General features: G+C 43.0%; 1 protein-coding gene across 1 annotated transcript; it reads right to left on the bottom strand.

Annotated features, from left to right (window-relative positions):
- Positions 1-17,834: 17,834 nt before the first annotated feature.
- LOC124789350 lies at positions 17,835-65,553 on the bottom strand. The gene is made up of 3 exons (XM_047256676.1): positions 65,065-65,553; positions 19,809-19,883; positions 17,835-19,617 (listed from the first exon to the last, which is right to left on the bottom strand). The coding sequence occupies exons 1-3, from the start codon at positions 65,096-65,098 to the stop codon at positions 19,412-19,414; spliced, it is 315 nt and encodes a 104-aa protein (XP_047112632.1). The 5' UTR covers positions 65,099-65,553; the 3' UTR covers positions 17,835-19,411.
- Between the last annotated feature and the right edge of the window lie 6,536 nt (positions 65,554-72,089).

Raw genomic sequence — 72,089 nt, 5'->3', positions numbered from 1 at the left:
CACATGCAGCATTTCACACATCAGAGTAACATCATGAACATAGTTTAAATGAGAAAATTAGCTTACTCTAGTGACAATATGAATAAAGACTAGTGACTAAGACCTAATAAAGTAAATGCGGAAGTATTTTTACAACAGTTGCTATACATACATATTATGATAAAAGCAATAATAATAACAGTAAAACAAAAAATCTAATAATGATAAACATGACGAAGACCTAATAAAGTAAATGCTGGCAGTATTTTACATCAGGTGCTATACATACAGATTATGGTGAAAGCAATAATAATAACAGTAAAAAAAATCAAATAATAATGACAAACATGAGAAAGATTGGCAATAGTAATGAAGGTTTGTGCAGATGTACATTAATATTTTGGTGTGTAAAGTAGATGTTTACTAGTATAGCGAGTTTTGGGTAAGGGAGGTTTAAGGAGGGGGAGAGAGGGAAGTATTGAGGTGAAGTGCACTCATGTACAGAGGAAGGCATTACTGTTGCTTAAGTAGATACGTCATTAACTGTTTTTTGAAGCCGGTCATGTTTTTAAGTTCTCTAACATAACGAGGGAGGTTATTCCAGAGTCGGGTTCCCGCTACTGTAAAGGACTTGGAGAAGGTGACTGAGCGATGTAGTGGAACGGAGAGGATTTTATTATGATGGGAACGTGTGTTTCTGTCATGTTGTTCAGACATGAGTGTTAGGGACGAGGAGAGATATGAGGGACAGTGTACATTTATAAGGCAGTAGATGAGACAAAGTGTATGGAAATCTCTGCGTTTGTCTGCACGCAGCCAGGACAATTTTGCATATGCTGGTGAAATGTGATCAAAAAGTCGAACGTCACAGATATATCGGACGCAGGCATTCGTGACCAGTTCTAGACGTCGGGAATTTTCCTGAGAGAGGCCTTGTAGGATAATATCGCTGTAGTCAATGATTGGGAGTATAAGCGTTTGTGCTAATTTCTTTTTCAGATCGAAAGGGAAGAGTTTTTTATATTTTTGTAGGACATGAAGGGATGCTGATGCTTTTTTGCATACTGCAGTTACGTGCTCTGTCCAATTTAGATTTTCATCTATTATTACTCCCAAACTCTTTGCTGAGGGCGAGAAGTTAATAATTTTTCCATTTAGGATAAGAGGTGGTGCGGATTCCCGATGTTTTGGGCTAATGAGCTTAGAGTGACCAACAAGTACCGCTTGGGTTTTAGATGGGTTTAGTTTTAGACCTATGTCCTGTGCCCATTTTGACAGTGCGTCGAGGTCAGTATTGAAATTTTCAATAGCTTTCTTGAGATTGCTTGGTTTCGCACTAAGATACAACTGAAGGTCATCAGCATACATATGGTATTTGCAATAGGTCAGGACCGATGACACATCATTGACGTAAAGAGAGAAGAGTATAGGACCTAATACTGAGCCTTGGGGAACGCCTGGCACTACCTGCCGCCATTGTGATTTTATATCCCCAGACAGGACGCGTTGCTGACGAGACGTCATGTATGAGCGAAACCATTGCACTGCGCTTGGTGAGAAATTTAGACCGCTAAGTTTGGCTAGTAAGATGTCGAAGTCGACAGTATCAAATGCTTTGCTGAAATCTAAGAAGCAAATGATAGTCGCTTCTTGTCTGTCCATGGCAAGTTTCAGGTTATCTGTCACCTTTATCAGAGCGGATGTTGTGCTTCGATGTTTACGGAAACCTGATTGGTATTCGTCTAATAGGTTGTTAGTAGTTAGGTAGTTGGTGAGCTGGTCATGAACTATATATTCTAAGGCCTTTGATAGTGCAGGAAGAAGGCAGATGGGGCGGTAGTCAGAGGCTGCTGTGGCGATGTCCTTTTTAGGCAGTGGCTTAATTTGTCCCAGTTTCCAGGCCTCAGGGAAAACACTTGTGATTAATGAATCGTTGAAAATGTCTGTTATAGAGGGCAGTAGTTGGTCGATAATAAGTTTTACCATCTGGATAGTGATACCATCATGTCCAGTAGATGCTGATCTAATCCGCATTATGGCTTTCTTGACAGTACTGCAAGTGACGTGCTGTAGATAGAATTTTTCTTTGCTACAGTCGTTCATCCCAATGAAGTAATCAATGATTCTCTGCTTTTTTTGCGGATCAATTTCGGTTGCAGGTAATGTGAAGAATCGGTTTAGTTCTTCAGCTGGGACCATGGGATTTTCTGCAACGTTTATTTTGCCTAAACCGAGACTACGGAGATTTTTCCACAGGATAGCTGGTCTACATCTATTGTCAACTAATGTACGGGCATGTCTGAGCTTAGCGTTTCTCACCGCTTGACTGACTTTGTTTCGTTTCTGCTTGTATACAGCGTGATTTTCAGGTGTAGGGTGTATCTTGTATGCTCGATGTGCCGCATCTCTGAGATTCATGAGCTGTTTTAGTTCATCAGTCAGCCAAGGTGCAGGTTGCCTTTTTACTTTTCTGGTCTTTATTGGAGCATATTTGTCATATAGTTGAGTAATTTTGTTAGTGAAATCGTGGAGTTTATCGTTTATGTCCATGAGGGGAGTAGAGGTCATCCCCCAAACTATTTCTTGTGCCTCAGTTTCAAGTTCACCGACACCGACACCGTTCCTCACAAGCGTCTTCTAACCAAACTGCGTGCCTACGGAGTATCGCCTCAGTTGTGCGACTGGATTCGTGATTTCCTGTCAGAAAGGTCACAGTTCGTAGTAATAGACGGAAAGTCATCGAGTAAAACAGAAGTAATATCCGGCGTTCCCCAAGGACGTGTTATAGACCCTCTATTGTTCCTGACCTATATTAACGACATAGGAGACAATCTGAGTAGGCGTCTTAGATTGTTTGCAGATGATGCTGTCATTTATCTTCTTGGAAAGTCATCATATGATCAAAACGACTTGCAAAATTATTTAGATGAGTTGTCTGTATGGTGCTAAAAGTGGCAATTGACCCTGAATAAAGAAAAGTGCGAAGTTATTCACATGAGTACTAAAAGAAATCGGGGAGGTAGTGTCACAGACATGATATGTGAATTGGAGTGGCAATCATTAAAACAAAGGCGTTTTTCGTTGCGACGGGATCTTCTCCTCCGATTGCGAAAACATTGTGTTGGCATCCATCTACATAGGGAGAAATGATCATCACGATAAAATAAGAGAAATCAGGGCTCGCACAAAAAAATTTAAGTGCTTGTTTTCTTGCGCGCCGTTCGATAGTGGAACGGTAGAGAGACAGCTTGATGGTGGTTCATTGAACCCTCTGCCAGGCACTTAATTGTGAATAGCAGAGTAATCACGTAGATGTAGACGTAGGAAGAGCAGAGGTCCTATAACACTACCTTGGGGAACGCCAGAAATCACTTCTGTTTTACTTGATCACTTTCCGTCAATTACTACGAACTGTGACCTACCTGACAGGAAATCAAAAATCCAGGCTCACATCTGAGGCGATGTCCATAAACAACCAATTTCCCTACAAGTCGCATGTGTGGAACACTGTCAAAAGCCTTCTGGAAATCTAGAAATACGGAATCAATTTGAAACTCCTTGTCAATAGCACTTAACATTTCGTGCGTGTGAAGAGCTAGTTGCGTTTTACAAGAACGACGTTTTCTAAATCCGTGTTGACTGTGAGTCAATAGATCGTTCTCTTCGAGGTAATTCATTATGTTCGAACACAGTATATGATACAAAGTCCTGCTGCGTATCGACCTTAATGGTATGGTCCTGTAATTTATTGGATTACTCCTACTACCTTTGCCGGCCGCGGTGGTCTAGCGGTTCTGGCGCTGCAGTCCGGAACCGTGGGACTGCTACGGTCGCAGGTTCGAATCCTGCCTCGGGCATGGGTGTGTGTGATGTCCTTAGGTTAGTTAGGTTTAAGTAGTTCTAAGTTCTAGGGGACTTATGACCCAAGATGTTGAGCCCCATAGTGCTCAGAGCCATTTGAACCTACTACCTTTCTTGAATATTGGTGTGACCTGTGCAACTTTCCAGTCTTTACCTACGGATCTTTCGTAGAGCGAGCGGTCGTATATGATTGTTAAGTATACAGCTATTGCATTATCGTACTCCGAAAGGAACCTAATTGGTATATAGTGTGGACCAGAAGACTTGCTTTTAATAAGTGATTTGCGTTGCTTCACTATTCCGAGGATATCTACTTCTAAATTACTCATGTTTACAGCTGTTCCTGATTTGAATTCTGGAATATTAACTCGTTTTCTTTGGTTAAAGAATTTCGAAAGGCTGTGTTTCGGAGGACTGTCGTCGATAGTATTTCCAATGATGTCGCGCAGAGAAGGCATTGACTGTGTCTTGCCGCTAGCATACTTCACCTACCATCAGAATTCCTTTGGATTTTCTGCCAGGTTTCGAGATAAAGTTTCGTTGAGGAAACTGTTGTATGCATGTCGCATTGATGTCCACGATAAATTTCGAGCTTCTGTAAAAGATCGCCAATCTTGGAGATTTTGCGATCGTTTAAATTTAGCATGCATTTTTCGTTGTTTCTGCAACAGTGCTGCGCCCCGTTTTGTGTACCAAGGGGGATCAGCTCCGTCGCTTGTTAATTTACTTGGTATAAATCTGTCAATTGCCGTCGATACTATTTCTCTGAATTCAAGTCACATCTGGTCTGCACTTACATCGTTCATTTGGAAGCAGCTGGTATTGTCTCTCAGAAAGGCGTCAAGTGAATTTTTATCTGGATTTTTGAATAAGTATATTTTTCGTATATTTTTGGAGGACTTGGAGGTTACAGTATTCAATCTCGCTACAACAGTCGTGTTCACTAATCCCTGTATTAGTTTTGATGCTCGTTCCAATGTAGCATAATTCCTTCACTTGGTCAACTTCGTGTTTCCCAATTATGATATTAAGTTTATCGGTGCTCCTCATTACTTTCGCATTTCTTTGGTTTACTCTCCACATTCTGTGCTCATTATACTATTCATTCCAGTAGTAGCTCCTGTAGTTCTTCCACGTCCACTGAGTATGGCAGTGTAATCAGCTAATTTTGTCACTGATATCCTTACACCCTGAATTTTAATGCCAGTGCACAAGGTTTTTTTTTTTACTTTTTAATCTGAACATTTCTTTTTTGTTCTTCCAGTCTTATTGATCCTTTGGATTCTTGAACTTATTGTATGTTCCCTTTATGTTACACTTATTTTTCTGAGAATTTCAAACCATTTTGCTGAAGCCAGCGATTTTTCAAGGTCGGCAGATCTAGTATAGACGTCTTGATTTTTCGGAAGTCTCGCTTTCATTTCATTATCAAGTGATGCCCTCTATTACCTCTATCTTTCCTAAATCCAAACTGATCCTCAGCTTTCTTTTACATCTTACTGTACATAACTCTTATCATTAACTTTGGTGTATGAGCTGTTAAGTCGGCCGGTGTGACCGAGCGGTTCTAGGCGCTACAATCCGGAACCGCGCTACCTCTACGGTCGCAGGTTCGAATCCTGCGTCACGCATGGATGTGTGTGATGGCTTTAAGTTAGTTAGGTTTAAGTAGTTCTAAGTTCTAGGGGACTGATGACCACAGATGCTAAGTCCCATTGTGCTCAGAGCCATTTGAACCTTTTTTTTTTTTTTTTTTTGAGCTGTTAAGTTGATAGCACGGTGGTTCTCGCCTTTGTCTGGCCTTACTATCTACGAAAGCGTGTGGTTGATTATTGTCCGGACGTTATGGCGGTGTCTCTAGTCTCTCAGATTCTGCTTACCAACTTTAATAGTCGTTTGTCAGCCACTTCCGCCACTGATTTTAGAAATTCCGAGGGAATGTTATTTATTCCATCTGCCTTCTTTGTTCACATGTCTTCCAATGCTCTCTCACACGCTGACTATAATACTAGATCTCCTATATCTTCATTTCAAGTGAAATGACCAAGCACAGCTTAATAATTCTCTTTTCAGCTTCCATTAAGTCTCGCATTTCTGTATTCGTTTCCGCTCTGTCTGTTTCATGCTGTTTCTTCCATTTGCTATATTTATTTTCTTGTGATTTTAAGTAAATAACAGACTGTTACACCTTCTGTTGCTTTCCTGCATTAAGTGTAATTCTCGATATTTACTGATAAACAGTTCATCTTATGTACTTTCTGTTACCATTTACAGTGATATCTTTTACTTTGCTTCTATATTACCTTTTATATTTAACACAGCTTCGAGCTATTGTTTTGTATTTATTTTATTTATTTAGATTAGTGATTCAGTTTAAACTGTTACATAGGCCATTATGTTGCATTATCACATGTACATCTTACGTTCATCTTCTCTTCAGTTGAATGTAATTCTTTGCTCATGGTGTTGTCCTCCTCTTCCGACACGTACACACACACATACACACACACACACACGCACGCACATTAAAACTGCACCAGTAACATAACTGAAATTTTCGCGCTATAAATAAAATGTATAGGGAACTAACTAGAAAATATTTAGGTTAAACTCTTCGAAAATCTGGGTGGCATTTGCTCTGTTTGAAAAAAATATTGATTAGCGTTTAACCTCCCGTTGTCGTCGAGGCCATTAGAGACGGTACTCTGCTCGCATGTTTGCTTCTCGCTCGCCGTCTATAGTGTGTTTTTAAATGTAGTGCACCAGTACTGTGTTCTCTTTGATGACGGCGGTCAGTTATAGCCCGGTGGCGGCCTCGTAAGCCGCTTAACTAAAAACAATAAATATTGTAAAATAAGCAAGCAGTGACGGTGGAATCATTATCATAGACTGAATAACATGAGGTATAGGATACAATGATCAGCCCCTTCTAAATTGTTGTCTCCATTTCATATCCTTCGACTCGCAGTGGTGCTCTGTACAAGTTGTTGATAACTTTCCGCTCGGTATTTTGTCCGTGATAACTTCCGAGGCGGTTGCAGTGGCCTAGTGGTTCTAGGCGCTTCAGTCTGGAACCGCGCTACCGCTACGGTCGCAGGTTCGAATCCTGCCTCGGGCATGGATGTGTGTGTGATGTCCTTAGGTTAGTTAGGTTTAAGTAGTTATAAGTTCTAGGGGACTGATGACCTCAGATGTTAAGTCCCATAGTGCTCAGAACCATTTGAACCTTTTTTTTTTATAATTTCCGAATATCAAAGGCGATACTATACGAAATATCGAATTGTCGTGAGCTGCGGCCTTGGCTATATAAAGTGAAAAACATATTTTATCAATTTTCTCCTTATTTGTGAATCGTAACTTGCACACACGCCAACTTGCAAGTCTCTAGCGCAACTGGAGGCGCAGTAACTTCCTCCTTATCTGCATATGAAAGCGCTCCGAAAATATCGGTATAAGCGTTTCTATCTTCTTTTTTAAAAAAAAAAAAAACAGGAAGAGCCGTACAAAAAAGGGATTAGGGCTGGGTTAATCGTAGGACTGTGGCGACTCGCAGGCGAAGTAACGAAGCGAGCAGGCCGCCCACCTGATACACCAGCTCCGAGGGCCGCTGTCAGCCGACCTGGTAAATCGCAGCAGACGGTCCTTTCAATCCGCTGTTCGGCTTATTAGAGGAACTTCCTGGGGCCGCACTGACAGCGTAAATGAAGAGTAAACTCGCCAAGAAAAGTTGGAGGCGTAAAAGTTGTGCGGCCCAGGCCGGGCCGGTCTAGCTTTATTTGCGAGAATGCGCTCCTCGGGGGGTTTTAATAAGCTCCGCAAAAATGAGAGGAACACGCTACTGCTGTGTGTCCGCATGGTTTGCATATTTTGTCTCGGTGCTTCGGTTACGCTGCACGGGGGAAAATATTTGACAGGAATGCTGGTATTTAAAGCTGTGAAGCGCCTGATGGCACGCCACTGCAGCGAGACGTGCATATCAAGTCAGCTATCACTCTCATACATTACTCATCGTCCTATAAAAACGCAAATTACTTGTCTCATTCTACGGGACGATTGTAGTCGAGGACACATGACTACAATGAATAATAATCACACTTTAATAATAATAATTACGATAATAATAAAATCTGCTGTAACTAATTCATGAACGCTTGCTTCATTATTTTTAACGGTATTGTTTTATTTTTTGTGCCTCTAATTCTGTTTGGGTATAAGACGAACGTAAACAAAAACAAAACAAGTACAGTATAGTGTAGTCGCGATAAGTAAGGGAATTTAGACTGGGAAACGGGACGCTTTAAGTAGTATTGCTATTTGGGCTGCAAAATAACTGATGATGACAAAAGTAAGGAGCATATAAAATGGTGGCTGGAAACAGTGGGAAAGAGATGTGTGTTAACAACGAACATAAATTAAAGTGTTACAAAGTCTTTTACGAATATATTTGTCTAGAGTGCAGCGCCATACGGAAGCGAAACGTGGACAACATGAAGAAAATAAAATATGTTTCTATATGGTGCTACTAAATAATAGTGCAGAGTAGTTGCGTAGATCGCATAATTAATGGGAATGTGCTGTATCAAGTGGGCGATAAAAGAAATTTACGGCACAGCTTGAACAGGAGAAGGTATAGGTCGATAGTACACGCCCTGTTGAATCAAAGAAGAGTCAGTCTGATGACGGATGGAAGGTTGAGGGTTGAAAATTCTAGAGAGAGAATGAAGCCTGACTTCGATCAGTAGTTTCAGATCTGTTTCGTTTGCAGCAGTCCCTCCCAAGGGACACTGCCTTATCGAGGGTACCTCCAGTAGCTGGCGGGAGGGTTTGCGTGCTCCAGCGAAGTTGAGGGCTATGTCGGCGGTAGCGTAGCTGCTGGCAGGGTCAACCAAGCTGGACAGGACTCAACGGAGGAGCCAGACGAAATATGTGCCACCTAGGGAAGGGGGGTGAAGCCAACCCTCCTGGGGGAGTAAAACCCTGATATCAAATCCTGGTCCTCCAAGTTAGGGTTGGGTCAATGGGCCAGCACCCTATTATCCACAAAAAACTTCTACAAGCTCCAGACTCTAAAGCGGAGCCTCGGAAATCGGGTAGAAACTCTTAACGACTATTATTGACAAGGAAAGGGACATTGAGAGTTGGTACATGGAACATTCAAAGCCGGAGAAATAAACACACCGAAATAGAGAATGAAATTAGTCGACTGAAGGTGGACATGATTATTCTGTCAGAAACTAAAAAGAAGGGACAAGGGAATGAGAAATTTGAAAATTTCATCCATTTTTGGTCTGGAGTTGTTAAACATAAACGAGCAAAAGCGGGCGTTTCCATTCTAATTAACAAAGCTCTGCGCGCTTACATCAAGGACTATGCATTTATATGCGAAAGAATTGTCACTATTACTGTCAAGTTATATGGCACTGAAACAGATGTAATAGGGGTGTATACACCAAATGAAGATGCGGCACAGCAAACCATTGACCATTTCTACCAGAAATTAGATCATCTACTCAACCAAGAGAAAAATCACCAAGAAGTAATAATATCAGGAGATTTTAATGCGAGGGCTGGCTCACAAGTAAATGATGCAGTAGTAGGAAGATATGGAGAAAATGTCATTAATAGTTCTTGAGAAAATATTGTAGAATTCTATAACCAATTTGGCTTGAAAATTCTGAACATGCACTACTCACACAAAGATATCCATAGATATACGTGGGAGAGACCATCATTACAGCAGAAATCAATAATTGATTACATAATTACCAATCAACGGCCAAAAATGGTAGTTGAAGAATGTAGAGTCATCCGGGGAGCTAACTGTGGGTCTGATCATTACTTAGTTTTAGCAAAGTTGACATACCCATTTAAGAGAAAACCATCAACAGCTGGACAAATGTCTGACCACAGCAGTCCTGAGAAATTCTTTCCCCTGAAGCAGTTCAGCATCAAGGATTTATTTCAACGTAGATTAGGAAATGAACTAAAAGCTATTCCAGGAGATGACAATGTTGAAGTAGAATATGAAAATATTAAGAAAAGCACCTACAAAAATTTCTCTAGGGGTCCTAGGTACTGAGAGTAAGAGTCTGGGTAAACGGGATGCTCCGTGGATGTCTGATGAGCTGAAGATGTTAATTAGGAAAAGAAAAATCTCTACAAAAAATGTTTATCAACTAAATCACTACAGGACAGGCAAAACTACCAGACAACAAATTACGAATTAAGAAATAGAATTAAATTAGAACAGAACAAGATGTCGAAACATAAATTTATTTAAATTGAGAATCTAATAGGTGGATCAGAAACAACAGAAGCGTGAAGGACAATTACCAGTATGAAGAAAACACAAGTAAACAAAGCAGTAGACAACCTAATTCCCTTAAAGGAATGGAAAAAGCATTATGTAGACCTTTTAACTGAAGATAGACCATACATATTACACGCAAGGGAATGAAGAGAAGATGAATTAACTGATCGAAATATAAACATTACAATAGAGGAAGTAAATTGTGCATTAATTAAAATGAACAATGGCCGATCACCTGGTCCATGAAACATTCGTGTTGACTTAATGAAGGCTGGAGGAAGATACCTGAGGAAACGAATAACCTGCCTCATGAACAACTGTTGTAAAAGGATTGAAATTCCCTTAGAAAGGAAAAGGCCATATATGGTTTCTATTTTCAAGAACGGGAATAGAAAAGACACAAACTGCTATAGAGGAATTCGTGTCAACTGTACAATGAGCCGCTTATTTGGCAAGATAATGTTTGAAAAAATTAGACAAAATGTTGTCCATCATATTGGGGAAGACCAGAGAGGGTATAGGCAGAACAGATCATGTACAAATAACCTATTTATTTTACAACGACTAATGGAGAAATTTATAACAGTAAGGAAAGAGCTACAAATTGCCTTTGTAGGTTTACCAAAGGCTTACGATACAGTCCCTACATCTAAGCTGTAAGAAGCTATGAAAGATACAGGTATGGATGATCACCTTTTACAAATTATTATGGAAATGTGCAGAGATAATGTGGTACAGATTAAACGAAGTTCAAAGTTATCAGAACCTATTAATGTCTCTAAAGGTTTGCGACAAGGTTGCAGTATGTCAGCCATCTTGTTCAATTTACGAGACGTGTTTTTTAAGTAAGTACCATTTTGAAATTAAAAAAAGAGGTGCTAAGATATCTCAGTAATTCTATTTTTACATCAAAGCCTGTACCTTAATCTACGCAATGACGCCATTACAGTCTGATTCTTCCTTGTTTACGTTGTGTACTGACTGTGCCGACTGTGAAGTAAGGGCTATTATAAGATTTCTTAGTGCTAAAGGCCTAAAAGCGATCGATATTCATCGTGAGATCTGTGCAGTTTACGGAGAAAACATAATGAGTGATGGAATGGTAAGAAAGTGGGTGAGAGCATTTAAAGATGGCCGCACAAATGTGCATGATGAACAACGGAGTGGGCATCCTTCGGTCGTTAATGAAAGTTTGGTGCAGGAAGTGGATAATAAAGTAGAGAAAACAGACGCTTTACGATTTCCTCCTTGCAGGATGACTTTCCTAATATTTCTCGTAGTGTTTTGTGCGGTATTGCGACCGAGCACTTGAATTACCGAAAATTGTGCGCACTTTGGGTACCGAAAATGTTGACGGATGTGCACAAAACCAAACGTTTAGACAGTGCATTGACTTTCCTTGAGCGGTACCACAACGACGGTGATGATTTCTTAAGCCAAACTGTTACGGGCGATGAAACATGGGTGGCCTACGTCACACCAGAATCAAAGCAACAGTCCATAGAAGTTGAGCAAGGGCATCGTTTTGCTGCAAGACAATGCCCGTCCCCATGTGGCGAATCAAACCAAAGATCTCATCACATCTTTTCGATGGGAAACTCTAGATCATCCTCCGTACAGCCCCGATCTTGCGCCGATTGACTACCATCTGTTCCTGCACTTGAAGAAACACCTGGGCGGTCAGCGTCTTCAAGACGACGACGAAGTCAAAACAGTGGTCATGCAGTGGTTAACAAGTCAGGCGGCAGACTTCTATGAGGAGGGTATTCAGAAACTGGTACAACGTTATGACAAGTGCCTCAATATTGACGGAAATTATGTAGAAAAGTAGATTAAGGTACAGGCTTTCATGTAAAAATAAAATTATTGAGAAATGTTAGCACGTCTTTTTTTAATTTCAGAACGGTACTTACTTAAAAAACACGCCTCGTATACGTAGAAGTGGCTCTCCGAAACTGGAAGAACGGACCCAGGGGTATGGGAATCACTCTCAACGATGTACAGATAGTTTCATTAAGTTTTTCTGACGATCAAGTTATTATAGCACAAAATGATAATGACCTTGTGTTCATGATACGACAGTTATATCAGGATACAACAGATGGGGACTACAAATGAGTCTAACAAAAACAGAGTATCTGGTGGTGAATAGTGACGCTAAATTTGAAGTACACATCAATGACAAAGCAGTTATTAGACAGGTGGAGAAATTTAAATATCTCGGGGCACATATTGATAAAAATGGATTGGGACATACAGAAGTAAAATATAGAATATAGCAAAGTAGAAAAGTGTTAGGGTGTATAAATTCTTTTTGGTGGGATAAGAATATTTCCAACAGCAATAAGAAAAGAATAGGTAAGATAATGGATGAATTAGTGCTGTGCTATGGATCAGAACTATGGATCTTAAATGCGGATCTCAAAAGAAGACTAATAGTTGTGGAAATTGATTACTTGCTTAGGAGTGCCAGAATATCAAAATCGAAAGAAAAACTAATGATGAAGTAAGAGCTGGAATGAAGGCAAATGATATAGTGATAGATAGGATTGAAATAAAATCATCATGAGACTGCCAGATCATCGGTGGCCAAAGAAGTTTTATGAATAGAAAATGTAATGACTTGACAAGACAGCCAAGTCACTCGGAGGTAGCCGAAAGGCACGCGTTTAAGCTCACGCAGACTGGCGTTGGGTCTGGAACATGACAATGTCTTGAGAATTGCAAATAAAGTACGAAGATCTTGGAATACTTAACTTTAATCCATAATTGGTGTACATCGCTCTTGATGATACATAAAACAATCTCGATATAAACGGGTAATGGCGCCTTGCTAGGTCGTAGCCAATGACGTAGCTGAAGGCTATGCTAACTATCGTCTCGGCAAATGAGAGCGTATTGGTCAGTGTAGCATCGCTAGCAAAGTCGGCTGTACAACTGGGGCGAGTGCTAGGACGTCTCTCTAAACCTGCCGTGTGGTGGCGCTCAGTCTGCAATCCTTGACAGTGGCGACACGCGGATCCGACGTATACTAATGGACCGCGGCCGATTTAAAGGCTACCACCTAGCAAGTGTGGTGTCTGGCGGTGACACCACAGAAAACACCCGGCAGACGTAAGCGCGGAAGACTACGACGTTCTTCGAAAGTCCACATAGATGTAGTAATGGAACATCGCAGCATCGACAAGGAAGATGCGCTGGATAAAGAGGCTTGGCGGAGGGTAACAGGAACACAACAAGGTATTGTTATTAATTAATCTTTGTATTGATTAATCCTGCAATAATAATAAAGTTTGCAGCAGTTATGCGGAGATGAAAAGGAGCGCCAAAGGCCAAGTGAAGAGTCGTATCAAAGCAGTCTTCTGACTGATGACTGCTACTCCAACTACTATTCTGTATTTCCCTCAGAATGAGCAGATGTTATCATACAAATAGTTTTATTTCACACACGGTGTGCCGCAACTTTGGGGTCGCAACAATATAAACAACAGAGAAACCTAAACTGAGAATTTTGAGATAAAGAAATGAGTATTTTCAGATGATACGAAGTGTTTATCGATCATTACTTGTGAGATTCGTATTTGCAAAATGTTTGTGTTTCATAAACAGCAACTTCCTGCCACATAGACGTTATTGGTGCCACCTCATCAAGCAATTTACATTCGTCTCTGATGTTTCCGTAATGGAGCTGACCTAGATAACATTTAATGTATGGTGCAGCAGAGAGTAGTTCCCAGAAAACCCACAGAATGTGCAAGGGTAGGTTCTGCAATGGATGTCACTGAACCTGGGGAAATTTTTCGCCATGTAAATGTATGATGTATGTAGATGTATGAGAAACTCAGTGGTTCAAATCACAGAGAAGTTATCTGCTATTGTTGCATTGGTCTCAGGCAGACCTCAGCAGCTAGCCAAGGGCTATACAGGGCAGCCACCTGCTTTATTTTCCAGTTGTGCATTTCAATAATGCTGGTGTAACATTCTGCAACACAGCAGTCTCCCGCAGGAATATATTCGTGACTGTAGATGAAGAGGTGCACGCCTGGATCCAAACATGGTTTCGTACGCAAGCACAAACATTGTTCCTTAAAGGCATTTACAGTCTTGTCTCGCAGTGGGATAAATATGTCGACAGTTATGGCGATTAATTTTGAAATAATAAACACTTTACTTACTTTTTCCATCTGTCTCGTTTTCATTTGACTAACCCCTTATAGATAAGAAGTGTGTGAAACTTCCTGGCAGATTAAAACTGTGTGCGGGACAGAGACTCGAACTCGGGACCTTTGCATTTCGCGGGCAAGTGCTCTACCAACTGAGCTACCCAAGCACGACTCACGCCCCTTCCTCACAACTTTAATTCCGCCAGTACCTCGTCTCCTTCCTTCCAAACTTCACAGAAGCTCTCCTGTGAACCTGTGTGGCTTGTCACATGATAGATTAGGGGGGGGGGGTCATTGCTTGTGACAGATAAAGGTGTGTGGCTTGTGATGTCATAAGTAGTAGAGCTCTGATATTTCTAGCCCACTTGCACTTATCAAGGTCACTGAAGTGCAAATTTGGTATGCAGTTGTCATAGCATTTCTACTTATGTACTTGCCGTGGATAAGTGTGTCGTGATTGGATTTCAATTCCCATCATGTAGCTGGCGGTGAAATATTACGAATGTCTTTCTTAAGGGCACCAAAAATATTGAAATCGCATGGTGAGAGATGGCCACTGTATGGAGTATGTGTAAGGCCTTCCCTGTGCAACTTCTGCAGCATAGTCGAAACAATTTTGGCAACATGTTGGTGGATATTGTAGTATTATTTAGTAGTTGATTATCGGAAACAGAGCCTGTAGGGGTATTAGAGAAACTTGGCACCGTAGTTCTGATTGGTAAATATTCAGCCTTCCTTGAAAGTTGTTCTTGTATATAATACTGAGTAGACGTTAATCATTTGCAATAAAGAGCAATAACTGTAAATCAGTACCATCGACTAAATTTTTCTAGTGTAGAACATGACGCATTGTCGTCTGACCACATAACATTTGGCTAAGGCCAAACATTACTGAAAAACTCGTAAAAAGAGAGGTAATGACATTTCATTCTATGAACGACCAATAACATAGCATTAGATGGAACACCGTTTACGTACGTTAGAGGTGAAGAAACCATTGTAACACTCGACATAAATATTGTGAGGGTTGCTGCTTTATTTTTTTTTTTTTGACAAGATGTGGAGATAGCATTGATATAAACATTGTGTTGATGATGTTTTTTTGCAGACTTTTAGACGCTGAAATAACATCGTGAAACTTGACAAGCATCATAGAACAATTTAGATGTAGAAAATATTTAATTTGAGGGTCCGTTTTGGTACAATACTCGAACTTCAGATGCTCACAAGTGTTTCTTGGCCTGCAAGTTCACACCATAAACATTGTGTGTGTGTGTGTGTGTGTGTGGGGAAGGGGGGGGGGGTCCTGTCGTATTATAAATGTGGAAATCCTACAAGCTACACCCTTTAGGTAATTTTTTACGTAATTCGAGACAGGCTTATGTCATTTTTTAACATAGCTTCATTTTAGGCGTTTCAAGTGAGGGCTACTTACTTTTTATATGGAAATACTGTACATCTTTGAACATGGAGACTACATACTATTTGACCTGTTTCATACTAATAGCTACTAAAATACTGCAGTGTGACTGAGTGAGACGGTATTTCTTACCATCATCTTGGTTTGTGACACCATAGATAAGAGATGTATGGCTTGTCACCGGATAGATAAGGGGACTTAGCTTGTGATAGTATGGGTAGAAGAGCTATGGCATTTGTAGCCATCTTGCACTGTTCAAACTCAGTGGAGTGTAAATTTGGCCTGAAGTCGCCATAGCATTCCTACTTATATACACCACCGTTTCAGCCAGTCACCTCGTATCATTAGCGCCACGCATTCGTCCGGCACAGTTCCCATGCCAACCACCAGTCGAACGTGCAGCCAAGTAGCCATAGCCAGGCAAAGCTGCTGCTGGTCTAGGAGACACCAGCTAGCATTGCTAGCACTGTAGGTTCTGGGCTTTGAAGTGGTACAACCACGGAAAAGCTTCTCATTGGGTGCCATCGCATGGCACTCCAGCCAGCTTTCGAGAGTGCTGGGTTCAACTTGGGTTGTTCACAAGCCCCTGGCAGCAGCCTTGGGCCGTAGACAGAGAAACTGACTGAGCTGCAGAGTGTCGTCAGCAAAGCCGCCATCGTTGCCAGTCATGTTACACTATTTTGGCTTTCCGCTGCCTCAGCGGACCCACTCGCTGACGCTAGCCACAGTCAGCACCCGAATCGTAGAATTCGACCTACTGTATGAGTGAGAACTGTCGAACAATAAAGACTGGTTCAACTGGGTCTAAGCACTACGGGACAACATCTGAGGTCATCAGTCCCCTAGACTTAGAACTAATAGACCTAACTAACCTAAGGACATCACACACATCCATGCCCGAGGCAGGATTTGAACCTACGACCATAGCAGCAGCGCGGTTCCGGACAGAAGCGCCTAGAACCGCTCGAGCACAGCGGTCGGCAATAATAAAGAATGTTTATTGAGACACCATTCTTGACTCCACACTGCCGCTGTATTAGAAGATCCAGTCACCTCAGCCTTTAGAACACGGCATTCTGGGAGCAGAACAGGCCGTCCTGTAACACTGATGCAGTGTAGCGTCAACACAAGCGCTACACCATTTCACTGCAAAGAATTCCCCGCATCGTAAAATTTGATGAAATGCTGTCAGATGAACTGGAAGAAAATTCTTCTTAAAGGACACGTCAGCAGTACCGTGAAATGCAAACTTTGAGGAGTAGACTGTGGGGAGCAGACGACATAAACGACATGTGCAACAATGCAGTTAAATGTTTGTGCATTGAGTCTGGCGGTCGTCACTTTGAACAGCTGCTGCGAATTTAAATTGTTGCTACAATGTGTGAGTGGTTTATGTCAATTAAAAACAAAATATTCATTCCGGACCAATGGCTACTAATCACAAAATACTTTAAGGTCCTCAACAATCCGCATAATTTTGGGACCAACGGGTTGGGCCACCCTTTATAAAACCTTTATTATTTGTTCGTGGTATTATGAAAAAACTACTCGAAATATGAAAGCTAGAAGCAGAGACTCTGCAAACAATTCCTGTTTCCCAAATGTATTTTTGCATTCTTACATAAAGAATGGGTGTCTTTAAAGCTGAGCGATTAAATGCCTTCATATTGCGATTTAAACTAGTATTTCGGCTAAAAATAGTGCCGTGTCACAAAGAATTGTGTGTTGTACAATTTTATTGCGATTGAAAATTGAGAATCTTAGCTTCTAGTCAACCGTGGAGGAAAAGCTCTGCAATTTAGCGAGCCTAGAAACAATTGTGGTTGCGTGGCAGCAGTGATCCGCGTCGGTTGCAAGAGAAAGCGTAACGAGAAACAAACACATGGCAGCCTCCAGCAGCTGAGGCACGGCTCCTTATAACAAGGCAACTGTGGCTCGAACAGCTAAAACAGAACAAACATTATTTTAAAACATTGATTTTGGTCTGTTCCACCATCCATCAAGATCATTCATCTGTAAACTTTGCAACTGTGCGCAGTCGATTTTTGAAGGTTAAGTCACTGAAGAAACCATACAACAGACAATAATGACCGGCAGATTCACAAGAGTCATAAAGGTGATATTTTTGACAAATAGCTAACTATTTGCTTGTTATCACATGGAAGTGCAACCGAGCATTAGACTCTCATCGGTGAAAGTTTGAGGCTGAGCAGGCATTACAGTGTCTCAAGGGGAAACTCATTCAACCGTCTTGGTCCCTAAAGCTGCGGAGAGGATCAATTACCGTGAGATGCAGTGCCTTCCTGAAGAGCAACTGACTTTCGTTCCATTTCACCCACCTCTTCTGTTGCAAGCATACCCTCGAGGTTCGCTTCCTTTTAGCATCGTAAAATAAGAACTGCACGGGGAATCATATGCGGATGAAATAGACAGTGGTGTATTACCATAAATTTACAATGATACCATTAGCCAGAACTTATTTCTTCTACGACTTACTGTTAATGTATTGATAATTCTTATTGCAAGTTACACCTGGTACCAGAGCAAGAAAGTAATCGCAGTCAACAATGACACATCTCCTTTTTGATACATTCATACACGATGAAGTCATTGTAACCACGGGACAGATATCTCCCGTGCCTAGAAACGCAGGTGTGTACACTGTTTCATTCCTCTGTGTTTTAATCACTTAACTGAATCTTGACACATGCACTTCGATGATGAATATGGGAATAACGTACAACTCAGCAACTCCTGTTTTGGGAAATATGAGTCAGCAAAAACATCATATGTGAACACATTATTCCAAGCAAATGCATAGTTTTTTGCCAAATTGTGCCTCATTTCTGAAGATTCAGATACTTGGCCGTGTTTCCTCATCTATCTCCCACGTGGACTGTGCGTCTATTTTCTACGAGTGCTCGGTTGCTCGCTGCATTAAAGATCACCATCTAACTTACCGCCCACGATACCAGGTCGTCGTAGACGGGGTGTAGTCTGTGCTGGGTAATCTGGAAGTTCACAATGCCCTTTAGTAGCGCCGTGTCTTCCGCACAGACCGCAAGGTGAACGCTAGCAGATTTACTGTTTATAACTGAGACCGAGCACCGACCCTCGCGGAACTCCCGGTAGGATCCCGCGCTCTTAAGTCAACACAATCTGTCCCTTGTACGGAAGGTTCTGATCTCCAAGTAGGTTTCTGAAGACACAGCGCTGAAATTCCAAACTCAAACAGATGGTACAAGAGACCTGCGTGCCACACAGCGTTGAATGTGTCCGAGACGGGTAGCAGTGGCGTCCAGAAATATTCCCAGGGACTGCCGTATGTTGGATGGCTATCTCACTATAAAGGGAGCCGCACCTCAGATATATTCAGAAAGATAAAATACATCGACATGCCCTTTTCACTGAGCTATAAGCGACAATGTGGTAAATTTCCATACGTATGCAAAAAATTGTAACGTGTATAGCTACCGAGTTGTGACGCCGACTTTTTCTTTTTATAGAATTATATAACCTTTTTCTATATCGTTCTAAAAATCCTTCGAAGAGTTCTTCAACGAATACATTAGTGTGCAAAACTTATGGACGAAAGTAACTTTCGCGTGATGTTTCACTGTCACTGTTCGATGAAATTTGGACCACACATACAAAGAACTGCTAACACAATGTTCAAAACTATTCATCTTCTCCACTCCGGTTCCACGCTTTGAGCAACTCATTGCCACATTCAACCAGGTCTCCCACCCACTCAGGCAGATCGAACTCCTCCTCCTCCTCTAAAAGCTCCATAATTTGATGTTTTTCTGGAGCGGCTGCCATTTGACCCCCACCTTGCATACCTTCCTCGGTGCACCCCTCCATATGCGTAGAACCATCATCATCTAGAAAGAAAAGAAAACAATGTGTCTAAGGAATCTCAATCTAGACACTTGGAAAACGAGTATATATATATATATATATATATATATATATATATATATATATATATATATATATATATATATATATATATATATATATAACTTGAAATTATTTCATGTAAGAACTACGATTTTATTACAACTGTACTTGCAGTCGAGCTGTGCCTGCGCCTTCTCCATCTCCAGCAGCTGCTGGTCAAGCCCCACCAGCACTTGAGGGATGTAATCTAGAAAGGTGGAAAAGACTGAGTATAATATCGAGTATAGAAGAAAATCCCTGTAGAAGAAGTGCAGTGACTTAAATGGTGCAGCAATCAGCGGGCCAAAACAGATATAACATAGAGACGCAGAACATATAAACCCACAATCTGTTAAAAGACCTGGCAAACTTTACAGAGGGCGGTCCAAAACAGGTATAACATAGAGACACAGAACACACATAGACACGCACGCACACACACGCACACACACACACAAAATCTGTTAAAGGACGAAGCATTCTGTACAGAGCGCGATTCAAAACATACGTAACACACTGTGATGTCACAAGGCTCAGGCCTGTCCCACCCCTCATTAAATCGACCAAGACTTATACGAATAATTGTAAGAACAGTTATTATTATTATGTTCTTTAAGTTTGTTTTTGGGTTTTCAGAAATACTGTGGGAAGAAAGTTTATTTATGTTGCAGATAACGTGGAAGACGTTGCCCAACGATCACCACGAAAGTTCGACGTAGCGGCAAGTGGGCAAGAAATAAAGCGAATGCTGCGAACTACCGCGCGCCATGGAAGAGCCTGGGCCGCGAGGGCGTCGAGCTTCCTAGGTCGTTGTTGGACAACGTCAAAGGAAGAGATATTCTGCTTTCTCTTTGTAAACAGATCGATCGAGTCTTGTAAGGTTCATGTAAAACGTATAGGCGGGTGACACATTATTACTTCCACCAAGATGCACTTCTCAGCCGTTGTCGAGAAAATCGACAGTTAAACTCATTGTAACATCCTACAGCCTTGTGGCGCACCGGTAAGCGCTCGGGTTCGTAATCCGAAGGTCACCGGATCGAATCTCGCACCATGCAACTTTTTTTTAGTATTTTTTATTTGTAATTAATTAATATATATATATATATATATATAATTCACGGCAATCAGTTGCAACAATTATGCATACAATAAGTTGTTGAAAGTCGTTTGTTGTGGAAAAACTGGCGACTTCGAACATGATTATGTTTTCTGCAAACAAAGTTGTATTTCACAAATGTTATTAATTGTCTTCATAATGTTTACACGTGTAGTTAACGGAAGACGTAGAAACGATATTCCGAAACGAATACGTATAGTGTAAGTCAAACGTTCGAATTAGAGACCCCATGATATATATATATTAGAATTACAAAAAACAAATGCTAAAAAAAAAATTGCATGGCGCGGATTCGATCCGGCGAGCTTTGACTTACGAACCCAAGCACTTTCCGCTGCGCCACGACGCTATAGAAAGTTATATATCGTAGAGAGTATTTCACCGCAACGGTTTCTATTAACTGTCGATTTTCTCGACAACGGCTGAGAAGTGCATCTTGGTGCTTTGCCACATTACACCTCTGGCCATGAGCTTTTATTATGCGCAGTATGGATCGAATCTGAATTTCACAATTGGCGGCCTCCCCTTGTTAGTGTCAGAACGAAAACCTTACGGTACTGCCAAATTCATAATGCCACTTTTGTTTTCTACCTACATATTTTTTGTTGTTGTGAATACATAATTTTATCTATGAAATGACACATTTTCATAATACTTGCGAATGATACACGAAATGAGGTAAATACAGATCTTTTCGATGTCAAAAGTCGGTAATATCCTACTAATTCGCGTTAAAATAGGATCAATCGTCTTATAGACACTTAATGTTTTATTAAGATAGACTGCCGTCGTGTTGTTACTGTAGTAAGCTGAATTTAATTTGTATTAGTACAGTGAATATTTTAATTAAATTTTCCATTAGTTTACTAAACGCATCAGTAACCGCCAAAGAGAAATTAATCAGGAGCACAATTTTCTTTCACGATATCTAAAACAATCTGACAATGCTAATGTTGTTTACAAATTCTACGCCCGTAGAAACCCACTAGTTCTAACGATGTCATTAAACCAGTGTAGTTTTAAGAGTATTTTCGTCTAGAAATGAATTACCTTTACGGTTGATCGATCAAGAGCGGGAAAGGTAAATTTTTACGAATATATGACGAGAGGGACATGTGCTTGAGAGAGGACTTCCCTATCAATACAAATGCCTGAGAGACGACTTTACTATCAATCTTCTGGACAGTTTTGTTTCTCAAATCAACAGAGTGCGTCATCATGCAGTAGCACAGGTGATGTAGTTTTGTTGCTCGATTTCCTTACACTGCCACCAAAAGGTGTCTTAGTTGTTGGCAACAAATTCCAGCTGTGTTGCACACACCCCGTGGGGCAGAATTCGTAGCCCAAAACACACTTTTGGAGCTATCAGATGTAAAATATTATGTTCACACTACTGTTTGCTGGAGTTTACGTCTTTTGGTGGCGCTCAGCCTTTCATTTCTTCTTAGGAAGTTAACGATAAAGGCATCATAACACGTCACCAACAACAGTACTGCATACGAATGCTCAATGAGCGACCTGATGACGTTCAATAATAGTCATTCCATGATTTTTGTTGTTTCGAATTAGAGCATGCAGTACTCCTACGCCAGACTTCTGAACTTTGCCTGTTGATTGCAAATGTCGCATGATGGTGAAATGGTAATCTATCACATGTATCAGTAGTCGAGACTTCCTTAATGTGGAAAATCATTCATGCCAGAACGATCTTTGTTGAAACAAGAATATCTTTTTCTGGCGTATTTTTCCCAAAAGCACTCGCTCCAAACACAGTTCAAATCTTTCTAGTTGCCTCCTCTGCATTCACCCCTCTGTTATACCAAAAGTAAACGTTGTGTTGCAGATGTTACACCTTCTTCCACTTGCGACTCAATTTTACAATGCTTAACCGTAGTTCATGATTTTCAAGTATGCAAAATGCAGTGCTTAACTGCAAGATGATAACTAGAACTTCAAATTCGAAAATGACAGTTAAAACATATACTGACAGCGTCACACTGCGTTCACATGGGCGGCGCCGGATTTCAGGCGGCGGGTGGCGTCTGGCCGGTGGCCGGTAGCCGCTGCAGCGCGAGGAAACGCTCGAGCGTAAGCTGTTATGATCGCGACGCAGCCACGAGCTGTCCTGCGGAATTGTTTCTGGAATACTTGTTATTGCTGGTGGGTAGAATGTCAAGCGAATTATCTTCGATGTTCAATCAAACTCATAACTTTATATGAGGGCCGAAATGTAGTAAATATATATATATATATATATATATACATATAGGTGGACGCGAACAGGCGACTATCAGTTTAGAATGCGCAACTATTACCGCTAGACCACGGGCTCACACAGTGCGAGTATACAACACTTCCTCCTAACACTTCCGCATCTTATGGTGTTGCCAGATTGTGGCAGATGGCCGGACTTAAGAGTTGTCAGGGGCGGCCAGTTTTATTGGCCACCTTAAGTGAACGACTCGGACTTAGTCTCTGTGGCGGCCGGCCGGCGGCCAGTTTTTATGTCTAAGACTGTACAGTCGTTCCTGAGTGTTCAGCAGCACGTTGCACTAGGCACGCTCCACGTGCCGACGGCTTAAGGAAAGACTCCGTTTCCATGTACAAGTTGAACAAATGCTTGTGGCAATTCAGAACTAGCTCGCTTGTTGTGCATAAACTAAACGACTATTGCGCTTACACAACAGCGACAAAAAGGTGTTTTAGTAAGTTATCGAATGTGGGCACGGTGGGTGTTGCAGAGGGAAGTTTCTGCGGGCACGTGGATTCCATTTGCCGGGCATCCATGGTGATTTACGATATCTGGTGGTTTCGCGAAATTAGTTCGGCCTGGGTCGTTAATAAATGTCACAGACGACTCGATGGCTAAACTTTACTTACCTGGAACACAGGTTCCCTAGCTATAGTCTAATGGTGCGCTGAACGAGAAATTTCCTCTTATACTAAAGGGAGTCGAAGACTTTTTGCCTTCTTCTTAATAAGACGCAAACAACGGTTTATTCCAGACAACACGCAGGGGATTGATGTGACACTAAACTTTCACGCTGTAGACTCTGCTGCGTGTTTTTCTTTCAGAACAGCTGTGAAATACTCGTATAAATCTAAGCGGAGGCGCTAGAAAAAAGGGCCAAGGAGCTGAGTCGGGACGGGTTAGCGACCCTTGGGTTGCTACACCGGCCACACCGAATGTAGCTCGGGGATTTTCTCACATAAGTGCAGGGCTGGTCCCCAATCAAATACAAATTTCAGTGTCAGGTATATTTTCTGAAAGTGCGTATTTGGACGGAGTGTAGCGTTATATGGAACTGCAACCTGGACGTTAAACGGTATAGACAACAAGCCAACAGAAGCTTTTGAATTCTTGTGTAACAAGAGTTTCAGATGAACGCTGAAGATCAGGTGGCTAGACTAGATAAGTAAAGGAGAAGCATGAGAGCGAATCGAGGAGAAAAAGAACTCCACAACGCATCTTGAGTAAAATATGACTCCTCCTTTGCTCACATGTTGGTGTGTAAAAGATTAGTTAATTTTCGTGATGCAGAGAAGTGTAGGGCTTTAAAAAATTACAGTGGAATACTATTCTTGAAGTCACTAAGTAAGTTCAAACTGATACACAAGACAGTGTTCTGGACCTTTTATTTTCGCGGGCAAGTGTTCTATCATCTGAGCTACTTAGGCACGACTCACGACCCGTCCTCACAGCTTCCAAAGGTAGGAGACGCGGTACTGGTGGAACGGAAGCTGTGAGGACAGGTCGTTTGTGAGTCGCGCTTGGGTAGCTCAGATGGTAGAGCACTTGCCCGCGAAAGGTAAAGGTTCCGAGTTCGAGTCTCGATCCGGCAAACAGTATTAATCTGCCAGGAAGTTTCATATCAGCGCACACTCCGCTGCAGAGTGAAAATTTCATTCTGGAAGCCAATGTTGGTTGCTAGGCCACTTCAGCTGCCTGGTCAGAAGGAATTTTCTTCCCCTGCACATGATGGCTCCTTTCCACGCGGTTTGTGAGGGTTCTGTCGTAATTGTATCAACTAGAGGGTACGGTGTCATGTTTGTGCTGCGTGATGAGAGAAGGAAGGATGTTAAACCCGATGCCGACAAGCAGCCTACTCCTCTAGAATAGCAACATGACCATCAACTGTGTCAAATGTCCTTCCTCCATGAGACACCTTGGAGGTCTTAAACGTAATCCGGGTCGCTGGGCGCAATGTCCAGTGATCAGGAACTTCACGCCACTACCTCTCCTCCTCTGACGGTCAATTACTCGTGGCGGAAATGTTTTCCAGAAGATTTGCAGGAGGCAGACTGGTAAGGACAGTTCATGAACCCAGTCTTCGGACTGAGGACAACATTAACAACAGTAAATAAATTGGCTGTTTTTAATCCTAGTTCTCATTAAGTCATAAATGGGTTCAACACTACTCAGCGAAATATGCGCCCCTAGTTTCTCGAACAGCGAGGAGTGTATGTGAGCGTACGTGGCTTGCGTCAGCAGCGGCGACGACGACGGCGCCTGCAGTTCGTCTACGATTCGCCAAGATGACTTCATTGGCGCCCCGGAAATCTCACGGGCCCCGTTGGATGCCGCACCGAACGAGATTACATCGCCGTATAGCTTATGTCCTGCTCTGGACATCGTCGCACAAATGTTGTTTACTTTGGACGTCATAAACTCCCTTCGGGGAAAAATGACGTTCGCAGCGCAAAAAGCAATTCTGTCAGCAAGGGCACTCGCGCGCGACAGTGGAAGGGGGGGGGGGGAGGAGGAGGAGGAGGAGGAGGAGGAGAGAGAGAGAGAGAGAGAGAGAGATGGAACATACATAAGGGACCTGCCCCGCATAAATACCAACTCTCAGTCACGGGCACTGTCTTAGGAACGTAGCCATGCTAATTTCGCCAGTGATAATCTTACTACAAGGCCTCTGGAGTAGGCGAAATTCCCTCAGAATTATTGCGATCTTGGAACAACCAGCCGTGACAAAATTATCCCACCTGGGGTGCAAACTATGAGACAGGGGAAATACCCTTACACTTCAAGAAGAACGTAACAATTCCAATTAGAAAGAAGACAGTTGTGAATAATTACCGAACTATCAGTTTAAAAAGTCACGGTTGCAAAATACTGATGCGAATTATTTGCAGCAGAATAAAAAAAAAAAAACTGGTGGAGGCTCACCTCGGGAAGGTCTCTTTTGGTTCCGAAGAAACGCAGGAATTCGTGAGGCGATAGTGACACGACGACTTACCTTCGAAGATACATTGAAGAAAGGCAAATCTACTTTTATAGTATTTGAAGATTTAGAGAGATGCTTTTGACAATGCTGAGTGGAATACACTGTTTGAAATTCTGAAAGTAGCAAAGATAAAATACAGGGAGCGAAAGGCCGTTTACAGTTTGCACAGAAACAAGACTGCAGTTGTAAGGGTCTAAGGACATGAACGGAAGCAGTGGTTGAAAAGGGAGTGAGACACTGTTGTAATCCATCACCGATGTTATTCAATCTGTACATTTAGCAAGCTGTAAAGGACACCAAAGAGACATTTGCAAAAGAAACTGAAACTCAGAGAGAAGAAATAAAAACTCTGAAATTTCCCAATGACATTGCAATTCTGTTAGAGACAGTAAAGAACATTTCAGAGCAGCTGAATGGAATGGGCAGTGTCTTGAAAAAAGGTTACACGAAGAACATCAACAAAAATAAAAGAAGGGTTATGGAATGTAGTCTAATTACAATAGCCGATTGTGAGGGTATTAGATTAGGAAATGAGAGACTGCAAGTAGCAGATGAAGTTAGCTATATGTGCAGCAAAACAGCTGATGATGGCCGAAGTAGAGGGAATAAAAAATGCAGACTGGCTGTAACACGAAAAGAATTTCTGAAAAAGAAGAATTAGTTAACAACTAAATTTACGGGTTAGGAAGCCTTTGCTGGAGGTATTTGGAGTGTAGTCTTGTACGGAAGTGAACGTGGACGATAAGCAGTTTAGACAAGAAGAGAACGAAAGTTTTTTGAAAAGAGGTGCTATAGAAAAATGCTGAAGTTCGATGTGTAGAACTAGTAACTAATAAGGCACTGGAACGATGGTACGAACTGAGGGAAAAAAAAGAAAAGAATTTTATAGCACAGATTGACTAAAATATATGGTCGGTTAACGTAACGCATCTTGATGCATAAAGGAATCTTCAGTTTGGCAATGGAGGGATTAGGAGGGGGTGAAACTGTAGAGGCAGATATGAAGGACCTTGCACGGGATAAACTGGCGTGGAAAGTTGCATCAAATCAGTTTTCGAGCTGAAGACCATCACCACCACCACCACCACCACCAACAACAACAACAACAACAACGAAAACAGTACCTAAAATGTGGAACATTGTACACTCACGACTTCACAGTAACAAGAACTTACGCATTTATTACAAACGTGGGTCCACAGTCCTACAGTATTTTAGAAGCAGCATATGTCACTTAAGACTGTTATTGGATTGATGTACATCTCAATCGCAGTATTCTTCTCAAGTGATAATTCGACATAAAGCGCGACAGTATTCATTCATTACTATTACGGCGACATCGTTCTAGTGTCCAGTAAGATAAAAACAGATTCCTTGCCAAGCTGTAGTTGTCGCAAGACGAATATGATGCTAGAAAGGGTCCGGTATTTACGAGGGTCGTTCAATAAGTAATGTAACACATTCTTTTAATCAGTCAGTTGCGGCTGAAAAAAATGCGGAATCTGTTGTGGTACATCGTGGAATATTCCTGCTTCAGCCCGTATAGTTTCATGAACTTCCGATAGGTGCCTTCTAAATGGCTTCTGTAGTGGAGATGCGTTCCAAGCAGACAGCTGTCACTGAGTTTCTTTTGGCGGAAAACCAGAGCATCGCAGATATTCTTAGGCGCTTGCAAAATGTATACGGAGACCTGGCAGTGAACAAAAGCACGGTGAGTCGTTGGACGCGGGGTCATCATTGCATCAAGCTCTTGCAAACCTGTCCGATCTTCCGCACACGTCTGTGACTCTTGCGATGCCGGCACGTGTTTCATTTAAGGTGATGGACGGATCACAATCAAACACCTCGCTTCTCAACTGGGCGTCTTGCTGGTAGTGTTGACACATTCGTCCACCAGTTGGGGTACTCAAAGGTGTGTGTCCGCATCTCGTATATTCCAACTTCCATCTGTTTGGTCCAATGAAAGATGCAATCCGCGGGAAGCAGTACGTGGATTATGACGTTACTGATGTACATGACGTTGGCTGCGACGTCGACCATCAGAATGGAGCCATGGGGCCATACAGGACTTCCCAGCCGTCGCGCTAAACTCAGAGTATGTTGAAAAATAGTCTATTTCAACCTAAAGAGAGGAGAATAATATAGTCGATTGGAATCCCGAATAAAACCAACCTACTTTCAGAAAAAAATGTGTTGCATTATTTATCGAACGCCCCTCGTACATTGAGTTGACTACGAATTATTATATGAAGTGATGCGTCTTCCTTTTGTACAGACAACAGGGAATCTTGTTCATTCTCATACAGACGAAATAAAATATGTCAACATGGTTGGGCACTAGGAAAATGTCAAGTATAAATACGTACTGAGGCATATCATATCGGATTATCACTTGAGAATGGCGTCCCCCCCCCCTCAAAAGACACACACAAACACACAAAATCGCGAAATAAATTGATCTAGTCTAGGCGTTTCTGAACTAAAAAAAATCTTCTTTGAAGATATACTTTCGGCGTTCTACTTTCATAAATAAAAGTAGTAATTTTTCCTTGACTCTTATCCAGGTGTATTTCTTCAAGGTCATTACACTCTTATCTGAGGAAATGGTTCAAATGGCTCTGAGCACTATGGGACTTAACATCTGTGGTCATCAGTCCCCTAGAACTTAGGACTACTGAAACCTAACCAACCTAAGGACGTCACACACATCCATGCCCCAGGCAGGATTCGAACCTGCGACCGTAGCAGTCGCGCGGTTCCGGACTGAGCGCCTAGAACCGCTACACCACCGCGGCCGGCCTATCTGAAGAAATCTTTGACTAATTTCTTGCGGAGTGTCTCCCAGCCAATGGTGGAATGTAGCTGGCATGGTCTCAGTGGACGGATCGCACACCAACTACTATTCTTGATTTGCCGTTCAGTCGAGTCACTGTCACATAGAGTAGTCAGAAACTTAATTCATATACCCATGCTTCCCTCCCTATTTTGATGTATATTACAATTAATTCAAAACTGTTACTTATTCCGTAAAAAAATGTGCAAATGAAATCTTGAAATAGCAAAACAGTAAATATTTTGTATGGAAAATCATAATAGTGATGGCGAAATAAACATTTCATGCAAGAAAACGTATTCACACAGTTTGCATTATTAGCCTTGGAACATTCGGTCGTCTTGCACAAGGCTTATCGGCGCGCTCCCATACATGTCTTTATAATTTACCGTACTGTGGCGTGCGGTGAATTCAGTTTATCAGCAGCTACGTGCCTAATTGTTTACTTTCACGATCTGTTCACTTACGCACTTTATCGGAACTTTTTTCCCATTTTCTTCCACGTTTACTATTATAGAGAATATAAGTTTCTTCATTGTGTTACTTTTGGATGTTTGCTTATAGAAATACTAAAAAATGTAGTTGCTCATAAAACATAAAAAACGCTAGACTATAAAACGTTTCACACGCACTTAGAAGGAAGCAATAAGTCCTGAATTATCATTGCTGTTCTTGGAGGATTCGATGCCTGGAAGACTCCATAGGAATTGTTAAAAATTAATGAAATCCTCGGAATAAAAGCGATATGAAAACTTTTTTACTCGTTCACCACTTAGTTCTACACAGAAAATCATTAAATTTTTTTTTAGTTGAAAATTACACGCGTATATTCTTTTAATAAACTAATAACAATTTAAAGTTAAATTTAATACGAATAAAATTTGAAAAGCATGTGTGTACGAAACTTTTAGGGCAACGGTTTATCTTGCTCAGTGACGATGTCAGCAAAATTCGAAAACAACAAACGGAAGTAATGTTCTTTCCGTGCACCGTCAGCGTGACAACTGAGTGTTTCGCACTCATATGAATACATTAGCGCTCTCCATGCGATTATTTATCTTTAGAGTGACAGAAAAACAGAAATCACTGTTACTATGCAGAGCGCTAGTATGGCAACAACAACCATCTACCGTTAAATGTTTTTATATGTACAGGTACGATAATTAATTCTTGACGAGAGCTACTCATATTTTTTACCTTGAGACATATTGTTTATTTCTTGATACGTAACTATTCAGTATGCTAGTTTTTTATTCCTGATTTCTGTATGGGACATTTTTTATGAGCCTGCATTATTTCTCATTTGTGAGCGATATCTTCTGACTATTATGTGTGAAATTTGTTTATGTGATTTGTTATGAATAAATATACCGCATCCTATCACAAGTCCAGGAGTCACATGCGGTACTGTAAAGGTTATGTAGGACAACACTTTACTAGGTTACGTATGACCATAGCACGTACTTCAGTGAGGTTAGAATTAATCAATGGTACTTACTTTAGCATATTAAGTTATTGTAATGCTCTTTCTACGGTGATACGTGTCTCTGTAATGACTTCTGAAAAGTGACTCAGAGTTTCCGGATGCTTTTAAATGTGTTGAAATCAAGAATGATAATTAGAATCGTATATCATTCGTCTAAGCTTTCTGAACAATATGACATAGTGTTTGCACAATTACTTTCTCACAGCTTGAGTTTCTTAGTTTTCAGCAGCGCATACCTTGTACTGTTGACGCCATAGTAGAGATGGAAACTGGTCTTTTTTTAAATATTTAGAAGCTGTTGTGTAGTAGCTACACACTGGTACGGAGGATACGAGAAGCCACCTGGCATAAGATAAAAAGAGTCGAGGCAGCCCTTACACACACGGAGATACTCGTGTTGGTCTAACAGCCGCAAGTCGTGCCTTCACTGCGACACATACTTCATTCCGCCTGTCTCTGACTCGTAATTTGGCTGGCAACACAGGACTTTCACATCCACTGTTCGAGTCAATCATTGTTCAACTCTCCTACTACAGATAGCGATTAGATTGGCGAAGGAGCACAGTTAAAATTCGAGTGGCTTAAAACAGAAATCTTACAAAGTAAGAGAGCCGCTACCATAGTCACTGCTGGAACTATCGAATCATCCAGCAAGATAACGCACTTTGACTCAACAGCCGTGCAGCGGTACACGAGTCTTACGAATATATGGTTAATGTTGTTTCCGCTGTCGTTGCAGCAGATCGGCGTGATACAGCTCTCCAAGTTGGGCAATGGCTACATAACTACGGCACTCTGCTTGCACAAAAGACATCTTAAAAGTTAAATTTATATTTTATGTTAACTTTTTTCTCTTTTCCTGAAAAAGTTTTTCTTTCTATTGCCAGTCTACATTTTATATCCACTTACTTTTATCGTCGTCGGTTATTTTTTTGTCACGATAGCAAAACTCCCTGACTTCCGAAGCGAATTCCCTCACCATCACCTGTTGTAATTCGAATACATTCCAGTACCATATTTTATTTTTGTTGATATTTATCTTTCAATATCTTTTCAAGACACTACCAATTCCGTTCAACTGAACTTCTAAGTCCTTCGCGTCTGTGATGGAATTACAATGACATTGGCAAACATTAAAGATTTGATTCCTTATCTCTAAATTATTACTTCTTTTCAAAATTTCTTCTTAGTTTTCTATGCTGGTTACACAATACAGAGACCGAGTAACGTGTGGGATAAGCTACGGCCCTGTCTCCCTTCTCAGCATCCGCCAGCCTTTTGTATCCTTCGACAATGATTTCTGCTTTCTTGCTTCTGTTGAATTTGTCGATAACGTTTCGGTCTCTGTAGTTTTTCTTTGCTATCTTCAAAACTGCAGTCTGTTCTAGTTAACAGTGTCGTAAACAACGATCCTGTACACGGGTGCTGTGCAAGAACTGCAATGATGTTATTACTGAAATACGTTATACACACAGGTCTGGACACGACATTTCTCTGTGCAAAGTTCACCACCAACGGAGAAGGGAATCTGACGAATGAGACAAGTACGAAATATCGCTATCAAGTTTCGAGTCCTGTCCGACCACCCCGGATTAGATTTTTCTGCGGTTTACCTAAATTACACTGTCTGAGCAAAAGTATCCAGACATTAATATGGGGTATTTCCACCCTTCGGCTTTATGACGGCGTAAACTCTAGAGGACGATTTTAATGAGACGTCTCAACGTCTATGGGGAAATGCAAGCCCATTCTTCCTCATCAGGCAAACCACAAATGGTAACGATGGAATTAGGGGCCTGGAGTGAAGTCTACGTTCTACCTTATCCCAGATATGTTAAGTGGGACCTCTGTGCAGCCCAGTCCATTTCGGGGATGTTTATGGTTCAAATGGCTCTGAGCACTATGGGACTTAACTTCAGAGGTCATCAGTTTCCTACAACTTAGAACCACTTAAACCTAACTAACCTAAGGACATCACACACATGCATGCCCGAGGCAGCATTCGAACCTGCGGCCGTAGCGGTCGCACGGTTCCAGACTGAAGCGCCTAGAACCGCTCGGCCACAATGGCCGGCGAATGTTAATGTCCACAAAGCATTGCCACGGAGACGCTGCTTTTTGACAGGGTGCATTATCATGGTGATACAATCATCTTCTACGAAATCTTTCTATACTCTATGTAGTGTGAAATTTGTTTGCATCCTTACGGATTTAGCTTTATCTTAAATGCAAGAAGCTGACCACATGCTAACAATGAAAGACAACCGCTGATACTACAAATAACAGCAGGTGGTGTTCTTCGGGCATTCGATCGGATTGCCACAGGGTACAGAGTGATTCATTGCTCCAAATCACTCTTTTCCGTGGCGTTGTTCTTTACACCAGCAGCACTGACAACAGAAATGCGCAGATTACGACCACTCTACCTCAACCTTTTTTAATTTCCTACGCACAACCATTGTGTTAGCTGGACTGCCCGTTGCAACGCTTATTTCGCACGACCTTTTTACAACCATCCGCCGCCATGACGCACTGCCACCGACTGCCATTACATGAGGTATGCCGAATGTTTGTTTAGCTATTGTTGTTGCTTCGCGCTTCCGCTTCACAAAGACATCACCAACAGTCAACACGGTCAGCTTTAGATGGACTGAAATGTCTCTGCTGGATTTGTTTCTCAGGTGACATACAGTGGCTAGTCCACTTTCGAAGACTCTGAGCTCTCGTAACCTACCCATTCTGCATTGCTTCTCTGACAATAAATACTCCCCGCCTCCTGTCATACTGACGGTCAATTCCGCATTATATAGGGGTGTCGGGATACCTTTGATCACATAGTGCATTTGCAGCGCGTTGTTTAAAGAACACGCCCAAAATGTTTCTCCAGGCCCGTGCATCAGAATCTACGTTCCACCCGCTCTGAAATACAGGTTGGCAGGACGTTTCAACTCTCAACTTCCTTTCGTAAGGTACTCTGATGAACAAAAACCGAAGACATAGGCAGTTATCAGATCCACCTTACTGAGAAGGACTGGTCTATGCCCACGCCTAACGTGTGTTAACACGGGGCACACTTGGGCTGTATCTACATACACAGTGTACGCAGAAAGTGCTTGACAGCAACATTAGCGATTTTGTCCTACTAGATTCGCGTATGGAACAGGGAAAAAAAAAATGACTGCTCACTTGCTTCGCCACGCTCTACCTTATTCTAATGATCCCGACACGAGATCTACTATGGAAGCAGCGTAACTGTTTTATAATCCTCCAGAACACCGGTTCTCTAAATTTCCGAAACTCATTTTCTCGACAACATAATCCGGTCTATCAGTTTAGTATGCGATGCTATCCTACACAGCTCAACAGAAAACTGTATCGTCCTACGAGAAGGCTAAAAGTAAATTCACAACATACAATAGCTCTTTCTTTACGAATCGCTGTCTTGCTCACTGTTGCTATATGCATGCTTCCAGCGACTAGTTGGTCGTAGGTTTAGTACGTAGCTCATTGCCAGCAGCACTTCCTTTGTAACTGTGGCAACTATTAAGTCTGGAAACGACACGTATAGGTCAATACTGCCGAGAGTACATTAAGAGAATTAGTTGGATCGACTTCTCGCCAGATCGGGGAAAATGACGATCATTACAATTACAAATCTAACTAGGAAAATATTTAACAGTGTGCTCTATTTGCAAACTCCCATTCTAATTATGAGCCGGCCGGAGTGGCCGAGCGGTTCGAGGCGCTTCAATCTGGACCCGCGCGACCGCTACGGTCGCAGGTTCGAATCCTGCCTCGGGCATGGATGTGTGTGATAGCTTTAGGTTAGTTAGGTTTAGGTAGTTTTAAGTTCTAGGGGACTGAGGACCTCAGTAGTTAAGTCCCATAGTGCTCAGACCCATTTTTTTTGTAATTATGACTGCACATATTGCAACGGATGTCTTTTTTCTTTGTAAAGCACGACGTTGTGACGCTATGGGTAAGGCCACGGTGGTTCGTTTTACTAGCTGGAAAATCTTATTTCACTGACAGTATTTCCGGTTTCGGTTGCACAGCAACTATCTTCAGTTCACATTACTATCACAGCAGTACATTTACAAGTTATTGTATGATGGATTAAAGCTCAGTTTTTACGTCACATTTAGTTAGAATTCAGTTTCGATATTGCATATAGTTCAACACTGAAACCCCTGATTCACTACAATAATTATGATTGTCGATTAAATAAAAGTTTCAGGAAAGTATATCGTGTTTTCCGACAACAGGTTCTCCCTTACTTTACATCGGAAGATAATTACGGCCTAGCGAGCTGAGTTTGATAAAATCAGAACACCGAAGGGGAATAGGTTTCCCTATTCAAGTACAGCAAATGCAGATCATGATCATGGGATTGTTATTTTCATAATGCTACACAAGATACGAACCAGAAGACTGTAGATATACTGATAATAGACAAAAAAAAAATACCCGAGCAAAAATCAAACAGCAGTAGGGAGACAACCCCTGAACTGGAATCCCTCGTGCCATCGCAGAAGAGGATGACATGGAGGAGGACACTGGAGAGAGACAGAAGCAGGAAGAACGTGGGGAGAGGAGAAGGCAATGGCACAAAACCGAGACCGCTGGCGTTGCTTCATCCAAGCCCTAATTTCCAAGGATTGTAACGAAAACACAAGAAAAAGAAGAGAAGAAGTGACATCGAATTATGTTACAGTCAGGCTTTTGTTTGATTTACGAACATTTATTTTTTTCCACGTATACATTACTCTCAATTACTCAAAATATTAAGAATAAAAATTGGTTGTGGCAATATGATTAATTGTCCAGAAAGTAAATTCAAAAATGGTTCAAATGGCTCTGAGCACTATGGGACTTAACAGCTATGGTCATCAGTCCCCTAGAACTTAGAACTACTTAAACCTAACTAACCTAAGGACGTCACACAACACCCAGTCATCACGAGGCAGAGAAAATCCCTGACCCCGCCGGGAATTCAACCCGGGAACCCGGGCGTGGGAAGCGAGAACGCTACCGCACGACCACGAGCTGCGGATGAAAGTAAATTCCTTTGCTTCGCTTCTTGCATGTATTTGGTTACGTAATTTAATTTTAACTGAAATTGCTCTGTTATTTCCGTCTTCGATTACTGCATTTCAAATTTATTCAAATTACAAGTTTTACTATCTACACACATTTTTGCCACGAGTATTTCCATTTCGTTAAGGTGATTATTAGGTTTTCTTGTTGAAAAAACTATAAAAATTATAGGTGTCACTGTAGTTTGACACACTAATAGCGGACTTTTACCCAGAGCAGATACAACGTTCGGTAAGGTTTGTAATTGAAACAGCAAACACCCTACGTATTATTTAAAAAGGTTTATTTGGAGCAACCCACTGTCGGTTTCGGATTTCTTACAATTCCATCTTCAGACGGTTGTTACAGTCTTCGTTGTTTTCTTGCCGGGGCCTCGTTTTGCATTCGTTATGGGTTTGCCGCAGTGCTGTATGATTATGTCTGACGAAATCGCCCTGTGTCATTGTTCTGAATTTTAAAATCAACATGTTTGTGGACGTGCGCTATGTGAGTGCTGTTAGATTCACTGGAAAACACTCTACACCACACCATTCTCTGTTTAATGGCAGCACAAATGGTTCAAATGGCTCTGAGCACTATGGGACTTAACTTCTGTGGTCATCAGTCCCCTAGAACGTAGAACTACTTAAACCTAACTAACCTAAGGACATCACACACATCCATGCTCGAGGCAGGATTCGAACCTGCGACCGTAGCAGTCGCGCGGTTCCGGACTGAGCACCTTAACCGCGAGACCACCGCGGCCGGCAATGGCAGCACACACGATGAACATTTACAAAGGGCGGCCCACCTTCACACGAGTAACATAAACAACATTTTAAACGATGTTCTGTGATCGACCAGTTCATCCCAGTCACATATGGACAGACGTAGTAGTGCATACTTACAGATATTCAGCTCTTCTAACTGTGGAAGGAGTCCCATCGATTAGAGATCATTAGGGCAAGGAAATGTGTCATGTCCTTTCCGAAGGGAACCGCTGTCTATCTAGGAACAGAACAGAAAACCTACATCTGGGTGGCCGAACGAGCCCAGCGTCTTAAACACTGCGCTCTGTCTATGTTAGGACAGTGGGAAGTAAAATGATGGTTATTTCAAATAGAAACTTTATTTAATACGGACAAGAGTGAAAATGTCATACAGGGAAGCTCCACCTGTTGGACCACGTGCACTTCAAAGACAGTGCAATTACAAGTATTATTCCTTTCTCTATATTATCCCGGCTATAGAGAATTTATTTAGTGGAAAGTGGTAGTGAACTCTTCTGTTCTGTCAGATTTTTACGTAAAATCAAACGACAAATCTGTTCGTGATATTTGCAAAACTCTAAACAGCTCAGTCTCGGTGACTGTCGATGCCAAATAGGTTCGCGTACTTACATGTAACATACACCTTTTTTGTTATTACGTGCAGATAATCTGATGATGCACCAACCGTTCGAAACGCGTCGTTAACAACAAATCTTTTGCAACAAACTTTTTTTTTCTTTTTGGAGTACGCAAAAGGGTTTAAAGAGTACTCGTCAATGGGGCATGCAGAAACAAACGAAAATGAAATATGTCCGTGTGTGCAACTGTGCATTAGCTGTAATAGTAAATTACAAAACGAAATAGCGCGGGGGTAAAATTCCGTATAGATACTGAGCAGTTATTATTTCCGTTATCGGAGCTACTCCACAGAAGTTAAATCGATTTCGTGTCCGGTTTAGCCAGTGTTGCTAATCAATTGCAACGGACCAAAGGTAAGAACATCCCAAACTATAAGCTAGTGTCCACTGCTTAAGACACTCTAAACGTCATCTACTCGTCATTCAATAACTACTTAAGTACAACAACTTTCCCTTCCAGCATCGAAAATAGGTTACGAACGTGATCCACAGGTGGTCGTTTAAGCTGCAACTAGGGAAAGGTCTGTAAGGTAGCTATTCTAGCCGCAAGAACACCTACTGCGGCACAGGCATTTTCAGTTTCCCTTCGGATACAACCAATTACAAAGATTTAGTTTCCGATTTATGACAAACTGTTTCTTCCACTAACATTAGGTTCTTACCGACGGCCATTTCAATTTTTTCGTTTTATTACTCCCCCTAAACGACCAAACCTACAAAGCTAATGCGATGTTCGTTCGCAATGCGCTTTAGTATCCTCTGAGAAACAAACTGCTTCGAAGGCGAAACCGAACCACGCGGGGGATATTTTGTGACTTCCACTGGCTGGCCTCTTAGCGAGAAAAAATATCGCTGGTCTTGCTTCGCCTGCAGTGCCGTTCGTGTCTTGGTATGTAAACATAGACGGACCGTTTTCAGTTACTGTCCAGCTGCAATAGTTCGCTGCGCGTTTTCAGATGGACTGGAACAAGGTGGAGCGAAATAACAGTCTCTTCTCTGTTCAACTGACAGAAGGTAATGTCGTTTTTTACTTTTCTGATACATAAATCGCTTCATAATGCAAGTGGTAGAATCAAGTAACGACAACTAGCAATAATATAAATAATTAGTAGCTCCTTAAATATGCAATATATCAATTAAATGATACTGTAAGGGGTATAATCAAGTTGCAATAGACGACTACTACTACTACTACTACTACTACTCGCATCACCACAACCAGTAATAATAATAAAAATAATAATAATAATAATAAGTAACTCAAAAATATACTTCAGGAAATTACGTTTAACTGTAAATATACACTGTAGTTTTACCACACACAGAATGCTAAACCTTTCTGAACTATACATCACACAAATTAAGTTAATTTTCTTTTTTGTTTTGATGTTCATTTCACAAACATAGCTCTGATTTCTTTCTACACGTTATTTTCGTTTTGTATAATGTTCAAATAATGATAAAATCGCAGCCCACAAAAATCTACACTCCTGGAAATTGAAATAAGAACACCGTGAATTCATTGTCCCAGGAAGGGGAAACTTTATTGACACATTCCTGGGGTCAGATACATCACATGATCACACTGACAGAACCACAGGCACATAGACACAGGCAACAGAGCATGCAGAATGTCGGCACTAGTACAGTGTATATCCACCTTTCGCAGCAATGCAGGGTGCTGTTCTCCCATGGAGACGATCGTAGAGATGCTGAATGTAGTCCTGTGGAACGGCTTGCCATGCCATTTCCGCCTGGCGCCTCAGTTGGATCAGCGTTCGTGCTGGACGTGCAGACCGCGTGAGACGACGCTTCATCCAGTCCCAAACATGCTCAATGGGGGACAGATCCGGAGATCTTGCTGGCCAGGGTAGTTGACTTACACCTTCTAGAGCACGTTGGGTGGCACGGGATACATGCGGACGTGCATTGTCCTGTTGGAACAGCAAGTTCCCTTGCCGGTCTAGGAATGGTAGAACCATGGGTTCGATGACGGTTTGGATGTACCGTGCACTATTCAGTGTCCCCTCGACGATCACCAGTGGTGTACGGCCAGTGTAGGATATCGCTCCCCACACCATGATGCCGGGTGTTGGCCCTGTGTGCCTCGGTCGTATGCAGTCCTGATTGTGGCGCTCACCTGCACGGCGCCAAACACGCATACGACCATCATTGGCACCAAGGCAGAAGCGACTCTCATCGCTGAAGACGACACGTCTCCATTCGTCCCTCCATTCACGCCTGTCGCGACACCACTGGAGGCGGGCTGCACGATGTTGGAGCGTGAGCGGAAGACGGCCTAACGGTGTGCGGGACCGTAGCCCAGCTTCATGGAGACGATTGCGAATGGTCCTCGCCGATACCCCAGGAGCAACAGTGTCCCTAATTTGCTGGGAAGTGGCGGTGCGGTCCCCTACGGCACTGTGTAGGATCCTACGGTCTTGGAGTGCATCCGTGCGTCGCTGCGGTCCGGTCCCAGGTCGACGGGCACGTGCACCTTCTGCCGACCACTGGCGACAACATCGATGTACTGTGGAGACCTCAAGCCCCACGTGTTGAGCAATTCGGCGGTACGTCCACCCAGCCTCCCGCATGCCCACTATACGCCCTCGCTCACAGTCCGTCAACTGCACATACGGTTCACGTCCACGCTGTCGCGGCATGCTACCAGTGTTAAAGACTGCGATGGAGCTCCGTATGCCACGGCAAACTGGCTGACACTGACGGCGGCGGTGCACAAATGCTGCGCAGCTAGCGCCATTCGACGGCCAACACCGCGGTTCCTGGTGTGTCCGCTGTGCCGTGCGTGTGATCATTGCTTGTACAGCCCTCTCGCAGTGTCCGGAGCAAGTATGGTGGGTCTGACACACCGGTGTCAATGTGTTCTTTTTTCCATTTCCAGGAGTGTATTTACACACGGAGCGTTTCTTTCTTGAAGTATTTGTTTTAACATTTTTTTTAAATAAACGTGAGACTATTCTATGAGCGTGAATTATACGGTACAACCCGTAAGCACTGTATAAACGTGAACTGTTAGCTGTAGCCAAGAGACCGTTAATTCTTTTCATTCGATGCTACCATCTGGACTGATGTGTTAGTGGTTGCTACAGAAAAACAGGTACCCAAAATATCATTATTGCTGGCATGACTTTTTCTCTGACTGATGCGTTTTCGAAAGCGAGAGTATCTATCGTTGGTAAGATTTCGGTAAAACAATTCTGATTAATGTTTTCGGTTGTTTAGCTGAAGCAGTCCAAGAAAATTCCATATTTCCTTAAACTACACCACGACTAACACCTACAATTGTTATCTAAACGGGGTAACTTCTATGTCTCCTAAATTTACGCCCGCCGTTGTGGCCGAGCGGTTCTAGGCGCTTCAGTCCGGAACCGCGCTACTGCCACGGTCGCAGGTTCGAACCCTGCCTCGGGCATGGATGTGTGTGATGTCCTTAGGTTAGTTAGGTTTAAGTAGTTCTAAGTCTAGGGAACTGATGACCTCAGATGTTAAGTCCTATAGTGCTCAGAGCCATTTGAACCATTTTGAAGCATAAATTTACAGCGACTGTTGACCGACGGTTTATAGGGTTTACTCTTGTACATGCCTGCTCAATAATCATAGGTCAATATGTTTCACAGGATATAACATAAACGGCTGCGATACAGGTGTTAATTAGTACATAAGATAAATACAGTTCTCAATTTTATTTTCAACAACATATCTACGTTGGGCGACATTTTTCTGCGTGGTTCAATATTAACAACGCTACAACCAACTGAGTTACTTCTTATGAGGCCTCCATGTCTTGCCATAATACCGAAATGTTCTCCTTGTTTGCGAGTGAGATTTATTAACAGTGAGAAACATTCTGTAACTTATGTGAGCGTACGAAAAATCTTTACAATCCCCGGCAAAACGCTCACCAATAGAAGCCAGATTTGTAATGAATAACGAACTTGTTCTCACGAATTCACACTATATGTTTCGTTAGGTTCCACATATACAACGTGTCAACGACGTGTTGGATGAGCAAAATTCAAATTCCCACATTTATGTTTTCATAAACAACGTAGTGCTAGTGCGCGATTGGTTCTTTCCCGAGAACTTTGATAGGAAACACTAAGTAATGAAGCCACTGTTGCCGTTTGCCTTTTATGGTAATTCTGTTCTCAAGGGCATCAAGTCCACTCCATTCTAAAAAACTTTTATACCGGCGAACTGAGGGCACTTCTCGGTACATGAGATTCCTTATATATTCCACCATTCTAAATATCCCGCGTATCACCCGATGTAATGTCCTTGTCTAAGACGTGACCACTCTTCATTTATTTATTTTTGCTTCAGAAAGTGAACTATACACAATAATTCCTAGCGAGCAATTATACCGTACATGCAAATTGAGCTGTAACCTAAGAGTTCTGAAGTTTGCTTTTTTTATTTCAGTGTAACAGTGTTCCGTCCTTACGTATCATCAGGTATGAGATCATTAAAATTATGGTGCGTACGTCTGCGGATCCAACATTAAGATTTTTATAGTTATGCAATATGGTCGTAAAATACAGCTTATTTTCATTATTGCACGCAATACAATGCTTCAGCCAACAACTCATTCGAGTGATGATCTTATGGTTTATATCACGCAGAAATAAAACGAAAGTAAAATATCTAAAATGAAGTCTTCCGGTTCGACAACTAGTTGTTCACTGCATTGGCTACCCCAAAAATCGTCAGAAATTGTAGCAGCTGGCATTAGGTTAGCATACAAAAGGGAGAGTAGTATTTACTCTTTATCATAAACAAACCGAAAGAATCCTTAAACTCTTCTCGTCACCTTTACTTGCCAATTTTCATTAAACTTATTTGCGTCCATTACTGAAAATTCTTGCACATTTCAGTTGAACGTTAAATAGAAAATTCAGGGACGTCTAACTTCCAAAATTCCTTACAGTTAATTAGTGAAAATAAAGGAAACACTAAATGTGTACATGCCAGAACTCTATCTCTAATTCCCAATAAAGAAATAGCAACATAATCCTGTACAGCGTTGGCAAGAATGCGCATGCCACACAACAGTTCTTTTTCCGGTTCGTCCCCATGCAGCCATCTCACTAATGGAAAGACGATACGACAGTGCACTGGAGACAATTTTCCTGTTAGTTACGACGATACGAGCCTAAGGACAATACAACACCCAATCCTAGAGCGTAGAAGATCGCCGACCCGGCCGGGAATCGAACGCGGGCCCCTTCGGTTGGCATTCTGCCGCGCTGACGCCGCAGCTACCGAGACGAACTACAGCTAACAGGTTCCTGTTACTCCCAGCAGAAAATAATTCCCTCGGAGCTATCGTCTGAGCTTGCGGAACTTGAAATGAATATCTGACGGTGCTGGCAATAGTCATTACGATTACTTTCTCATAGCGGAAGAGAACTAATACTTCGTGCATTGTACACAATTATAGAACATCTAATAAATAAGTACTCGTTTCATTTTGTACGGAATATATTGAGCAGCAGCTGACGACTTTCGGTAACTTTTTCTACCTTTTTTAGTAAATCCTGATCATGCTCATGCTCATTCACACAAATACCCGCGCGTGGGCATATATATACTTCTTCAGACTTTTTCTGTCGCGTTGAAACATTTTCAAATTAGAAAGAGACATGTATTAACCTTTACTCAGTTACATTAGCGTTGCCTTTACCGCCAATTTCATTTAAAGCTTGCGAAGGCACTCTGAATCACTAACCTATATTCCCTTGTACAGATATTTCGTTTACATGCAAGAAACAAAGATTTTTTTTCTCTGTACAAGAAGAGAGAGTACATTATGAATAAATATTCATTAGGGCACTCGCCCTACGCTATTTCTTTCCCATTGATAAAATGGCCCAAAATTTCATCATCGTCGGCAACATATTCACAATTTTTTTTATAGTCTCTAACGCAAACAGCGAAACGAATTTATATGAAGGCAGGTCTCTTTCTTTTTTTTTTTTTTTTGGTCTACTGAAAATCCCAACATTGGTCTGTGCGCGCAGTAATAATTAATAATCTTGCAAAGAACGTGAACACACAGCAGATTCTTCACCGAAGTTATTTGGAGAGACTGTTAAAACTAGTTAAAATTAATACCACAATTCACTGAACACAGACGATAGTGCTAATGTGCTAGTTGAGTAGTGTAAAGTCCCTTTTAATCAGAAAAATAAAAGCTACGTAATAAGCATTGAAGACGACCTTATTATCAGTTTCTACGAGGCTAATATCTTATTAAGCTTATTACATTTCTCTCCAAATGGGAAATGAGAGGTGGATTGTGTAAATGGAACATATCTAAATCACCTTACATTTTGCTGATAACAAACGGTTAGCCTCTAGTGCATAAAAACAACAGAATTGTGAAATATAATACAGCAAATTTGAATGTAGGCCAGAAAATTAATTATAATAAGAATAAAACAATTATAATGGACACAATGAAAAGAAAACCGGACAAATTAACAAGCAGTCCTAAAACAAGCTGAGATGTTTTTATGTTTAGCAAAGTTCAAGGCAGTGTCTCAATAGTCAGCAAAGCAAAATAACGGAAGAGTAAAACTGGCCTGGACTTTTTTTGGTAAATCAAATAGTCATCTAGACTAAGCTCGCACCATATATGGAAAGGAAGACGCGTAATCAGTGTGTGTTAGCCGTTTTCATTGATGGCAATCAGACACTGACTTTTGTTGTGAAAACCACTCAAAAACTTGTGGCTGCACAGCGGCGTGCTGTGAATTACTGAGAGACACAGGAAAGAAACAAATCAGAGTACAGACTTAAGTGAAAGATGTAATGACAGTTGTGAAAATGAAGATGCGTAGGAAATGTTGACAGGTTTGAAAGTAATCAGAAAACACTGAGGAGACATAAAAATATGCTTAGCAGCATGGTCAAATTTATACATCAAATGGCTTATGACATTTGCTTCCTTAGCATTTATTTCATCGATGAATGCAAAAATTAGTGACGGTTACGAATATAAGTATGGCTAACTCGATTTCTGGGACACTTTCACTCTGTTGAACTCAACTCATAAAGAGAAAATCGTTTTGAGGCTTTTAGTATTGTTTCTGATCCGTCAAACACAAGGCGTGCGATTTACATTGTGCAGATGCAAAATGCAAGTGATGGGAACTGGATGCATGTGGTGCAACAGAAAACTGTTAAATTCACTAGACAGAATTCAAGAGGTAACTGCCAGAAGAAATAGGAGGGAGAATGCACAAGAGGATGTGAAACATCCCAGCAAGAGTTATAATAAGCTGAGCAAACAGCAGGGGATAGCTAAAATGCAGAATCTGGATGAAACCTTGGTATTTAACACCAGTTATTGACAACGTTTTATTTGGTAGCTATTTAAGGAACACGAAAAGTAAAGGATGCTACGAAATACTGGTAACTTCAACATGAAAATTTTAAAGTGGTTATCACTTCTGCAGTGATATGAATATCAAGCTGTGGTCGGAAAATTTAGAGGTAATTGCTTTGCTTTAATGTGCCATGGACAAAGGAAAGTGCACAAAGACATAAGGGTGATATACTCTCATGTTCTTCGTTTCAGAGTAGAAATAGTATGCCTGTTAAAGAATTATTGGCACGAGCCACTATTGTGGCTTAATAGTAAGCGAAGCTAAATCTTATACACTCCTGGAAATTGAAATAAGAACACCGTGAATTCATTGTCCCAGGAAGGGGAAACTTTATTGACACATTCCTGGCGTCTGATACATCACATGATCACACTGACAGAACCATAGGCACATAGACACAGGCAACAGAGCATGCACAATGTCGGCACTAGTACAGTGTATATCCACCTTTCGCAGCAATGCAGGCTGCTATTCTCCCATGGAGACGATCGTAGAGATGCTGGATGTAGTCCTGTGGAACGGCTTGCCATGCCATTTCCACCTGGCGCCTCAGTTGGACCAGCGTTCGTGCTGGACGTGCAGACCGCGTGAGACGACGCTTCATCCAGTCCCAAACATGCTCAAGGGGGGACAGATCCGGAGATCTTGCTTGCCAGGGTAGTTGACTTACACCTTCTAGAGCACGTTCGGTGACACGGGATACATGCGGACGTGTATTGTCCTGTTGGAACAGCAAGTTCCCTTGCCGGTCTAGGAATGGTAGAACGATGGGTTCGATGACGGTTTGGATGTACCGTGCACTATTCAGTGTCCCCTCGACGATCACCAGTGGTGTACGGCCGGTGTAGGAGGTCGCTCCCCACACCATGATGCCGGGTGTTGGCCATGTGTGCCTCGGTCGTATGCAGTCCTGATTGTGGTGCTCACCTGCACGGCGCCAAACACGCATACGACCATCATTGGCCCCAAGGCAGAAGCGACTCTCATCGCTGAAGACGACACGTCTCCATTCGTCCCTCCATTCACGCCTGTCGCGACACCACTGGAGGCGGGCTGCACGATGTTGGGGCGTGAGCGGAAGACGGCCTAACGGTGTGCGGGACCGTAGCCCAGCTTCATGGAGAAGGTTGCGAATGGTCCTCGCCGATACCCCAGGAGCAACAGTGTCCCTAATTTGCTGGGAAGTGGCGGTGCGGTCCCCTACGGCACTGCGTAGGATCCTACGGTCTTGGCGTGCATCTGTGCGTCGCTGCGGTCCGGTCCCAGGTCGACGGGCACGTGCACATTCCGCCGACCACTGGCGACACCATCGATGTACTGTGGAGACCTCACGCCCCACGTGTTGAGCAATTCGGCGGTACGTCCACCCGGCCTCCCGCATGCCCACTATACGCCCTCGCTCAAAGTCCGTCAACTGCACATACGGTTCACGTCCACGCTGTCGCGGCATGCTACCAGTGTTAAAGACTGCCATGGAGCTCCGTATGCCACGGCAAACTGACTGACACTGACGGCGGCAGTGCACAAATGCTGCGCAGCTAGCGCCATTCGACGGCCAACACCGCGGTTCCTGGTGTGTCCGCTGTGCCGTGCGTGTGATCATTGCTTGTACAGCCCTCTCGCAGTGTCCGGAGCAAGTATGGTGGGTCTGACACACCGGTGTCAATGTGTTCTTTTTTCCATTTCCAGGAGTGTAGATTGTTTCATACCTGGTTTTTAAAAGTCACGAACTTTCCAATAACTATATTGTAATGTGTGATGTGAACGTAATGGAATCATAAACAGTTTTATCTACGTTTTTTGCGATTCTGAAAATCCAATACAAGGGTATGGCAGTCATAGTTCGCAGCGCAGCGAAATTCGCAGCTCGAATTGTAAACTTTATTTAATAATCCAAACGTTGTAGACTTGATATCACAGGACCGTGTGTTATTTATCCTAAAAATATCTGGGTCATAACGCCCTTTCTGACATTCAGCCAGGTATACTTCCTATTTCATCATTATCTTCATTATGATATGGGTTACAATAACGTTGTATGGAGAACGCTTTTGTTTTATGGATGGGTACAGCTACGATACTTGATCTGTAATACTAGATACTGAGCGGCATGTTCACTGCGAAACCGAAGCTGACAAATAGCGTGTGGCATTCATGTAACCCTGTCCGGTAGCAAGCATACGAACATGTGGTTACGATTCCATTTCTAAATGTGCTGTCTCTATGTACCGTTGTGTCGAACAGATGCCCAGTTCGAGAAAATAACACCTCTAAAAGAAACAGAGTTGACTACTGTGATGTTCGGGTTAATGACTGCTTTACTTCACTACAACAGCCGAACTTAGGGGCATACACCGAATATTTACAAGAAGGGCGTTAGGCAGGGATGCAGCCATTTGTATTCAACTGCTGAGCCTGAATATCGATGATCAAAGAGAGTTTCATAACTGGGATTACACTGGAGTGTTAAATAATATCAGTAATAATGTCCGTGTATCCTCTGTGAAAGTGTGGACGAAGTGAAGGAATTCTGCTATTTAGAAAGTAAAATTCCCTAAAGGAAGTCTATTCGTACTAAATAGGGGGCTCACTTTGAAGAAGAAATTCCAGAGATGTGGTTTAAGGGAAGGATGTAACAAATTAAGCGGGCTGTACGATAAGAAATGAAGTTTTTCAAAGAATCGGTGACAAGAGGAATAGCTAACTGGATAGAACATAGATTCAGACACCAGAGAATAACTTTGACTGTAAGAGAAGGGGCCGTAGCGCGGAAGAAATTACACAGGACGGCAGAGACTGATGTATATAGTAAACAACAGAAGATGTTCGTTGCAACTCCTAATCTGAAATAAAGAGTTCCGTAAAAGTGATGAAAACGAGTCAGAAGACTGACAAACCCCTCAAAAAGGAGAAAACTTTTACAAACGTAGCACGTAATAATTTCACGAGTTAATGAAACACGCAGATCAAGAAGAGTAGAAAGTCTGCTCCGAGCGGAACCAAGTTTTTGAAACTGTTTACTTGTGTCTTCCACAACAGATGTTAAGATGGCCCCAGTGGAATAAAGGCTTTGGGGAAAGACGCGTAAAAGGGGGGAGGGGGGGGGCTTGTTAACGCTTCTCAACTTTGGTAGCCCTATTGGCAGAGCCGAAGCCATCAACAAAGAAACCTCCAGCTTATTGAATGGAGGCAGCGCTCCCGCGAGCCGACTGCCCCCGACGTCAGCCGGAGGTAGCCGAACACGTTTTCAGATTTACGTCTCCTCCCGTCCCCCTCCCCCGGCCACGGTACACATCGCGAGTACTTGGTCGCCCCTTACCGCCACCTTTGCGGGTAATTCCAACGCCCTGCTCAAAATGCACAATCCGTCAGTACGTATGCCAGCGGGTGGGTTATCGGATCCTCTTTTCACGATACTTCCGTCAACAGTGAATTGACAAACAAATTTTTGGAAATTTGTGATAAAGTCTTACGGTACCAAACTGCTGAGGCCATCGGTCCCTAAGCTCACACACTACTTAATCCAACTTTAACTTACGATAAGGACAACACACACACCCATGCCTGAGGGAGGACTCGAACCTCCGACAGGGGGAGCCGCGCGATCCATAACAAAACGCCCTAGACCGCTCGGCTACCCCGCGCGATGGTGAATTGACAATGTGATATCTTGCAGCACTGCAAACATTCTTTCCAGTCGCTGTGTTGTTAATATCGCTGTAGCTATATTTGAGAGACAGCTACCACTCAATTGCAATCTTTCTACAACGAGGCATACTAATCGCCGTAAATCCCTGTTCTCAGTACTCCGAGATACCTGTTAGTAAGATGGTACGATAACAGTTCTCATATGCGACATCTTTCTAAGTGTCCTCCCGACCCCAAGTATTTAGAACAGTGACTCCATAATACATAAAGTTCTTACTAAGCCATCGGTTGCCTTGGTACTCTGCACTTTCGTCCGTATGTACCAGTGGCGTTTCTAACTTACTTATCTGTATCAACATCACAACATTGGTTTTGAGTTTATAATCACAATATTGTATACTATGACGCCGTACAATATCCAGAAGAATTTTAATCATCAAGATACCGGTCGCAGAAGCCTACGTAGTTATATCGCTGCTGATACGCTTCATGCGTCATATTTTGGTAAATATTCTGTCGCTATTCCATTTTTATGCCTTGGCCACATCACCTAATTCACTTGTTATGTACGATATGAGCATTATTTGATAACGAATAGTGCCTTTTAAATAAAGCCACGATACCAACTTCAAATGTAACTGTCAATGCAGCCTATGACTTCTTACATCGTTGTTCAGTATTGAGTATTTTTCGCATTACTTTTATACCTTTCCACAGAACGTTCTGGCCAGACATTAAGAGTATGGCTTAGCGTGAATTTGTTGTGATACTGAGTTTTGTATATTGCTAGCCCACCGTCACTCCATCCATCCATCCAACTTCTTCCTTCCATCCTCCGTAATGCCAACATTTCAAAAGCATCCAGCCTTGCTCTACCCCTCTGCCTCAGTGTCCACGTTTCAATATAATACAGGAGGACATTCCATACGCAGCATAGCATTAGCCTTTTCCTTAGATAAGTTGTCCGTTTTTCTGCGGAAAATTCTTCTTTTCTCATGAAATACCTGTTTCGCCACTGTTATTCTGGTTTCTATTTCTGTACTGCTCTTCCAGTCTGTTTCTATCCTAAGCTTTGCATATGATTTAATGCTTCTCCATTCAGCAGTATCTTAACCTTTTTGTTTCCAGTGCCATTACTATTGTTTTCTTTGTGTTTATTTTCTTTCCATAAATCTTATAAATATATAGAAAATAAACCGCCTGTTCCTGATTGACATGTATGCTCTTAGTCCTAACTCAGTAGAATACACTGCCATTCTATAATGCTAGTAGCTGTTGTTACTTCTGTTTTTTGCCTTGTTTTCACGAATGTGAACCCGTTCATACAGCAAGTATGATTAAGCCAACGTTTGTGAAGTCAAACTATTATGATTCGCATTCGTTTTCGTGGCAACATGCCTTTTCTAGTTATTGTAATACAGTAATTAAATTTATCCCTTAGGTGAACTGACTGGTCCAAGAATCTTACCACCCTCTATGTTCATAAGTGTGCCGTTCTTTTGCATTTTAAGGACTTCAAAAAGTGTCACAGTGCGCTGGGAGAAGAAATTTCGATTTATGTTGCGGATTCTGACGTGTCCCTATTTTGGTAAATGCGGTTCTGAACGTGTCTATTATTTACAGAAATACCATTCACAAACCCATTTCTATCTACAGTTTGCTTGCCTGTTGTACATGTCAGTACCTTAGAAGCTGTAAATTAATTACTCTTCGTGTATTCAGCGTTCTTCTCTTTTCTGTAGTGCAATTTCGTAGAAAATCTTTTGTCATTATTTACAATAACCCGAACAGCAATCACAAGGAGCGGGTTCCTCCTAGGGCATTCTCGGAATCAACAGAAACGATAATGAGAATATAAATAGGTAGCTTTATTTACATAAGATTTGGTAACCATAACGATTATCTTCCACCATACTTAAATTTCCAGTCTGTACTTTACATCACGCCGTGGGCGTATGGCACGGGGAAGTGAGCGACTGATAATACATAATACCATTCGCAATGCAGTGCAGGGACTTGAGTAGTATACGTGAATATATGCTCACGATGCCAAAATTTGATTATATAGACAGTATTTTTAATTCAAATCACATAATTTTTCAAAATTGGTGGAGCGCAGAACCAGTTCTAAATTAACTTCTATGCCGTGCTGTAAGTAGAGACAAAATAGTAACGCTATCCATCCGTTCCGTTCAATGAGTTAAAATTTCATAGAGTGCTTATAGGTCCGCCATGTTTGAAGCAAATTGAAGTACTGTCCGCCATGTTTTTTTTAGTCAAGGCCTTCGTCTCCTGTGTCCCGCCCCCTTGTAACTGCGTTTGACTTACTAGCTTCATTTTTTCTACAACAAGCAATAGACAGCAGTGATTTCAGTGTACACTGACAGCAAAAAGGGATGTTTTTGTCGAAATATGGCTAAACTTTTCGATGTAGATAACACTACAAGACAACTCAAATAAGTCTGTCCATACACTATAACGTTACTTGTTGCCCATAAATTAATGTAATTAGAGCAGGTATCACCAGAATATTATGGTGAAACTTCTAAACATGCTGTGGTTAACTACTAGAAACAGTAACGGGCGCAGAAATGAGATATTTTTGTCGCTATTTCAAAGTAAACAGTCAAAGCCTCAAAAACCAGTACACTGTGAAGGAGAATATTATTTGAAGTATGTGTTACAAGTAGTTAACACAAGCATAGTAATTCAATAATAATAATAATCTACAAGAAAAGTAAAATAGTTTATTTACATTTAATTTTTACAATGTTTTAACTGGCATTCGAATTGTTCCAGTCTTTTCACTGACCTTTAAATAAAATAAGCTTCGTGTATAGTTGTCTCATAATTTTACCGCTCTGCTCAGATGATTTTGATTTGCATAAGTGATTTATTCGACATATAAAATAATGTTTGAGCAGCAGTTTTATCAGTTTAACATAATGGGGTTCTTCACCAAATTCAGTTTCTGTAAAAAGATGTTCATTGTTTATAAATAAGGAGCCTCTCACCAATTGCAACACTAATGTCTGAACCTCAACAAAACGTTTTTCTGACATTTCAGGATTATGTCCTCATTATTTCTGAAAACCTTCTCAGCAACATTACGAAGTTTAACAACATCATTAGCTGGATTGATTAAACTGGTTTTCACATCTTTCACTGCAATCAGTCCAGTTCTTTTATCCTCAATACAAGCAAAAATAACTTCTAAGCAGTCAGTACAGTTAATTTTGTTTGTCACCTGTCTCACTACACTTCCAGCTATGTACTCAATGACACATTCAGAGTTCGTACTCACTGAGGCATAATCTGGCACATAATCATGGTCTACAGTTGCAGGGCTTACCTTAGCAAAAGGAAGTGGTGGAACGGTAGCAGGACGTAGCATAATACTATTTGATTCTTGGCAATTTCCATTTTGAGAACCTTCTATCTGTGCAATTAAGCATTTCCTGTATGCTGATCTAAACTGCACAGCATTTGGGTTATTTCTGTTTCCTCCTCTACTACAAATGCCGGAGAAAAATAATTCCAAGTTATCTTGACTTGTTCTACGGGTCAAAATATAATTGAGCTCTGCATTTTCTTTCCAAACATACAATTCTGCAATTTGCCTTATGCTCATTAAATTCAGCATAAGTCCATACAACGGCATTTTTCTGTTAGACAGAATAACAGGACTTCCATCAGAAAGCTTTAAAGACTTGAAATAATTAATGTATTCATTGATCCTTTTACAGACTGTGTCTCTGTTCCCTCTGAAAATTGGTGCCTTAGTGCCCTTGCCCATTGTGTGACAAGAATTTAATAAATCAAAGGCACTGTCTAACATTTTGATATATTTAACTGTTGCATCACACCCATAAAATTCTTTAATTCCTAAATCTTTGCAGAACAACATGGCATTTGCAACAGAATTGCTAAGGGTTTGTGCTGCCAAAGCCACTTTCATTTTTTGAGTATGGTACAGAATGTGCTGCCTCCTAAGTTTTTTTTTTTTTGGTGGGGTTTAAGGGCGCTCAACTACTGAGGTCATTAGCGCCCAGTCACTGTTGTTAGAGCACATGGAATCTAGTAAAACTCAAGAAGAGGGGGGACACCAGAAAGACCTGACAAAGATGTAGATAAAATAAGTAAAAAGGTTAGATGTCTTTGGACAAGCCAGTCAAAGTTATAAAACGCAGAACACGAGCAGCTGCTCGAGCGTCATCAGCTAAAATATCCGGTAAAGTAGACGGCAGGGACAGGACAACACGAGATTGACTAAAGCGGGGACACGACAATAAAACATGGCGCACTGTTAATGCCTGACCACAAGGGCACTGCGGGGCTGGGTCACCGGAGAGCAGGTAGCAGTGGCTAAACCGGCAATGCCCAATCCGCAACCTGGTCAGAAGGACCTCCTCTCACCGAGATGGTCAGGAGGAGGTTGTCCAAGCAGTTGGGAGCGGTTTTACTGCCTGGAGCTTGTTTCCTTGGAGGGATGACCAAGCATCCCACCACATCGACACAGGCCTCTTGCAAACATTCCCACGAACGTCAGATGACGGGACACAATGGGAGGCTGGACGAGGCAGGAGGACTGCAGCCTTTGCTGCAGCATCCGCAGCCTCATTCCCAGGCACTCCTACATGTCCGGGAACCCACAGAAAGCTGACAGGAGAACCATTATCAGCGAAAGAATGGAGGGACTGCTGTATCCGTTGAACCAAAGGATGGACCGGATAGGGAGCTCCAAGGCTCTGAAGAGCACTGAGTGAGTCAGAGCAGAGTACATACGATGAATGGCGGTGGCGGCGGGCATACTGAACGGCCTGATGGAGAGCAAAAAGCTTGGCCGTAAAGCTGGAACACTGGTCGAGGAGCCGGTATTTAAAGGTGGCGGCCCCGACGACAAAGGCACAGCCGACACCATCGTCAGTTTTGGAGCTATCGGTGTAAATAAAGGTGTGACCGGCAAGTCGAGCACGAAGTTCGACAAACCGTGAGCAATACACTGCAGCCAGAGTACCCTCCTTTGTGAGTGAGCTGAGGTCGAGATAAATATAAACCGGAGCCTGGAGCCAAGGTGGTGTTGGGCTCTCACCTTCTCTGAAGGTGGTAGGGAGGGCAAAATCCGATTGTCGAAGCAGGCGATGGAAGCGGACTCCGGGTGGCAGCAGGGCAGACACATACAACCTGTACTGACGGTCGAGAGAATTGGCGAAGGACTGGTAAGAGGGATGGTCGGGCATAGACAACAGCCGGCAGGCATACCGACACAGCAGTACGTCGCGCCGGTAGGTCAATGGTAATTCGGCAGCTTCAGCATAAAGACTCTCGACAGGACTAGTGTAGAAGGCTCCGGTCGCAAGACGTAACCTCCGATGGTGGATGGAGTTGAGACGGCGTAAGAGGGATGGCCAAGCAGACGAGTAGACAAAGCTCCCATAATCCAGCTTCGATCGGACTATGGACCGATACAAGTGAAGCAGGACAGTGCGATCCGCTCCCCAAGATGAACCACTAAGAACTCTGAGGACATTAAGGGAACGTGTACAACAGGCCGCCAAATAAGAGACATGTGGAGACCAACAGTTTCCTGTCCAACGTGAGCCCTAGAAACGTAGTTGTTTCCACGAACGGGAGAACAATGGGACCGAGATGTAAGGATGGCGGAAGGAACGATTTATATCGCCAAAAGTTGATACAAACTGTCTTCTCTTCAGAGAACCAGAAGCCATTTGCCACGCTCCATGAGTATAGGCTGTCTAGACAACGCTGAAGGCAGCGCTCCAGGAGGCATGTTCGCTGGGCACTGCAGTAGATCGCGAAGTCATCCACAAAGAGAGAGCCTGAGACATTAGGTGGAATGCAATCCATAATTGGATTGATCGCGATGGCAAAAAGGGCTACGCTCAAGGCGGAGCCCTGAGGCACTCCGTTCTCCTGGAGGAAGACATTGGACAATACGGAACCCACACATACCCTAAACTTTCGATCCGTTAAAGAGGAATCAATAAAAAGGGGCAGGCGACCGAGTAGGCCCCACCTGTGCATAGTGCGGAGGACACCTCCTCTCCAACAGGTATCATAAGCCTTCTCCAAATCGAAGAACACGGCTACTGTTTGGCGCCTTCGCAAAAAGTTGTTCATGATGAATGTCGACAAGGTCACAAGGTGGTCAACAGCGGAGCGGCGGCGACGAAAGCCGCATTGGACATTGGTACGTAGCCGTCGAGATTCAAGAATCCAAACTAACCGAGCATGAACCATGCGCTCCATCACCTTACAGACACAGCTTGTAAGAGAAATGGGGCGGTAACTAGAAGGAAGGTGTCTATCCTTCCCAGGTTTGGGTATAGGAACAACGACGGCGTCACGCCAATGCATGGGGACCTGACCTTCGGTCCAGACGCGATTGTAGGTACAAAGAAGGAAGCTTTTGCCCACCGGAGAAAGGTGTGCCAGCATCTGAACGTGAATGGCATCAGGCCCCGGAGCAGAGGACTGGGACAGTGCAAGTGCACGTTCGAGTTCCCGCATAGTAAAGGGGGCATTATAAGTTTCCAGATTCAGCGAGTGGAAGGAAGGTCGCCGAGCCTCTTCTGCCTCTTTCCTGGGAAGGAAGGCAGGATGGTAATGGGCGGAGCTTGAAACCTCTGCGAAAAACCGGCCGAAGGCGTTGGAGACAGCCACAAGATCAACGAGGACCTCATTACCTGAGGTCAGGCCAGGTACCGAGGAGTGGGCCTTAATGCCCGACAGCCGGAGCAGGCCACCCCAAACGACGGAAGAGGGAGTAAAACTGTTAAAGAAGCTGGTCAAAGAGGCCCAACAAGCCTTTTTGCTGTCTTTGATGACTCTAGGGCATTGCGCTCGGAGTCGTTTGTATCCAATACAATTCGCCAACGTAGGATGGTGGCAAAAGGTGCGTAAAGCACGTCGTCAAGCACGGATAGCCTCGTTCCACCAGGGGACGGAAACGCGACGCGAAGAAGAAGTAGTACGAGGAATGGAACGTTCGGCAGCATTGATGATAACAGCCGTGAGGTATTCAACCTGACCGTCACAACTGAGAAAATCGTGGTCCGGAAAGGTCGCCAGGGAGGAGTAAAGTCCCCAGTCAGCTTTAGGTATGTTCCAGCTCGAAGGACATGGGATGGGGGTGTGCTGCAGGACACAAACGACACAGGGGAAGTGGTGGCTCGAATAGGTGTCAGAAAGGACATACCACTCGAACCGACGGGCAAGAGTGGTAGAACAGATCGAGAGGTCCAAGTGGGAGTAGGTATGAGTAGAGTCCGAGGGGAAAGTCGGGGCGCCAGTATTGAGGCAGACAAGATTGAGATGGTTGAAGACATCTGCCAAGAGTGAGCCTCTTTGACAGGATGCAGGAGAGCCCCAAAGGGGATGATGGGCATTGAAGTCGCCAAACAATAAAAACGGCGGGGGAAGCTGAACAATCAGGTGCATCATGTCAGCTCGACTAACAGCGGATGACGATGGAGTGTAGATGGTACAAACTGAAAAAGTAAAAGCAGAAAGAGTAATACAGACAGCTATTGCTTGGAGTGAGGTGGTCAATGGGATGGGATGGTAATACACATCGTCCCGAACGAGCAACATGACCCCACCATGAGCTGGGATACCGTCCACAGGGGTGAGGTCATACCACTCCGAGGTATAGTGGGTGAAGGTCATTCGGGCGCAACTTGGTTTCCTGGAGACCAAGGACGAGCGGACAGTGCAGGTGGAGGAGCAGTTGTAATTCCTCCCGATTAGATCGAATACCTCTTATGTTCCAATGTAACAAGGCCATCGCTAGTCAAAAAAGAGGGGGAACGAGACGGGGGAAGAGCTGGTCACCTCGACAGCCGCGGAGGGCCAGGTTTTGATGGAACAACGCTACAACTGGCGGGAGGCGGATCCTGTTCCATCGAGTCGTCACCAGCTGCGGCCGCTGTCCCTGGTGGTGTAGGAGGGGCAGCATCATTTGCCGACGAGAGGCCAGCTGAGCGCCTGGCAGCAGAGCGTCCCGGCGAAACTGAGGACAGCCGGGAGCAGCAACTCACGGATGGAGCGTCAGACGAAACGCGCCAGGGTGGAGAGGGGGATAGAGACTTCTTCTCGGAGGCCTTCTTGGAAGTCCGAGGAAGCACAGGGGTGGTGGGCTGGACCCGAAGAAGGTCCTCACGCGCGGGGTCCGTTTTGGAACGCCGGACCTCTGGAGCTGGGGTCCGGAACGTTTCCCCGATGGACGCCTGAGAAGAGGATCGCTTCTCAGGCGGTGGGGGGGGAGGAGGAGGAGGAGGAATGGTGGCCCCTGGGGCAGAGGGGGTGGGGGAGGAGAATTTGGAAGGGAGGGATTTGGGAGGCAGAGGTAGAGACCCCGGATGGGGGTAGGAGGCAGAGGGGGGACAGGAGAGGGGTGAGGATACTGCGGAAGGAGGGGACACAACTGAAGTAAACGAAGTGGTCAACGGCACGGGATGGAGGCGGTCATACTTCTTCCTGGCCTCAGAATAAGAGAGACGATCCAAAGTTTTGAGTTCTTGTATCTTCTTCTCCTTCTGATATGCGGGGCAGTCTGAGGATCTAGGCGAGTGGAGTCCAGGATGCGTCGATGCGACGGTCTTTGGGGCCGCGCTGGACTCGTCGGACGAAATGCACACCTTGGCACTCCAGGTTGGCCCTGAGCTCCTCATCAGATTGCACCAGGAAAAATAACCCCCTGCGTCCTATTTAGTGCCAGATGCGGGACAATGGACACTGGGATATCCCCTAGGCGGTCGCACGCCTGGAGCGACGCCGACTGTGTCGCGGAGGTGGTCTTTATAAGAACGGTCCCCGAACGCATCGTACTGAGAGCCTCGATTTCCCCGAAGATGTCCTCAATGTGCTGAACAAAGAACAGGGGCTTGGAGGTGGCGAACGTCCTCCCATCGGTTCGAGAACAGACCAAATAGCGGGGGAAGTACTTCGCCCTGAGCCGGCAGGCCTGTCCCTCCTCCCAGGGAGTGGCCAAGGGGGAAGGGGCAGGAGAACCAGAACTAGAGACAGTACCTTTCCTTTTGAAAGACTCGGCCGCAGAGCGACCTGATACGTGTTGACATTTCATCTGCGAAACGTCTGCCCCGATACCACCCACTCCGACCAGGGGCTCTCCCCACGGGTGCCACCCAGCCTCAGCAAGGGCCACCTGGCAGGATGACCGTTGCCGGGAGTCCTGATGCCCCAAGGAGACGGGCATCTACTCCTTGGCTGACGTGGGGAGGGTGCAGCTCAGGTATCGGCAGTACGATCCCTGTGTTGTCAGGGGGCTACAACCTAGAGGGTACATGACGACCCCACCACAACGGGCTGGCTACCGTGCTGGATTTCTGGTGCCATGGAAAGTCCATCATGATCGTAGGTGCAGATGGGGACGCACTATGGGCATAACTTGTACAACCCGTCAGGCGTTTAGGCCCAATTTGAGGAATAGTGGGTAAGGTTACAACGCCGGTACAATGCTGAGTGCCAAGGTCTTAGTGCACTGAGGACCAGTGGTACACCACGTAAGGCGTCCTTCCCCAAAAGGCTCGTACTTCTGTAGAATTTTGAAAAATGGAGGTCAAACCCCAAGGGGGACCATCACATGGAAGGCCGAAACGGTTGAAACTCCTTTTAGTCGCCTCTTACAACAGGCAGGAATACCTCGGGCCTATTCTTACCCCGGACCCGCAGGGGGACCTAAGTTTGTTTTCAGCATGCAAACCTTCCATTTCATGCAAGTCCACAAACTTTTTAAAATATTCCCATTTAATTATGTTATCACTGCTTGAAATGGTACCATCTAACAAAAAATTCTTTTCTGCAAGTAAATTACATGCCAGCTTTAGCATGTGAGCTGTGTCAAACATGCAAAATACTCTCGTATCATTATTTGAAGGGTGGGGAAACCAACTCTGTGCTCCCTGTTCATCATATCTGATCCCTAAATTTGCCATTAAAGATCTATTTGTGGCAGTACCATCGCAAACCACAGCTACTATAGTAAACCAGTGTCTTCAAGTTTTCGGAGATACTGTTGTACCAAATTTAGCTTTACAGTACAAGATAGGGAGTGAACTAAACAATAACCCACAGGAATTTTCCAATTTCTGTTTAGCGCTGTGACCATGAACACAAGAGCCTCTTTTGCTACCTCGCTATCATCACTTTCTATGCCACCCTCCCCAAAATCAACATAGCCTTTTATTTTTTCCCCATCCCAAACAAGGTCCTTCTTAATAGCCATCTCATCAAACATCAATGTTGCAAAAATTTGGGTTGTCCTATTCTCAACTTCAGAGGCAATTTTAGTGAAACCCTCCTCAGTAAAACCTGGATGGCCACCCACTGACATTGCCCAACGGTGAAGCGTTCTTTCACAAATTTTCGTAAGTAGCTGTATGCCTTGGCAGAATAAAAGTGTAGGGTCAGGGCAAATTTCCTTATTTGCTGAGAATAATGGCATACTTTAGCACTGCACTTAAGTTCCAATAGCTCCTTCAACAAACCAACTACATGTTCACTGTTTAACATATCAGAAACTGAACTACATAGCCTTCTTCTCAAACCAGCAACTAAAGTCTGTAACTGCACTATTCCTCTTTTGTGTCGTACACTCAGTTGCTTCATTTGCTTTATCCGCTTCTTTAGTCGCACATTCTCTGCTTGTACTCTTGTAATATTGTGTTTTCAACTTCTTGGGGCTTGGTAGACAGTAATTGTGGTCAGCAGAAACAGATGCGGGTCCGATAGGCACTGAAAGAATGCAGTTACATCGTAAGTTTATAACAGAGTTACACCATAAGATTATAATAGAAAGTATGTAATTCAAAGTAATAAGAACATGGAGTAAAATTAAATTATTGACTTACTTTGTGCTAATGATGTTACTGTAACAGCACTGTCTTGCAAATTGTCGAAAGATCGCTTTCTGGGTTGTCGTCGTAATACTTTATCTTGCTTTAGTAAATGTGGTGGAAATTTAAAGATAGTAGATACCGCTTTTGACAAAAGGCGCCTCTGGACATTTGTGTGGTACATATATTTCTCTTCAAAATGGGCTGAACAGAGGTAGGAAACCAGTTTTCTCGCTTCATATTTATAACCCATCTTTTTGTAATTTCCTGATCTTTTAAAGGAAATCTGTAATCAACGATAAATAAATTACTTTCCTGCATTTGTCTTCAGCATAATTACAGTTCCAATGCAAATGACTCTTAAATAAACATTAAAAAACGTGTGTCGTATTTCGGTACTAATATACTTAATGATAATATGAAATATTTGTTGTTTTATCGCTGCAGTTGAACGCTGAACTCACTGCAGGCATGTTGACTTTATATTTTGTAACAAAAAAGTCAGCTAGAAAAGTTAAATATAGCAGTAATATCACAACAGCTGACACACTTCCAACACAAACAACAGTAACGCTTTCTAATGTTTTGAGTAAGGAGAACATGGCGGCAGAGTTAGCGTTGGTTGCCGCTAGGAGCGCTGTATCTAGTATATCAGCCACTCTATGAAATTTTAACTCGTTGGTTCCGTTTGAAAATGGAATGCAAATCTGTCTATCTGTGGATTCCGTTTTTTCTCATTACATTTCCTAAACGCTTAATACATTTTTCCCGCCAAGTGTTCTACGCAAGTGATCTTACGCGGTTTGCACGACCACATGCTGACACTGTTACAGTGATATTGCATGAAACGCGTATTTTTAAAAAACAAAACACTTTTTTAGCGCGCAGAGAGACTCGCAGCAGAAAAATGCACGTTCCTTTGATCTGCCGCGCGGCGCACATTCTGATTTGAGCGCGGCCCGCGAAGCGCAACGGAAAAATGAACGCGAAATGCTACCGTGTTAACAGCAAGCAGAAAGCATCGATAACACGGGATCAGCAACATGTAAAAGTTGTAACCTATATCGAAAGAGAGGGCAGTTGGTTAATTTCCTCAAGGCTTGAAAACACCAACAGACAATACCGCAAAGGGTAACTTTATAAAACTGAATGTTTCAGTGTGTAAATATGTGATTTTAGAAACTTATCTTAATTACCAGTGCCACATGTTCACATCCTAGCATTTGAGACTTCTGGACCGAAGTAAAATCAATTAATCTCCCTATGTAAATCTTCACCGCAGGTGAAATTACGCGAAGTCATTTAGTTTCTCTTTTAAATATTTCTATAATTAAGTTTGCACAAATACAAGTATTCGCCACTGAATTTTATTAGTAAAGATATTATTTAACGAAGCCGATACCGCTATACAGCGATACCGAAAGCTTCATTTATTTAAAAACTCTTTGTTAGAATAATCTAAAATAAGAATTGATAAGCTTGATGCGGTCGTGAGACGTACGTTTCTTTGGTCACACGGAATACCGTCAAAACCGCATAACTGTACGGCGATTTAGTATTTCAAACGAGTTGCCTAGCTATACATTCTGCCCCTGGCAATGCTCAGGCAGATATGAAAACTCATTTACATTGTTTGCCTCAAGAAAAAAAACTAAGTGATGTATTCATAGTGGAAGGAAGAGGAGGCTTCTACAGCCAGTTCAAGTACTATTTTCTGCGTAAATACAAACTCCCATACCGGTTTTATTGCGGAACTGGACAAATCGAAGCAACCAAATTATTCATTTAATCTAGTATATCGCTTAAGGGCAATCCAAAATAACATTCACATTGCGCCTAAAACTTACTATTAAGAAATTAATTTCGATTCATGAGTTACGGCTGACGCAAAATAAATTTTCATACTTACAGCATCGCTGCCCGAACAGTCTGGAGACGATCGGGAACGCAACTTTTTCCCTTATAAGATTACACCAGAAACAAGATTAAAACTGTTACCTCTTCAATTCTAATGTAATGATATCTCAGACACAATCATCATTTCACGTCATAGGCCTAGATTACTTTATTTTCCCTAATTTAAAATTGAAAACAGCGTCATAGCTACAAGGCACACAATGACAATTCGTGAATCCTTCACGAGATTCGCAGACATTATCCTCCGTTAGCAACGATCCTGCTAAGCTAATTATCAATAATTAAAGAATTTATGAAATTGTGTTCACAGTAACTGTTACGAATTACGATATCTTGATTAATTTTTAGTAAGTTTAATCTGTATTTGCACGTTTTACACAGTAAACGCAGCGATATAACGCTCTGCAGAAACGACAGGGCCAAACTCTCGGAACAAAAGCAAGCTAAGCATAAAAAAAATTCTGTACGAACTGCACCATTTGTTCTGGTTCGAAGCCATGGAATTGAAGCACAAAACGTCATCTCTACAGGGACACGCAGAAGGTGCAGGAATTTACTATAGCAAAAACATACAGATACCTACAACAAAAACATCAGATCTTACATCTGTGTATTGCCTGCCGTAACGTAACACTAGTTTGCGACGTAGCGAGCGATGCAACTGAAGATTTTGGTGATTAACAACGTGAGCTGTAGTTTGTCTCATATTAGCACGAAGGAAAGCATTTTATTACACCGGTGGAGAGAACACCACCGTTACACGTAGGGAATTTGAATGCTACACCGGACCAGCTTTGAAATGGATGGTGCCGGCGGCATAAGCGACTTTCCGCTTAGCTGCAAGAAGCGAGCGCAAAAATCAAACGAAATAACTAATGAAAAATGAAATGTTGTTCGTCGCCGAGTCGCATAAAAAAATTAGCAGCCAATTTGGGCTTTGTGTCTAGCTGTAGAAGAGTCCTGCTTTAATTACGGCATTGTGCTAACGTCCATCATACCGTTAGAACGCCAAATGCTGCCGCCTATGAATGTACAAGAGAATGTTCTAGAAAATGAATACACAAGAGGTAACAAATTTAAGCAATGAATGCCTTTTTCCTAGACCGCCGCTAACTCCCGGGGCCGCTAACAATAAACGTGTCCATGTCTCCGACATATGAAAATAAACGAATGTGGGTACTGCAAATGCTTAGGTACGATTGTAGCTGGCTTCCATGATCCTGAGATTCCCTATTTCATTCGCAATAATGATTCAAATAAAATACAGCGAGCAGAACGAGATGGTTAGAAAAGTGTTACGGTTAACAAAGTGTGATACCCCTTGTCACTTCATGGGTTGCACACCGTAATCATTGTACATCGGTTTCTTATTCAATGTATAAAAAGAAGTTAATTTGCACAAAATGTTCGACGCAATCACGTATACAGACTTGTAATAATTGCTACGGTTTTTCGCAAAACGATCATTACCTAACAGACACCACAGCAGCTAAAGTCCTCCGACATTACGGGTTCGCGATAACAATGCTAGAACACGTGAGTGACGAAAATGCACGCGTCAACTTCACATGTTCGCGATAACAATGTTAGAAGAAGTGAATGACGAAAATACACGCGTTAACTTCGAAGGCCGCTTCTCAAGTACGTCAAGCGGTAGTAATACATTGTCATCGATAAATTGTTCTTCATCAGAATTCGAGTAAGGATGCGCTCTTGATTGAACCACATGACTTGTTATACGACGTATGATGATAAGGGTCAGGGTGGCTGTGCTGTGAAGGAAGGAAGTGTAATAAAGCTGAAGGAATGCGGTCGGGAAAGGAATTAACGGAAGATGTGCACCAGTTTTAAATAGTTCAAACACTAAAGTACTAAATGTGAGAGCCGTAATCTCTCTTTAGAACCTTTATAACCAATTATAATTCTGAAGCGTACTGTCAAGAGTAATTAAACACAATGTATCGAATTACTAGCATTGAGACCCACTTTCCAGAAAGTATTTACGTGGGCCACATGTTAATAATATATTTAGTAAATGTCAACCCAAAAGTGATCACTACATTATAAACAAGTAAATACTTATATGCTACGCACCTTATCGACGAACAATTAATGACAACACAAATCAAATGACAAGCAGAGTAATATACGGTATCGCGTTAACAACTACAGAAAGCGTGTGACAATCTGCAAATAATTCACCAGAATTTCAGAATAATATATAATACGTGTTACGATACATGAGGGCAAACGTATTAAGGCCTGGCCAGACAGAACGCGGCCTGGCCGTCCGGCCTGTGGCCTTGAACCGCAGCGGGCAGGCCGCACTGTTGAATCGCTCGTTACTGTATGGCGGCGGTCACACAGGGTGCGGCCTGCCGCACCGGCCGCCGCCGGGTTGTCACAGATTACAGATTCGCCGCAAGCCGGAGCGGCTGCTTGCCTCTGTGGTCACACTGGAAGCAGCAGCGTGAGGCGGTTTTTGTCTTGCAGCTCGTAGTGCATTCATCATGGACACATAGAAAGTCTCATAGAGGATGTGAGACAATACAACTTTTTGTATGATACACGCGATCCTGAATTTGAGGTGGAATACTTTTGCCCTCGATATACTCTTGATAGAAAGCTGAATTCTCAGAAATAGTGTTGTCACTGTGACGTCCATATTTTGCAATATCAACTATTGTAAGCTCGTGGTATGGATCAATGATCGCCAGGAGAAGCAGCGAAAATAATTGTTTGTAACAGAAGAACTGGGATCCACTATCCTTCGGGCATTTTAACCATCTTTTCCGTCTATGCTTCCAAGGCAGTTCGGAAACCCCCAAAGTTCTAGAAATCCTTCTTCAGATTTCTTCCACATCTCTGTTGTAGGAGTAGGTAAATACTTGGGATGTAGAACAGTCCATATTGCCTGGCACACTTGTTTCACAATTTCTGAGACTGTTGAACGTCCCAACCGAAAAGAAAAAGCTATGGTCTGGTGACTGTCACCTGTAGTCAAGTATCTGGAAAAGATTAAAATAAATTATGCCGATAGAACGAATAGATAAGTTAACGACCAAAGATATGTTTGTTTAAATTCACAGACAATGTTATGAATACAATGAAACAAAACAATCTATTTTAGTAGAAAGTTCTCTCTAGCGGGACATACGGAACTAGATGTTACTACCGTTTGCGGTTTTCGTAAGCACTGCAGATAAATTTATCACACCACTCGTAACTCCATTGTGGGAAAGCACTTACTTCTGCCGAACCTTTCATATGATACAGCAAAACTGAAATGGAATAATTTATATTACTTCGGGAAACACAAGGAGGCTATAAATGGTAAAATGTACCTCAAACAAATGGCTAGTCTGTGCCTTGTATCAAATGGCTTTCTCCAGTTCGTTGTGCTACCTTTTTATCAGGCGATGCAGTTCATCGAAACATTCTCGCGACATACGAAAATATTTGAAGAACCTATCTTCAAAAAAAAATCAAATGGTTCTGAGCACTATGGGACTAGCATCTGAGGTCATCAGTCCCCTAGAACTTAGAACTACTTAAACCTAACTAACCTAAGGACATCGCACACATCCACGCCCGAGGCAGGATTCGAACCTGCGACCGTAGCAGTCGCGCGGTTCCGGACTGAAGCGCCTAGAATTGCTCGGCCACCCCGGCCGGCGAACCTATCTTCGTCAGACTCTAGTTCAATACACAGACGACGGTATTCTCCTAAGCTTTCTGTCTTGCTATTAATATCGTGCATCCAACATCTCCTGTTCTTGGTGTCGTTTCGTACCGCTAGTGCGAGTTCTTCCTCGTCCGACTACTCATTTCTGCACTTAAAAAAAATGAACTCGCACAAAGATAACGCGTCCCGCGTGAAGCTTCCAAATCGTCTAACGCCAAGACAAACGCGCTACGCATGCTAGCTTAATAATGGGGTTCGGCCCCTTCCACAGTGTAACAGCTGACGCATCAAGAGTCACTGCTACGGCCGGCCGTTGCCTGTGTGGCGTCCCTGGCCGCTGACGCGCCGGGCCTGCCGCTGCGCCGTCCGTCGCAGCGGCAGGCCGCATTCTGTCTGGCCAGGCCTTTACGCGTAAGTAGAAACATCAAGCAAGAAAATTACAACTAGCGTGCAATCCGGTGTGCGTGAATACAGTGAAGCCGTCTGTAAACAACAGCGGCTCACCTACAACCGAGCGCACGTGTATAACACAAACACGTCGCTCTCTACGTAAACATTGTGCGGAAAACTAAATTATGTTATTTGCTAGTCTACAGAGTTCGAACTTCACTACACTGTTTCTTTTGAAGCTGTGTACCCGAAACGTGACAGTGCGTAAAACTATTGTAATATGTGAAGCGGTAAATATTCACATACCTGTGTTCTTCATAGGTCCTGGGTGCTCAGTCATCGTCGGACCTCGCCAGCAACAATATTATGCAAGAGATGCATTGTTGATGAAGAAACCAGTCACATGCGACGCACAAGGGATATCCTTGTGTGAATAATCTTCTTTGCTAAAACACCTGCTTTATATTTGTGTAATAGCTGTTGCACACGCTAATTCTTTGTCAGAATAATTCCTAACCTTCCCTCCCACCGTCCCTCACACGACCGGAGCAGTTATGCGTCCGTCTTCAGCTGCCGGTCTTATTCCCACATGCTTCACGCAAAGCCGGCGTCCAAATAAATAAAATAAAAAATAAATAAATGACAGGTAAGTTTCTACGGCTTGCGGAATGCAGCTGGCAGGTGTTCTCTGGTCCTTAGAGATGGCGTTATGAGTGTGCATGGTGCAGAGAGATTGGCAAAAACCACGAGCGAAAGCGGAGGAGGGCTAGTGTCTCGCACTGCTAGCCCAGCACAATCGTCCCGCGCCGCGCTCTCACTCCGACTGGCGGGCACCAAGCTTCCAGCTCTGGAGCCCGCCTGTCGCGTTTGCCGCAAGAGGCCCTTCGCGTGCTAGCAGCCGGCGTTGCCATGTCGACAGAATCTTGGCGGGGAGGGGGGACACAGCTGCACCTACAACTCTCACAAAAACGGGGCTCGAGTTGTCAAACAACTGAAATTTACAGGCCGGCCGCTTGTATGCAGGTAATATGTCGTATTAAAGCTTGTATCACACACACATCTACGGCTGAGAAGTAACTTTATCAGGACCCCACAGTCGAAAACAAACGTACGCATCTGACGAGGAAGAGGAATGTTAGTCACTTTAATTACTTGGAGGCCCAGCACTGAGCGTGTGCATGCCTGCTGATTCCATCATGTGTAGCTCCATGTATATCTGCGTATAACTTATACCGACCACACCATTTATTGATCTGATGCATCACCATTGTTCTGTGAACTTGAAGTTACCCCTGACTGAATTTCAAATGTCCTGTACCATTGTCGAGCAGACAATGACTCACTTCTATTAAAACCATTTCGCTTGTACTCATCCACATTTTGCTTTATCATTACACAAATGACGTGACTATAACCGCTTATCACTCGCTCGTGCCTCGTCATCGAGCTAAATTTATGCCGACTGTAGCGAGAGAAAATGGAGGTCAGTGAAATGCATTAAGACGCTTAGCAATCGATAAATTAACTCATTATATTCAAAAGTAGGGGTACAATTGCCTCTTCACTGCTGTCAACAGACAGAGATGAGCTCTATAGTCATTTACACAGAAGAGCACGGGCTACACCGAAATACCAGTTGTCTGTAGGCGTTTCGACAATACAAATCGCTGAGCATCGCATAGCACAAGTTTTCAGAAGAGCAAACTGTTTGGTGACCTGATGAGAGTAAACTCTTCAAGCGTATCTCCTACCACGTCTTTTTTGGATCTTGAGAGTATTATTCCTGACATTCAATTCTTGACTAAAATTGGACGGCTGTGTGACAGAACATGTACAACACAGGCATCCACCCAGGATTTTGATTATGTTTACCGGTCAGACTTTTCAAGTCGAAACCAATCTGACTTTTTAAATTGTTAATCAACGTTACAAACTTCCTTTATGGAATATTGTAGCGACCGACACGAACAGGAAGCTATTCAAAAAAGAAAAGTGAGATATGAAATTCTGTGTGTGATTTAAACTACTCTGAACCGTGGCGCTCCCTGGCCACTTGTTTGCTCTGAGCAGTGATCTCAACACTAAACTGGAAGAACTACTCAACGCGCCTTTCTGAAGAAAACCGTGATGTTCACCAGACTGGCCGATTCACTGACGTTGCCTGGGCTTGCCACTTGCCACTTGCCACTTTCGAGAGATTTTTTTCTCTTGTATTTCCAACTAGCACTCAACAGTGATACTGTAAGCGATGGTTGGCAGGAAGCGGCCTTGAGTCCGTTAAGTGAATATATGCTACGTTACTGAAAGAAAATGAAATGTGAGAAACACAAATAAAGTTGCTAAGAAACGTAAAACAGTTTTAGATTTCCTAACTTGCGCACAGAATTTCAAAAGAAACGAGAGGACGCTATAGAGAGGAACTATTATACGTCATCGAAATACAGCGTCATTTGTAGCGGGACAGGAACCGAAAAACAACGAAACACCTAGGTTTTTCAGTTTTATCGGGCACTGACAGTAGAAGACCATCAGGCACTCTAATTAGATTTGCCCGCGTGTGACACGTTTTGCAAATATTTATGTACTGTAATCAAAGAGATAAACACAGTAAGAAAACGTGTCTTGAAAATTTTCATTTGTAAAATGTTAAAATCAGACATTGTACGTTAATAATAGTGTCACAGTCGTTGATTAGAAACTGCAGTGATCTGTCCATAATGGTTTGCTCAGTTGACGTTCTATGAAACAGTTTTCGTTAATTGTGTTCGGCAGCGTTGATAAATCGTAGAAATGACAATGTTACACATGAAGATGTTGTATAATTTATTTTTAATTGTACGTTTGGTTTCAGTCCAAGAATCTGCCTTTGCACAACAAAATATTATTCATAAATATTATATTTTGACACTTGTTTAATGATATCTACACTTTACACTAATCTATAAAGACAAGTCTCTTTCTAATGTGTTACCAAAACTTTCGAAAAGTGCTTGACCGATTTACTTCAAATTTTTACACGATGCTCTAATAAACATTCGGACGGATTTAAGCTATTTATATTTTCTAATATACACGGTGTTTCACAGTTCATCTTACAAACTTCTAGAGGTTGTAGAGGGGACGTAGTAGATTTTGTATTACATAGGAACCCATCTCCGGAAAAGACATCCGGCGGCGTTACTGAGCGCCAAAGCTATAGGCGCCTGCGCCTGTAAATGTACTTAAATACGAGGTGATACCGTGATGATACTACAAACTTTAAAGCGTGATGGAGAAGGATAAATGTATCAATCTAAGGTAAGGGTCCCTGCACCGGAAATGAACGAGTGGAAAGTTATTAGCGAAAGTCATTTTGATACCTCTGACACTGGAATAGATGTACAGGTACTGTTGTTGCTAAGATTGTTTCGTAGGCAACTTTCAGAGGTGGCGGTATGGACCAAAACAAAAAGAAATGGCTACTAAACATGGGCTCTAAAATGCATACCTTAAGATCTATGAGCACTTGTTCAGTAGAGGAGACGTTTCACTAGCGAAGATGATGAAGTTCTCATAGCTCCTCAGGCATGTCTTTTAAAGCCCACAATTGTTAGCCACTTTTTCTTCTATTCGTCTATACTACCACCTCTGAAAGTTGTATGCCGTATATTGTCAGTAAAAACAATACCGGTACATTATTCCACCGTCGGAGGAATCACACTGATTTTCGCTTGGTTCCTATGTAAAACTTGATCTACTAAGCCCCCTCTAGAACTTTTAAAAGTGTGTAACAGGAATTGTGAAACAGCCTGTATATGGTAAATAAATAAACACAGGATGTTCGGAAATTCCCGTTACAGACTTCTGGGATTCGTAGAAGGGAGTGGCGCACACAGAAGGAAGGGAGGAGGGGAGACGGACAATGAGAGGGGAAGGATGAGATAGACAGAGAGGGGAGGCGGAAGAGTTCAGTGTTTATGCCCAATTCTCGTACACACTTAGCAACTGCGAAGCATTTCTGGGTTCGCTGGTATATATAACTACACACATCAAAAAGAGTTTTGCATCACCTTGGTTCAGAGAGTTCCGGAACCTCTACAGATAATTGGACTAGAGATAAACATAAACATCATTTCCGCCCTTTTTATTGCTCATGAAAACAACACATTGCATGTTGTGCCACCATACAGCGAGACCTTCAAAGGTAGTGGTCCAGATTGCTGTACACATGCACCTCTAATACCTCTTGCATTGATGCATGCCTGTATTCCCCGTGGCTTATTATCCACAAGTTCATCAAGGCACTGTTGGTCCAGATTGTCCCACTTCTCAACGGCGATTCGGCGTAGATCCCTCAGAGTGGTTGGTGGGTCACGTCGTCCAGAAACAGCCCTTTTCAATCTATCCCAGGGTTCATGTCTGGAGAACATGCTGGTCAATCTAGTCGAGCGATGTCGTTATCCTGAAGGACGTCATTCACAAGATGTGCACGATGGGGGCGCGAATTGTCATTCATGAAGACGAATGCCTCGCCAATATGCTGCCGAAATGGTTGCACTGTCGGTCGGAGGATGGCATTCACGTATTGTACAGGCATTACGGCGTTTTCTATCACCACCAGCGGCATACATCTCCCCCACATAATGCCACCCCAGAACAGCAGGGAACTCCACCTTGCTGAACTTGCTGGACAATGTGTCTAAGGCGTTCAGCCTGACCGGGTTGCCTCCAAACACGTCTCCGACGATTGTCTCGCATCTTGTTGGGCCCATCTGCACCACGCTGCATGGTGTCGTGGTTGAAAAGATGGACCTCGCTATGGACATCGGGAGTGAAGTTGCGCATCATGCAGCCTATTGTGCACGGTCTGAGTCGAAAAATGACGTCCTGTGACTGCACGAAAAGCATTATTCAACATGGTGGCGTTGCTCTCAGGGTTCCTCCGAGCCATAATCCGTAGGTAGCGGTCATCCACTTCAGTAATATCCCTTGGGTGGCGTGAACGAGACATGTCATCGACAGTTCCTGTCTCTCTGTATCTCCTCCAAGTCCGAACAACATCGGTTTGGTTCACTCCGAGACGCCTGGACACTTGTGTTGAGAGCCCTTCCTGGCACAAAGTAACAATGCGGACGCGATCAAACCGCGGTACTGACCGTCTAGGCATGGTTAAACTACGGGCAACACGAGCTGTGTACCTCATTCCTGGTGGAATGACTGGAACTGATCGGCTGTCGGACTCCCTCCGTCTAGCAGGCGGTGCTCATGCATGGTTGTTTACATCTTTGAGCGGGTTTAGTGACATCTCTGAACAGTCAAAGGGACTGTGTCTGTGATACAATATCTACAGTCAACGTCTGTTTCAAGAGTTCTGAGAACCGGGGTGATGCAAAACTTTTTTTGATGTGTGTATATGCTGCTGGAAAAATGTAACACACTCAAGGACGTTGTCATTTCATTGACAAGTTAAGTGAGGGGTATTTAGTCACTGCAGGAGTATATTTTGAATAGAAAACCACTCCGGAAACATAGCTTTCCATTGTACGACGGTTTCAGTTCAGATGTTCATCTCATCCACTTCTGCTTGAGGAACCGAACTAGGCGTCAGCAGCACAAATGTCAGGAAACAATTCGAAAGGAAACATAACGAAACATCCGATATCACTTAAGCACATTTGTTTGTATTAACACTTAAACATTACTTCTTTACATTGTTTCAAAACAAAAAAGAATCCAGTACAGTGTACGTACAGAAGAGTACCGATGCTTTGCATCAGCGGCTCGATATGGCGACTACCAACGTTTTTACAGAAACTGTCCTTACGAAGTATGTTCTGATACACACTCTCCACCCACCTGGTGTCTCTACAGTATCTAACGCAATGGCCAGAACTCGTGCCATCAAATCTTCCTCTGTCTCTACAAGAGTCTCGTAAATTAAACTTTGCATACGACCCCACAAGTAGTAGTCCTTAGGATTTAAATCAGGCGATGGCGGCGGTCACGCGGTTGGACCACGTCGGCCTACCCAAATCGTCTGTTGAGATGTCTCCGAACCGCACGTGAGAGGTGGTGCCCAACCGTGCTGAAACGACGTTTGCTGACGGACATTCAGTGGCACGTCGTGCTGTCTACCGTATTGCATACCAGGACAAGCAACTCTTAGTCTTTTCTCTTTCCCTCAGCAGACGTGGACGTGTTACCCATCTCAACTGAAATCGTGGTAGAACGGAAACGATATGTTTCTGGACATGGGTTCCTGCTCAAAGTATTATGTTCCCACTCCCCTCTACAAGTCCGAGAACTCTGTAACGGGAATTTCCGAACACCATATGTACCTACACAGATGAGACAAAACATTATGACCACCTGTTTAATAGCGTGTTGTTCCACTTTTCAGACTGAGCACAACAGAGATTCTGCTTGGCATGGAATCTACAAGTCCTTGATACGACTTCAGAAATATGTTGCACCAGATTTAGACGTACAGGTCAAACAATTCCAGGAAATTACGGGATGGTGGTTGACGGGCACGCAGCTGACGCCCGAAATGTGTTCCAGTGGGTACAGATCAGGCGCATTTGTTGGCCGGGACATCATTGTGGTTCATTATAATGTTCCTCAAACCACTGTAGCGCGATTCTGACCCTCCAACACGGAGAGGTATCCTGCTGGAATGTGTCATCGCCTGCATGAAGCTATGCAGGTGGTTCAAGCAGTTCACTGGTGTCATGATTCTGTTGATTACCACCACAGATCCAATGGAAGCCCAACACAATGTACCCCATAGGATAATACTAACCTCGCCGGCCAACATCCGTGGCGCGGTGTATTTTTCGTGCCGCCATTCGCTGGACGACGGCGTGCAAAAAGCCAGCCATAGACCTGGTGTAACAAGAATTGCGATTCATTCGACAGGCGACATGTTTCTATTGATCCACAGAGGAAACTCAGTAATGCTCTGCCCACTGCAGTGCTGGTTCAGCACAGGAACACATAGGGGTTGTGTGATGTGGAGCTCCATGTTCAACAAAAGTTTTTGAACGGTGTGCTCCGAAGCACTTACACCTGCACCAGCATTGTACTCTGTCGCCAGATCTGCCTGTCCTGGACTACACAGTGGGGGGATCGTCCGACCTCTATGTTTCGTGATATGACGTTGTCGTCCAATACCACACTGCCTACTCGTTATTGCACCATCCTTCAGTCACTTTCGATATGTACTCGCGACAGTAGTACGCCAAGGGACGACCAACTTTGCTGTTTCTGAGATTCTCGTTTACATCCGTAACGCCAGAACAATGTATCCTTTGTCAAAACCGCTTATATCAGGAGATTTCAGCATATGCGGC

The sequence above is a fragment of the Schistocerca piceifrons genome, chromosome 3 (assembly GCF_021461385.2).
Source record: "Schistocerca piceifrons isolate TAMUIC-IGC-003096 chromosome 3, iqSchPice1.1, whole genome shotgun sequence".
NCBI classification, from domain to species: domain Eukaryota; kingdom Metazoa; phylum Arthropoda; class Insecta; order Orthoptera; family Acrididae; genus Schistocerca; species Schistocerca piceifrons.
This window is presented reverse-complemented; position numbering and strand designations above follow the sequence as displayed.

What these genes read in the sequence shown, in the direction of transcription:
- LOC124789350 (XM_047256676.1), bottom strand. Translation starts at nt 65,098, where the DNA reads ATGACTGAGCACCCAGGACCTATGAAGAACACAG. An exon ending in AGGACCTATGAAGAACACAG is followed by an intron (nt 19,884 to 65,064) that starts GTATGTGAATAT and finishes CCACCTTTCTAG; the next exon opens with ATTACATCCCTCAAGTGCTG. An exon ending in GGCGCAGGCACAGCTCGACT is followed by an intron (nt 19,618 to 19,808) that starts GCAAGTACAGTT and finishes TTTTCTTTCTAG; the next exon opens with ATGATGATGGTTCTACGCAT.